The sequence below is a fragment of the Falco punctatus genome (assembly GCF_963210335.1).
Source record: "Falco punctatus genome assembly, chromosome: 8".
In the NCBI taxonomy this organism is placed as follows: domain Eukaryota; kingdom Metazoa; phylum Chordata; class Aves; order Falconiformes; family Falconidae; genus Falco; species Falco punctatus.
The window spans coordinates 19,255,775-19,316,722 of NC_137588.1; the positions used below are offsets into that span (position 1 = coordinate 19,255,775).

Below are 60,948 nucleotides of genomic sequence, written 5' to 3' on the forward strand. Positions count from 1 at the left end.
TTATGCTCTTCAGTTATTGCTGCAGGTAGAAGTGATACACCCTTTCCAGCCTGCTGCTTTTTCTTTTCCTGCTTTCCCTCTGTATTACACCAGTCTCAGACTGAAGAAAGGCAAATAACTTTTTTTAGGTTTAGGGGTTTTTTTACAGCTTTAGGACTGATGCTGCTGTGTGATGGTAGAGCTGAGCCACTGAAAAATACTTGTTTCCCATACAGCTCTTAGTTGCTCTGTGAAGAAAGGAGTAAGATCTCTGTTCCTCTCTTTCTGCACTCAAATTTGAGCCCTTTGCAACATGCCTAAAGAATGATTCCACCTGTAAGTAAACTGTACTTTTATGCAGTTTATTATCCCACCTTATCTCAAAGAACTTTGCAAAGGTGCTGTACAGTGCCCACCAAAACAATTTACAAGAAATGAAATGTACCATATAGTCTTCTGCAAGTTCAGGGAAACTTAGAAAAAATGTACTTTAGTGGAATTAATACTTCTTTTTTAGATGGTGGGTTTTTTTCAGTTTCAGATTTAGAACAAGACAGCTCCAGGCACAGAAACAAATCTTCATCTGTGATTCAGAGCACATACTAGCTAAACTGTGTTGCCATATATGATTATTACATTTCCTTAATTAATCCAAGATGCTTGTAGCTCCTTCCACGTAAAATTTAGGTGATTCTCTTCATTGTACAGTGCCGGAGCAGCTTCGGTACAGCATTAAACAAGGCGGCTGTTCAGCAGAAGCACGGCCGCCAGGCACAACCGGGGAAACCAAAGGATCATGGCCGGTACGCGGGCCCGGAGGGCTGATTATTCCAAAAGGCAGCTGTGACAGGCGCAGCAGGCGCTGTCGCTGAGCAAAGCGCTGCAGAGGTTTGGGCTCGGCTCGATTGCCGCTGCCTTCCCCCAGCGCGGCCGCCGCACCCCTCGCTCCCCACCCGTGGCTGCGCGCACCCCCCAGCCGCCGCGGCTGCACTCGACGCGCCGGGCCGCGCACCGGCACCGCTCGGCGCGGCTCTGCCCGGGCGCGGCCGGTGAAGGCCGCAGGTGGCCACCCCCGCGCGGGGCCCCTTGACGGGGCAGGGCGGTGCTCCTGCCCGGAATAGCGGCTGGCAGCATAACGGGACTGGCGGTAGCGAGGAGCGCGGCCCCCGCGGGAGCGCCCGTAGGGAGGCCGTGCCCGGCCGCCCCCGCCTGCCACACCCGGGCACTCGGCGCTTCCGGGCGCCCCGCCCCCCGCCGCGCCGCCGGCCGCGCCCAATCAGCGGCGCGCACTGCCCTCCGCCCCGCCCTCCCCGCCACGTGAGCCGCACCTCCCCGCTGCCCGCGGAGATGTCAGCCGAGCTATCGCGAGAAGTGACGGAAGCCTGTGGGGGACCCGGCCTTTAATGTGCGGTTCGGCCCGCGTTCCCGGGTGAGTTTGTAAACACGAGGGCGGCGCGGCCCGGCCCGGCGGTGGCGGTGGCGGCTCCTCCCTCCGCTCTGCGGCGGCGCGCGGGCGGGCGAGCGCACCGGGGTCGGAGGGGAGGGAGCGGCCCCGCTCGGCAGTAGGCGGGGGATACCCGGGAGGCAGTAACATGGCGCCGCCGCTCCTCTCCACGGCAGCCCCCTCCCCCACCGCGGCCTGCGGCTCCCGCCGCCCCTAGAGCCGGGGCGGGGCGGCCCGGCCGGCGCCGCGGAGACCGTTACCCGCTCGGAGGTAGGGGCCCTGGCGGGCGCCCCGAGGGAACGGAGCGGGGAGGCGAGGTGAGAGGGCGAAGGGGGCTGCGGCTCCCCGCGCCTCGCATCCGGAGGCGGCAGCTCCGCGGGGGCACAGCCGGTGCCTGCCCCGGGCCCGGCCCGCGGCAGGGGGCGAGAGGCGGGCGGAGGCGAGGGTGCAGCCGGGCCAGGCCTTTGCGCCTCAGCTCAGCTCCAGGGAGGCCTCTCCCTGCGTCCATCTTCGGCTGGAAGGGAGCACCTGGCCCGTGCCCGGTGCCGGTGTGGAGGCTGCCGGGGAGGGTGCGGGGTGGGGGTGAGGGCAGCTTTTCCGCACCGGCGGGAGGTGCCGGCCGGCCTGGGTCTGGACCTAGGTCTGGACTTTGTGGACCAGTTGCCCCTGGCTTTGCCAGTTACGTTCATTATGCCTCTCGAGTTGTCTTAATAAACAGTCTCTGAAGCTTTCACGTGAAAAAACATCACAGGCCCTCAAGCAGTGATGGCTGCATGATGCTTTAGGGATACATGTTTTATGCTACAATGCAACTTGATGTTTGGAGTTGGGGTATGCGTGTGCTGCCATGTTGCTTCTGCAGTCTTACTTGGTTTACAATCTTTCTGCATCCCTGTTCTTGCAGCACGATCCGTGACTATGTTTCCATGTCACATCTGTGCACTCTGTCACTCATTTGCTTTTCATTACGTTTCTTTCTCCCAGAGATGTTTATCTTCAAATAGTGATACTGTCACCTGTTCCCTTGCATCAGAATGAGAAATTCTAATAAAGCTGGAAATTCCGATTCATCCACTGCTCTCCAGATAGTGACCCTGGATATGGCCAAAGTGTATTTTCTTTTCCACTTTTTAAAATAATATGTTTATTTTATTCTTGTCGTATTCTGCTCATGGCAGTAAATATCATGTCCCAAGCTCTTGCTGAGTGTAAAACCAGATAGAATTAATACAAATAGATGTTGCAGAAGTTAAGCTTGTCATACTGCTACGTTAGGTCTATGTTAGGTGCTAAATTCAGCACTAGCTAATAGGATGAGGAAGACCCTTCCTTGTCGCCCTAGTCTTGTGCAGGTGTTCTAGATGTGATTTCTTCAGCCTTCTGCTGAAAAATAAGTTACTGTTTATTAATGGTTTCCAGTTGTAGACATAATTTCAGATGAACTACAGTCATAACTTGTTCATTGAATTCTATTAGTGTTTATAATTCTGCATTCCAGAGTAAAAATTGGAAAGTTGTCTTATTAAAAAATGAAACAATTACTTTGTCAGGCGCTGCTTGTTATATAGTACATCAAAAGAAATGTGAAATAATAGAAAACCCCGTAATGTATACATGGAATGAAGCAGCTTTTTTAAAAACACATTATGGATTTATGTTAATACTGCTATTGGCGTGCTAATACTTAATCAGCTAGTTGAACCTTTGATCTTCACAGTGTAGGCGATATTTCTATCCTGTTTTGAATTCTAGAAGTATGAATGTGTTTGGTATGTCTTTTTCCAGAAACTTCTAGACTATGCAGCATCTAACATAAGGTGCTTTCAGGTCTTAAATTTGATCATATGTAACTTCAGAAGTAATTTTGGTTTTCATGCTATTTCTATTTCGTGACAAAGTGTTGAGCAACCTGAAATATGGTGCTCTTTTGAATCTTGTTTAATTAAATTTAGGATGTATCTAGTGCCTAAAATTCTTTTTCTGTCATCAACTGTTCTTTTTTTCCTTTCACTATTAGTTAAACTTACAAATACACATTTTTAGCTCTGAGAAGTTTTACTAACTTTATAAGTTTGTACGTTATTTCTAATCTCAACATTTCTATATTGTTTCTTAAAATAACCTTGAATTTCTGTATAAAAATAATATCAACTCTTTTCAAAGGAGCAAACGTGTTTCAATGCTATTACCTTCTTGTTTGAAATAATAGATTTCGAGTGATCATAGTCTTCCTGCATAACTTAGCAAGATTTGTTTCAAATCTATAATGTACACTCTTAAGGAGGCATTGGATATAATTTCTGATAGAAACATGAGTCAATATTTAATAATTATACAACAAAATATTTTTTTTCAAGTTTATGCTGTGCTGTTTCCAACTTTGTTCTGTGTCAGTTTCAGTTTAGCCTGAGAACTTTTGCATTAGCTTCAGTCAGATAGGAGCTTCTCTTCAGTAAGTTATGTCAAACAATATAGTATGTTTCCCTTTCTGGGTAAATGCTAATGGTAATTTATATTGTTGCTTACAGGAAAGAAAAAGGTCGTTTTGCTTTAATGAGAGATGGGAGCCCTGCAGTAGGATATTTATTCTATATTTAAAGATTTTTTAAAAAATTGAATTCTTGATTTTTCAGTTTTATACTTCAGGGATGCAATCTGAAAAAATGTAAAATGAAGTAACTTTTTTGTAGGCATTTTTTTGTTAATTTGTTGAAACTACAGTGGCAAGGGGAGGTTGGATTTCTGATGTTTGTGAGGTTGATGACCAATGTTAAGACATTCAAACCTGGGTAAATGATCTGGGTAAGGTAAGTCCTAATATCTCTCTAAGCAAGTTGTGAAATGATCAGTGGAATATTAATCCCTGTATATTTTTTCTCTGAGATTCATTGGTGTTTCACTTATCTGCAAGAGCTGTATTCACACAGCATGAGTCTCCAGTAAGTCAAAGAAAGATCAAGGCGCCTCTGAAAAATACTTAAGCCAGGGCATTGACTTAGGAGCTGCCATATCCAGCCAAGAGGAAGCGTTAGGACTAAGGATCTTTCTTTATTCCCATTAGTGCTTGCTCTTTACCAGAAACGTACCCTGGTGTGGAAAAAGCCTGCTCCTTCAGCAAAGCTGAAGTAACTTAATTGCTTCTTTTCTGTAGGTGTTGCTATCTGTCCAGCTAGCTTTCTTGTTCTTACTTGAAATTAAGTCAATTGTCCTCACTTCTTGCATCTTTTCATCTTGTCCAGGTGCTTTCCCCTTTATAGAATCTTAGACAAACCATGGAAGGTATGGAATTAGCTTTAGACATCAGTTACAAACAGTTAACTGATAACATCAGGAAAAACTGCCCAACATTTGACTTTTTTGAAGAAAAAAATCTGAGCATTATGCTATAGGTATTACAGTCTTCCTTATTCTTCCCCAGAACTCTCTGAAACACATCATGTGTCTTCTAGGAAGTAGCACAACCATTCTATTAAGCAGTGAAGTATGAAGAAGGAGCTCTTGTTTTTCTGTTCACCAGGTTTTGAGGTTTATAACCTTTACATATTATGGACTATGGCCTATTGTGTTCTTGCAGGATCCACTGAGCTGCTTTCTGGAGATTCCATTTTTATGAGGAGGAATATTTTTTTTTTCTTCTCCATTCTCATCGTGCAATTTTATTTTTTAGGAATGCTGAAATCTACAGCATTACACAAGTATAGTCAGCCAGCCACTTCTGAAAGTGGACTGTAATGGTCAAGTATTAATTATACACTTTTGCTTCATCTTTCTTCTTTTGCTTTATAGGAAACTGAAAAAATAGCTGTTCCAGTTCCTCCAGGTAAGTGGAGCAATGATTTTTTTTCCTCTAAAATACAATTTTTGGGGTTTTTATTTATTTATATTACTACTTATTATGTGGTGTATTCTACATACTACTGATTTTTACAGAAAGCAAAACTTGCAGGTCTGCCTATACTGAAAATTGTGGAAATAAAGATAGGTTCAAATGTGGGAGGTGATTAAATCTATGCTGTGCAATGCTACATGCAAGTATTGAAAGTATAAAAGGTGCCTTGTTCATTGTGATTTGTGTTGATTTGTTCGGTTGCATGAGAAAGACTTTTAATTTTGAAGTGTTTACATTTGGAAAACAAAGGTAGCTATTTCCCTGCCCTCCGCCCCCCCCCCCCCCCCCCCTTATCTATAGAAGCATGTCTGTTAAATTCTTGTATGGAGCCAATCAAAACACTAAATTCATCTCTTCAGGTAACCATTAAGAGAATGGGATTCTTTACTGTGGCAAATACACTCAGTCACTTTAGTTTGAAAAAGTATGCATCTCAAGTAGAACTCTTAAAGTTGATAAAGACTGAAAGACTTTGACCTTGCCTTTTTATGCTTCAGTTTTCTATTATAAAATGAAGCTTTAAAGTAAAATCTTAAAAATCTGTTACTACCTAAAACAATTACACACTATGATGAGATCGACAGAAAAGCTTACCAAGAGTTAATAATTCTGTATACAGTAAGTATTTGTATCTTGCAGTAAAACATCAAATGTAAAGAATAAAAGGAAATGTGGAATAGACATGATTGGTCTTGAAGAAATGTAAACATCTGTAGGAAAATACATCACTGATACTGTAACTTAAGCACTTTGTAATGTATAGACACAGGAGAGAGTAGATGCTGATGGGCGACTGTAATTCTGACCTATCTCAATGGCCTAATACTCTTTTTGTCCAACTTCCATTTCAAACCAGAACGTACAGTTGTTTCTTGGAGCCGCACCTGTGTCTAGCTGCAAAATGTGGGTCCACATCATGTGTAAGCAGTAGTAGGTAAATCAGCTACTGCTGCAGCTGGCAGACTGTCAGATTGTCCTGTATGGACTGTCCAGTTTAGGGGGTGACGGACTTGTGAGAGTGTGCATCTCTTCTTCATCGGTGTCCAGTACAGGGATGCTGACATTGAAAAGTTGTACAGTTTTCTTCCCAGCGTGTGTGTCCCCCATCCCCCCTCCCCCATGTTTATAGTTGTCTGTCTTTTCTGTGTTCAGTTCAGGCTGTTTTCCTCTATGCTGTTTGTATCAGCCCCGACGTTACAGGAGGGGCAGTCTCTGTATTGCTACAGTGCTTAGAATAAGTAATTATGGGTAAGACTGCACAGCCCATGAGCAGGTTAGTGCACAGGGGTCTTTCGGCTTACAGCGTGCTCTATACAGGTTAAGTGTTCAGAGGGTTTAGCTACAAGCCTGATGAATACTACGTATGCGTGAAGAATGTTTTTCAGCAAATCTGGAGAGGTTTTTGTAAGGATTATAAATATGTATACATTTTAAATAAGTGTTTAAATGTTTAACCAAAAAAAAATATTTGAAATGAGGTGTTAGTTGTGTTTTCCGTTCTACTGTATGTGGGGGATTAAGAGAAAACAAAAGAACCTTTACCAGTAAAACAAGCCAACAAGACATTGCTTAAGTCAGTGTATGATTCTTTTATTTTACAAATTGTGTACAGGAAGGTAATAGTTTCAAGAAAGTGTACCTAAGATGATTAATTAAAATCTTATAAAAACATACAAATAATTGTTGAAGCTATTTTTGTAGCACTTTTAGATAAACATTACTGTGATGTTTTATTGCAACATCTTCATTTTCTGAATAAGCACACTGTCCTAAATATTAGTAAATTGCTTGCAAACCCATTTTTATTTCTCTGTATTATATATATTTTAAACGTGTGTATACTTATTTGTGTATTTTACTGTACGGTTTGCTTTCCAAAAGTGATTAAAGAGCCTTATGACATTTTAAATAGGCGTGATGTGAAAATATTTTACCTTTGCATTGAAAGTATGAAACAAACACCAAAAAAAGAGAGATTACCTTCTGATTTAAGTACCAAAGTTGATTATGCTGCCGAGACTATTTCATGAGTTTCTCATATTCAGCTCTGATCCTATTTTTCAGTGTGACTCAAAGAATTCTGTGTATGGGTTTCTTTATACTACTGAAAGGAATTTAGGGTTGGAAAGCTTACAGAAGAAAGTTGCAGTTCAGTGGACTGTAGTAAGAATCATTTCACTGAACAACTGTTCCGTTTATCTGAAGAGATAATTTAAGGCTGGAGTTTCAAGTTCAGATTGGATTGCTTTAGGAACCATCTCTTTTCTGTGGGACAGGGTGTTTGCTGTTGCCTGGGTACAATCCAAGGTGGCTATAATTCATTTCTAGCAATTGGGTTAGCAGTTTACATACTTTATTTCTCATTTGGTTGGGTGAGTAACATTTTCGTCAAGATGGCATTTGAATTGCTGTTTTGGTTTTCAGAGGAAGAGTATTTTCTAAATTCTTCTTTCTTACTGTGATATTCTCTCTTGGAGCAGTCTCCAGTAGCCTTTTGAAATCAGAGTGGCAGTCACAGACTTCTTTTCTGAAAAGAAGGAAAAGAGGCGAAGGATGGGGTTTGTTTGTTTTCCCGAGCAGCAACAGTTTTAGTTGTTGGGCTGTAAAGGTAACCATGCTAAGTCTTCTAAAGTTGTCAGAACTTTACCTGTGTTTGAATTGTCTTTTGCTGTTGTTCACCTCTGTTTCTAGCTATGACATCTTTATGGTATACTTCAAATTTCAGAGTTATCTTGGATTGCTCAGAATTCCATCCATTGAAATTTTGAGTGTCTCCAAGGATGGAAGTTGAACTGGGCAACCTGTTCCAGTGTTCAGCTGCCCTCACTGTGTGACTTTCTCTAGTTTTTTGGTATTCCCCACTTCCCCCCTCCCCTTATACTTGCTCTTAGCTTTCTTCACATGGCTTGTGAACGTAGCATCTCATCATTCTGTTGTACACTGGCCAGAGTCTGGATCTGTCTTCCCTCTAACAATACATTAGGTAGTGTTAAGACAGCAAGTAGATCCTTCCTGAGTCTTCCTTCTCCATGCTGAACCAACTTTGCTTCCTGATACTCCTCTTGTCTTTAATAGTCAAGCCTCCAGCCTGTTTTGGTGAGGCCTCTGCTGGTTTCTTTTCAGTTTGTTGTCTGTCTTGAGGGGCTCAAAACTGGACACAGCACTCCAGCTGTGGCCTCAGGAATGCCAGATAAAGGAGAATAATCACTTCCCTTCATCTGGCTGCTATGCTTTTGCTAATTTAGCCCGGTAGGCTGTTAGCTTTCAATGCTGCAAGCGACATGTTGCTGAATCGTGTGTTGTCCACCAGGAGTTACATATTCTGCCCCAAAGCTGCTTGACAGTCAGTGGGCTCTCAGCCTACACTGTTGCACGGAGTTATTTCGTTCTAGGTGCAAGCTTTGCATTTGTCTTTGTAATAGGTAAATACAATCCTTACCAATTTGGCTACACTAACGAATGTGAGCCCTTTGTTTTCCTATCCTATCAGATCCAGTTTCAGTTTGGATTTATACTGTCCGAGGTCTTGCTGGAATGCATGAGTGAACTTCTTTTCTCTTTTAAGTGCAAAAATTTCAGTGCTTCAGGATACTTTTTATTCTTCAGATGTTAGCTGGAATCCCTGTACAAGGCATTACCTCACAAATTCCTTGTGGCCTGGAGTCAAATAAAGATCAGGAAATTAAGTTATCTCCAACTTTTTTCCAGTAAGCTTTCCAGGAGGACAGCTCTTTTTTTTTGGCCAGGATTGATTTGTAGTATATAAATCAGGCATTCAAAATTCACAGGCTTCACAAACCAAAACATGAAACCAGATGATGACTTCATATGCAAATATGCGTTTTGGTAATATTCCTTTCGAAGAGAAGATGAGCAGACTTGAAAAATTGATCTTTACAGCTTATGACCTAAGAAAAATGCTAACAGCATGGATGGAGTAGATTTTATGGCTGATAATATACACTTGTCAAAAACTGACAACAAGCTATAATGAGTGGAAAAAATGCCCTACATGCACTTTTGTTAATCAAAATCTTCATCCTTTGAATAAAAAAAAAAAAAACAAACCAAAAAAAAAACCCCACCCAGAATTGTTTCTTACACCTTCAGACATTACTGGTACGGATGTAACTCTTCTGCTTATAATATGTATCCATATGTGCATATTGTAGCCATATATAACTATATGGTGCTCTGTGATCAAGATTTAACAAAGCAAATTTCTTTTGAGATCTAAAGGAGACTTGAGTCTGTTAGTTTTGAACTTGCATTTAAAAAATGACTGTTGCATACCTGAACAAGGATTGCCTTTAAGTTGTTGAAGTTCCGGATAATATAAGGGTGTAATCCTAAATCTTCATTGATAAAGGTCTTATTTTTTACCCTGAAGCCTCAATCGTGAGTATTCAGACTTGCCTGTAACCTTGTTGGTTACAAGTTAGCTACCAACTCTTTATTGGTGACAGTAACAAGTTCATAGTTTGAACATTTCAAGAAATATTTCATCCCCTCAGAAACCTGAGACAGGTTATGAATGCTTTACAAAGAACAGCAGAATGATCTTCATCCTTATTTTCTTTGGCATCCTTTCTTTGGGATGCAAATGTTTTCCTGAGTTGTTAGTGCCAAAGACTAAATTTTCTGGCAGCCATTTATCTCTTCTTGGCTTGTGATCTCAGCTCTGTATCCTCGTTCTGTTGAACTTATATATTTAGAAGTGACACTTTGGAATCTCCTCTATTCCATGGTTTGCTGCTTTGATATTTGGTGCCCATGACCAAGGACACTGGGATCTCCTTCTCCTTGAAGTAATATCCACAAACTCTAGACAGTAGTCTTTTACTGTACAGGTACAGGCAAAAGGATCAGGTAATGTGTTCCTTACAGATCTCTGAGGTATTCTTAAATTATTTGCTTGCACTTAAATGATTTGTCTTGTGTCTAGTGCTAAATGTTATACCTGAAGTATACATTCTTAGGACGGTCAGTTTTAGAAGCCTTACAACTTTTCATGACCAGCCTGTTGGGGAGAGATGGATTTATTCTGCTTATGTTCTTTAATCATAAAGACATGTTTATTCATCTTTATTTGCCTCATCAAGCTAAGCAGTGTTCAGAACTAACATTGTTAGGTCTCCGTACAAATACTTATATTTAAAGATGAATGTATTTCCTCCAGAGTAAAGGCCACAGATGCTATAACTAATTAGAGGATGTATTGAAGTAAACCATTTATTTGAAAAACTGTTGTTTCATGGGTGAATAGTGGGCATTGTATCATTTATCTTTACAAAATCATGTATTATTACATGTTTAACATGCATAGTAATTAGTATCTTCTTTCAATTACAGTTCATTGCCATGAAAAGGAGGATATGATAGTTTGCCCTATGAAACAGGTTTATATGTGAAATCTGGCAGGTATGTGTATTAGTATGTGGGGCGAGCATGGAAAACAGCACAAAAATCTTATCTCTTCTTTTTAAAATATATTTTAGCCTGCTGGTAATTCAGTTGTATAGCTGAAGCTTTACTAATGTATATGGTTTTGTAGTTAAATTTATAGCAGTTTATGTAAAGGTCTATCTGCTGACTTATCTTTAAAGATTATGAAAAGACTAAGGAATCAACCACTTTTTCTCATCTGTAGGCACTGTATCCTTGATTACTTGGTATTGTCCGCTGCTTTGTTCTTTTTTTAGTTGTGGGAATTGGATCATTATTACAATGTACTTTTATTTCAGTAATTAGTTGTCATAACAAGTTACGTACCAATGTTTGCCTTTCACATTGAGATGTATGTTCAAAACCTGCTATGTGTCTATTGGGTTTTGTGTAGATTCCTGACAGAGCTTGGAGTTCAGACTCTACTTGAATCCTGCATGTTTATATTCTTAGTGTAGCCAGAAGGCAGAAATTCTTGCCCATGAAATATTAAAATACCCTGTGGATGTTTATGTATTGATTACCTGTTGCAATATTTGTAGAATTTGTTTTAATTCTCATTTTAATATAGGTAGCACAACGACCTGTGGAATATGAGTGATGACAAACCCTTTTTATGCACTGCCCCTGGATGTGGCCAGGTAATGGTCTGACTTGAAGTTACCAACATTGATCAGATAAAAGTAAAACAGTGAAACTTATTTCTAGGGATTGAAGAAAAGGGGATTTATGATAATTGGTAGTAAATACCTGTTTTGCTGAAAAAGCAGGCGACAGCAAGAATATGTAGCATTTTGTGTTTATTCAGAAAATGCTATCCATAGAAGAAAAAAACCTCATTAAATTACCCATTCTGAGCTGAAAACAATTTTGTTAGCCATGATTTACTTGCTTTCATTAAAAAAATAAATAAATCAAGAAGCATCCCAATTTGTGTCAGTTAACCTGTATTTCTCAGAATATTTCAGTTAGTGGGGACCTCATTATGAAGCTTGCTTGTCACTAATCCAAACTATGGTGACTGCAAATATTTAATGGCATAATTTTTGTTTATGTATATTTTTGTGTATAGGAAGATGGGAACAGTATGCATGCTACAAAATAACTTTCAGTTCCTATTGTAGTTGTAATATATTCTATTAAATAGCATTATTAGATACAGAGGTGAATGTGAGCAGAAAAGTAAAAAATCAAGTGTTTTAACAGATGGTTGCTTAAAAGGAAGCTGTCTTAACACTTTTAATTTCATAATGCAAATTTATTTATTTTCAGGTTATCTGCTGCATGAGATGGATATCCGTGCATCCTTTATATAGAATTAATTTCTCAAACAAACTGAAATTTTTCATTATATTACCTCTGCTGCCTCTGTAGAATTGATTTCTTAAACTATTTTTTCCATGATATTAGTACACTTGGCTTTATTGGATTTGTAGTTCAAAATATTTTCATTTTTATTCTGAAAACTTAGGTTTTATGGTGAAAGACAGCATTAATGTTACATTATTTAACTGTATTTACTGTATTTAAAGCAGAAAAAGACTTAAGATTTCTGATTATGTCTAATACGTTCAAAGACATCAAAAGTAACAGAAGAGGACTGCCTTCTCCTAAGCAACATATTTGTCCCCATCCTGTTTGAATCTCGTTTTGATGTAAGCTGTCAGAAGTGTTTTGGCACCTAAATCTCATAAAGATGCATCATTGGGCTACAGTAATCCTTGATTCCATTAAAGGAGAAAAGTTCATGTCCCTGAAAATGGGCAAGGCTTCTCCCGATGCTAGCTCATAGAGTAAAACTGAGAGAGGGAGTTAGGATCTGGAGATCCGGTTCCCTCTGCAGGAACCTGTCCATCACGTAGCAGGAACAGAAAGGTGTACTTAAGTGCCTTAGTGTGATAGAATGCCAAAGGTTCTGGCTTGTGCTGTATGTAGAGATAAGGCATGGGAGCTATGGAGAGCTGGACGTTTGGAACCATTGGCAACATTTCTAACAAAAAAAAAAAAAGTGCCTGGCATCTATCACCCTATCTTTCAGTGATCCTGCATTTTTTATTTCCCTCTGAGCTCCACATATACATGTCCTTTCTCACAGAAATACTCTGGATGACTGTACTCTCAGGTCAACTAAATTGTCTCTGTTGTTTTCTGAGAGATGACACTTAGTGTGTATCTGTTATAAGATATATGTGGAGTGACATATTATTGAGGAATAATCAGAAATATAATTTGGGACTCAGATGTTCCCAAAGAAAAGTTAGAATTTGGATCTTTTGTAAAATGTATTCTTTGTAGGAAACCTGCATCTTGGGGAAACATTTCCTTAGACTATCTCAATTGAAACACTAACTTCACCCACTATTACAGATGCATAGCAAATTTCAAGTTAGTAAAAGCAAGAATACCTATTTTACAGCATCTAGTTTGTCTGCTTACAGCTTTTTTTATAGAATGTACCCCAGATTTGGGGAGAAGTATGCACAAAACTGGCATAGCTTTGAAAACTTGAGAGATTTTAAAAATTTTAATCGAGTTCATTCACAGCTCTTCAGTTGTATGACATTGTTCCAGTGTTTCCCATTCAGTCTGCCTCTTATTTTATATAGTAAATGGTCAGGGCCAGGAGCTATACTTTATTTTTATGCTATTAAATACAGTGAAGACTGTGTGATTACAATTAGTTCTCATTATTCTGATAATACATGCAATACAGAAATCAAATAATTGTAATCAATTACTAAACATTGTCAAGATCCATTAGTACAGCAAATAGCTGTTTACTAATGGTTGGTGAAGTCTGCAGCACTCTGAAATTTTATCTTGGACTTTTGATGAATGCAGGTACTTATACTATCATTTCCTTGATATCATTACTATTTAGTTACTGTGAACATCATCTGAGTTTTATAATACTTAGGCTTGGTACTGTGGACCAAGGAAGAAAATATATTTGCCAAAGAAGGTTGTCTGCTAATGTAGTAATTATAGTTTCACATACTGTAAAAATCACTTTCTGTAGAATTGCATTTACTTTGTTCACACTCAAAATTACAACTGTGTCTTAAAACTTTCTGCTGCAGCGTTTTACCAATGAGGATCATTTGGCTGTCCATAAACATAAACATGAGATGACACTGAAATTTGGTCCGGCTCGTAATGATAGTGTCATTGTGGCTGGTTAGTATATAACTTTATAATTAGTTTATTCACTTTTCTACTGGAATGGGCATACGTTTTATGTATTTTCTGTACATAATGCATAGACTTATATTAAGAGAATATGAAACTTTTTCTTCACTGTAGCTGTTTGCAATGTGTGCTTAGGCAATATTTTCTTAGATAATCAGCTTTTGTCAGAATTTGAAGCCAGTATTATCCTCCATAAGTAACTTTTATTTGGATCTGATATATAATTAAATATTTTTCAATTTTCAATACTTTTAACAATTGATTAAATCATGTAATAAGTATTCAGTAAGAACACACACTAATAAAGGCTATGTCTTGCAGGATCTGTAACTAGATTAAACTGTATTTAAGTTTTAATTATTCATTGATATTACTTGTCTCAAAATTTAACATAATAGTGTTTTTTACATGCTATGGTGACATTAGAAGAATGAATTGGTGATTATTCTTAAAATGGGATAGTAGAAGAAAGATAACATTTTTTGGTGTAATTTTGGCTTAAAGTCAAAATACTTTTACTGTATTTCCACCTGAATGCATGGTATGCCCTTGGTCAGTTGTAACTAACTTTGCTTGTCCACAATCAGAAGTTATCGCCAACAGATGATTGATCTCATTATAAATTTCAAAGTTCTTGAGTGAAGACAGCACTTGCTAGTTATTCTAAAGTTATAGTCAGACTTGTTTTTTCAGTGGTGGAACAGCCTAAATGAACTTCACAAAGGCTTTCAGACATTTTATGAATTTTTTTTCCTTTCAAGTGACTATTTCGTTAGGATGAGCAGACAAAAAAAATTGTTACACTTTAACCAGCATACTTTTAAAAATTCTAAATGTGATCCCTGGCAATTACACTGTAAGAAAGGGGACCTGTCAAATAATCAGGTCTTTGGGAATGAAACTATGGCAGTGTCTGTCTTTTTGCAGCTGCATTCCAGTGTATGAACTGTTGGCGGTGAATGCCAGTTTAAGTTTGTACGGCACACATAATACCACTTTACAGTATTTTAAATGCAGATAACTTTTTGGCAAGTGTGGTTTATTGTGACCTGGTAATAATAGTGTAATAAGGGGAATTTACACAGTACCGAAAACGTTATAGAAAGACATCTTTGAAACTGCTTCACGCAGTAGTTGCCCAGATTCCAGAAGCCTTATGATTTCAGTTTGACTATACAGGCATCGCAGGAGTCAATGTCATCGCACTTGAAAGACATCACTGTCGTTTTCACAATATGAGAAGCAGCAAACTGCCCGTTGAGCAGTGCACTTTTGTCTGTCTGCCCCCCCCCCCCCCCCCCCCCCCATTTTTAATTAAAGCCTTCGTGTAGGCCTTATCGTTATTTGAAAACAGAGCCAGCTTCCTTACTGAAATGATATGCTTAGGCACTTGAGAGTAGCTCCCTCTGGTTTCTGGCCACAGACGGAAGAGCCGCTTTGCTACCCTCCCAGAACCGTCCGGGAGTGAGTGGTTTGCAGACTTGGGTTGCTTGTCTCCGGCAGGTGGAGCATGCCTTCTGGTTGGCCTCCTGTGAGGCGGAAAGGAGCCTGCTTGCAAGGCCTAAAGGAGTTTTTAATCACGTTGCTTCCCTCTGTTTGCTTTTATTCTGAAAAATATTTATAAGTAAGTTCATTAATGGTATTTTAAAAATAAAATTGTGGGGGTTTTATACACTTCATTTCAGATCAGACACCAACACCAACTCGATTCTTGAAGAACTGTGAAGAAGTGGGCTTGTTCAATGAATTAGCAAGTCCTTTTGAAAATGAGTTTAAAAAGGCTTCTGAAGATGACATTAAGAAAGTATGTTCAAAAACTTTTTCTTCTCAGAGCTTCTACTTTTTTTATATCAGAAATTCCATTAGAAAAGCAAACTTTGGATTTATATATTTCCTTCTAAACTATACTGGTAATTGTTTGCCAGCTGCTTATATATGTTGTATGGAGAGAATACAAATCCAAGATTCCTCTTCTGAAGTTTAGTTTACCTGATTAATTTTGCACAGTTAGCATAGACAATGGGACACATTGGCTTTGTCTTAATTCTGTGTCTAATCTATATCTGTTGAAGTTAATCATTGGCTTTGATTGGAATTTCATTAGGCCCTAAATAAGCAAAAAAAATGTCTGAAAAGTAAAGAAGTTTTGCAGAAAGAAAAACATGTTCAAGAAACCAATGTGGAAAGAATAGTAAGTGTCAGTAATCGGGTTATAATTATATTCATTATGTGTTGAAATCACTTTTGCCTAGAAATCACAACCTAAACATCTACTTTTTTTTCATGTACAGATTGAAATATAAGAAAAATTTGGACTCTTATCTGTTTAGCAACTTCATGTTTTTATGAGGAACTTCCCATACATTTAAATGTGGTTTCTTCTATTTATTTTTATACTTCCCAGTTATAACTGGTTAAGGGCCCAAACATTTAAACACTTCTGCAAATGAAATTTTGCTCAATGTCCTCTTTGAGTAATTTTGCCTTTGGTTGATTACCTGGTTGACTCATAGACACTGATAGAAAGCAAAGCTTTATACTTACATCTGCAGATCTTGCAGAATCAGTATCTGCATTTTCTTTGTTTCAGTAAAGATTTTAATAGGTACTTTTGAATAGGATGGAGTATTATCCATTCCTGACAAAGCCTCACCCTTGCTTTGTTACCACAGCTGTATCAAATAATGATTTTTTAATTTATTTTTTTTTAATTGGTGTATGCTAACTGTTCTTAAAACACCACATACGATAATACCAATTCTGGATTTTCTAGTATTGTATTTTCTGTGTAATTCACCACTGCCTTGGAGGAGGTTATATTGCAAAATATTGTAAACATTTTAACAATAAATTTAATTGATAATAATATTCCAAGCTGCCCTCTGTGTTATGAGAAGGAACACAGTCTTGCCATATTTCTGTTTGATCAATATATGTTAGCAGTCATGGTGGAAAAATTTACTGTAATAGCACACTTTCTAGGGCGTTGATAGTTTCCTTTTTTTCTGTAGTATTTCATATTCAGATGTGGTATGAAACACTTGTAACGGTCTTCCATGCCCATTAGTAATCTATTCTGTAGGAAAACCAGGAATTGAATTGAAAAAAAAGCATTTGGAAGAATGTAAATAGGAGATGAGCTTTGGGGGAAGTTTAATCTTAAAGTATTTGGACAGCGGACTAGACAGGAGTATAGTCTTCTAAATCTCTGGTATTGCTTTAAGTATTTTTGTAGCTTAATTTCTTTGTGGCTTTCAGATGTCCTGGTGGATTTTCTCTGTGTAGTAATATTAAACTTGCTTTTTTCGTAATGATTTGCTGCAATAAGTTTGAAGTAATTGTCCACAGCAGTTTGCTTAATTTGGAAATGTAATTAGGATTTTGTGCTTTGTGACATGATACAGTAATTCATGGGAGGGTAATACCTTCTTTTAGCTGTAATTTTTAAGTGTAGCACAGTCCTTCCTGAGCTATAATTTTCCTGTGACTCTTGGGAAAGGAAAACTTCAGAATGTTTTTAATTCTGAAGAAGAAAATGCTTAGTCTGACCTTGGTGTTGAAAGACAAAGTGTAACTGAAGATTAGTGTTTATGTAGATGCTGGAAAATTAGCCTTGACTGGTAATGCATCCATGCATCTGCATCAAGATCTCCCAAACATCAGTACCTCTTTATTGTTATAAGGCTTATATTTCTTTTCAGTTGTTTACATTTTCTTGTTCATTTTAATTTTTTAAAGACCGAGTAATTTTATTTTACACTGTTGCTCTTAGATGCCTCTAGATCTGTCTCCTCTTGCAACGCCAATTATAAGAAATAAAATTGAAGAACCTTCCGTTGTAGAGACAACTCATCAAGATAGTCCTTTACCTCATCCAGAGTCTACTACCAATGATGAAAAGGTCAGATCCTTTTTTTTTTCCTTTTTGGAATTTATTTTTTTTTGATCTTCTGGTGATCTGTAAGTTTGTTGTACATTATGATAGCTAAACTGCTTACTGGTTGAAAGGAAAAGAATGTTTGTTTGCTATATTCCTGTGGATATATACTTAGTTTGTTCAATTCTTTAGTGAGCTTTGCTCATAGCAAAGCTGTGAATAGAAAGAAAATCAAATGTAATATTCATGCTAGGTTAGAAAAGGCTGAAGGGGCACTTTATTCTACTTTATCATTAATAAAAAAGCAAAGAAAGTTCAGTTTCTTTGTTTAAAATAAATGAAAATATGAAAAAATTATCAATGTCAACTGTTTGCAACATGTACATTTTTACCTTTATCCTGTGTTTTACCATGAACTGTTTTGTAGAACTACAGGGAATGTTCTACAAAAATGTACAGGGATCAACGGGCTATCTTTGAAAGCTAAGCACCAGATAATTTTGTTTCAAATTTTTTACTCTTTAAGCTACAGCAGTATGTTTAAAAGTGGTGATCTCAGGCATTTGCTTGTGTAGTGTTTACTTGAATACTCACAAAAGACGCAGTTATTGTCTCTCACTAGAGGATGCAGTCAAATCAGTTTTAGAAATGTTGCTCTAAAGAGGAAATAAATGGTTTAATAGTAATGATAACTTTGATATGTGATGCAGTGTTTTCATCACGTGGAGTTCTCAAACACAAAATGAAGCAAAATCAATTAAATTAAATAATTATTTCTAGTCCTACCTCAATAAATAAAAACATTAGAAGCAGAACACAATAAAGCAATACGGTTGCTCTAGTGGGTCTTTTTTTTATGTGCCTATTCAGTGGGCGGGCTGCATTTGAGGGACCTGGCTACCTTGTTCCCCAAAATGAGCTGGACTTCTTCGGATCACAGGGTAATTCACATTGGAAGGGACAGCAGGATTTCCTGGTCCAGCTTCCTCCTCAAAGCAGGGGCTACCTCTGAGGTCAGACCAAGTTGCTCAGGGCTTCACGCAGTCTGGTCTTGAAACTTTTGAGGAGGAAGGCTGCGCAGCCTCTCAGTGCAACCTGTTGCAATGCGAGGCTGTCCTTGTGGTGAAAGTGTTTTTCTTTGGATCGAGTCTGAACCTCTCTGATTTCAGCTTGCACCCTTTCTCTTATCCTACCAGCAGGCACCAGTACAATGAGAGCCTTAAGTTTGTAGCAGAAATTTAACAGAGTTTAAATTCAGTTTTGTCTTTGCAAAACTTCCCTAAGTTTTATTTGTTAGCAAGGATGAGTAATCATAGGTAATCAAGGCAATCATGTAGTCTCAAAAATAGTAAAAGTAGTTTGAAAGAATACACGTAAAGAGCTGCTTAGATGAAGCAAATCATAGTCCAAATCTTAAGTTGTCTTTATTTAATTTCCTGTTTATTTCAGAGGTTAGTTTGTTTTTTCACTGGGAATACTTATTCTAAGGACTCTTAATTTTGGCAGGAGATAATGTCTTTATACAGTAGTGGTTCAGTATCTCATTAGCATCATTACAAGTGAAAATTATATCTCAGTGCTTGGCAGTACTTACAAACTTGTCTCATTCGTGATGTAATTTCAGTGTTGTCACTGTAACAGTGCTGAAGTGAAAAACTGCTGCTGCTCAATGCTGTTCTGATGTCTGATTGTAGAGACAAGCTGAGCAAGGATGAGGGTGTTGCTTGGAGGGTGCTGCTGCTGAATGTGGCCTGCAGAAGTTGAGAAATGTGAGCAGAGTGTTGCTGTTCCCTCAGTTAGATTTTTATATTCTCCTTCTATAGATGTATTGAAGGAGGGAAGGTTCTTTTTCAGGGCATAGCTGATTTTAAAATACGTATGCCACTGTAACCATTTCATTGGCTGAATATATTTTAGTAGCCTTGAATGATTACAACTTGTTAATGTATGTGAAAGACAGTTATAATTTTCCTTGTAGTTGTTAAAGGCATTTCCTGAAGACACTTAAAAAATTATGCTTAATGCTTTTCCTAGTTTTCAGAGTTTTGTGAGCTCTATTAGGTTTTAATAAGAGTTGATATTCTGCTTTGAATAGACCAAGATAGCATTAGAAGTGTGCAAAGCCTTTTAGCCTTAAAATAACAAGCAAATGAAATCTAGTTTATTGAGAGCTTTCAAACTCATGGTTGCTTATTAACAGTATTGTAAAGAGTGACCCTCAACAAGAGGTTCACAAATTGTTTAGTTGTCAGGTAGCTAATTGTCCAACAATTGTTTTAAAACCAATCATTTTCTTACAGTAATGATCAATGACAGTATTAGTTCTGGCCATTTACATTGCTGTATAAAGAATTCTGTATATTTATCGATAGCATTAGGAAGTTATTGCATGATACTTGCTTTTAGATACAAACTACTTGAAATATTTATCTCTGAAAACACTTCTTAAATAAAGTAACTCTTGTCTTCTGTAAAATATTTTCCAATTCAGTGGGGTTTAGTTTCAAAAACAGAAGAGTTGGAGATGTCCTTTCAATAAGTCTGATATCTTTGAATAGGCTTAAACTTCTTTCTTGAAAAGGTGGGTGAGGGTATGATCACTTTGGTTTAAAAAGTCATCTCTGTTTTTCTTTAATTTAGCAGAATATATTTACAAACTTTTTTATTTCAGACAAAATTTATACTTCTTTAGTGCAATGTTGATGACCAATTAATGTCTCCTATCAGACTGGTGTGCATATGGTTTTGTTTTTATACGCTAACCAAATGTCAGTTTCCTTTAGATCCATGCTTCTTAAATCTGCCTCTGGTGTTACTGCCACATTGTTGCTGTAACTAGCGTATGCATGCATTTTTCAGTGTGTAGCACACATCGAGTTAGTGTAAGAAGTAAAGAGGAAGTTGAAAGTACTTTGGTTTTGACTGTGTAAACACACTCAGTAAATCTGTTGTTGAGGATTGTTTCTGATCTTCTAAACAAAGCATAAATGCTGTCTGTAACACACAGAAATAATTGTGTGCATGTGAGGTTTTTGTCATCAGAATTATATAGATTTATTTCGGAATTTCATACGTTACTCTTCTGATCATTGCTGAATCTGGTTTCCATAGAGCACTTTGTCTAAAAGTTGCAGATTGCCTTTTTCCTAGTATGGAATCAAGTCAGGGAGAGACCCAGTTTTACAGTCAGTATTTATTAGAACACCTGGTAATTAAGCTATTGTTGCTAATAGCCAATGAGTATTCAGAGAGCCATAACTTACTCGCTCACTCATACATAGTTACCTGGTTGCAGCAACAGTTGGGAGGCTAATCCCAGCTGCTTGCTGAGAGGTAGAAGGTTGTACTGACATGCCAGTGACTTCTAGGCAGGTTTTCAGAAAGTGTTCAAGGTCAGATTGAGTGGGGCTCTGAGCAACCCGATCTGGTGAGAGATGTCCCAGAAGGGTTGGACTATATGATTTTTAAAGGTCCCTTCCAGCTCCAACCATTCTGTGAATCTGTGAAAGTCCTTCAAAGGGTCCGTTCTTTCATCAAGTGTCTATGTAATCCTGTAATCTTTGCTCACGTATAGCAGCCACTGTGGGTTTGGATGCTGTCTGAATTGTACAGCATGTTCATGCTAGCTTACAGGTTCATGAATCCTTGCAAATTCAGCAGGGCTGGTTTTCTCTGGAGTTTACCTGTGCTTGGGAGACTTTATGCTGGCTCTCAGCACTTCTCTTGGCTGCCTTCTCTATTTTGGTAGCTGTTTCCCCATCCACACAGACAGGTACTTACACTGGCACAAACCCATATAGAAGGGGCTGTTCCAGCATTACTGTTGTTGAGAATGTGTGAATATCCGGTTAATTTAAGTTTTTGTATTACAGCTATGTACATGGTTCTGTGGCTGCTGTTAGCCATCGGTCTTTTTCCCCTTTTTTATGGAAATCAGTGTTACTTTGCCATAACTATTCTGTGGTGTTCGTATATCTAAATTTATATTTATACATGAACTTTTCTATATATGCGGTTGCCATGTATGAAGATGTTTCAGGTGAAAGGAAGAACAAGAAAAAGAACTGTTACAGCTCTTTTGGCTCTTAGGGGCAAACACGGGTGTTTCTGTGTCAGATCCCTGCAATGGGAATGGACTTTGTAGTGGCGCTTTGCTCACGGTAATGAGACGGGTAATGGTGGCAAACGGCAGGCAGGAAAGGGTGAAGCTGAAACCAGTGCAGAATCACACAATATTTATTTCTGAACTGACCATTGCCAAAAGATCAGGGTAGGTATTCTCTTATGCCTTCCTCCCAATTTCTCACAGTCAAATGATTGTCTCCTCTCTGTTTTCCCTGTGGTTCTTCTCACCGAATAAGATCTGTGTAGCTGTTATACCAAATTCCTTATTTGCAAAGGAGTTGGTAATCCTGTCCTAAGAATATGCATTAGTCACCTCTTCCAAATTTTTTTTATGTTTCTGCAATTCTGTACTGGATGTTTGCTTATTTTGACTGAACGCTCATCTGTAATTCTAGGTACTGTGCTCAAATATTGGATAACATTTGTAAATACACCAGATTGATACTAAAGGAAAAAACTAGCTTTCCACATACAGCTCACGGTTATCCGAAAACTCTCATTCACTGTAAATCGTCTTTTAGGTCCCTTGGGGAAAAGCCTGAACAAACTAATGAATGCTGATGACAAATCTAGCCTCTGAGCTTTTGAATCTAAAGTCTGTCCTTTTTTAAAGCCCACAGTTTGCCAGCCCACTTAGAGTTCTATGAAGTGCTCAGAGGAACACATACATTTTGCAATGGATGCATAAAAAGAAAAATAAACTGTAAGACAGCTAAGACCTTGCTACTTAAAGCATTGTGAATTAATTTTAAAGACTTAAACTTAATTCAGAGCAAATGGTAATCAGTGTAGCCTGTATGACACAGGTATGAGATGTTCTCTTTGAATTACGATTTAACAGTGGAGCAACTGAAGTTTGCTGATTGAGTGTAGTTTTATGTGTCATTGATTGCAGTAGCTAATGTCAAAAGAATAAATAACTTGGAAGAATCCTGTCTGAAGGTAAATCTGAAGTCTAACAACATCAAGGGTTTCCTGAGAAGGAAGGCATTGGTTATAATGGGCATTTCTAGGTTTTCAGAAACAGCAGATGCAGGTATTACATTCTAATTGGTGATGTACTTTACCTGATTGCTAAGCCAAGAACTATAGTAAATTCTGTCTACTATTTACTTGGACTAAGGAGGTTTAATTTCTGTGCTGAAGTAATTTCTTCTGCATCAAGATATGCACATATTTAGCAAAGCTATGCATGTAACACTCCCAAGTATTTTTTTCACTTAGTAGCACTAGTTAAGAGACATATTTTTTTTCCCTTTTACTGAATCAAAACCCAGTTTTGTTTCTCTTGTTTAAACCCAGAACAATGGACTGAAAATGAAATGTACATAAGGACATCATAAAATGTTTTTCTTAAGAGTGTTGGTAGACATGATGGTGCTGATAGCACCACGGGCTTCTTGGCAAAGAAAACCATAATACCAGTTCAAAACTGAATTATAAATAATAGTAGCCTTAAACTGAGCCAGCATTTGTCATAAAACTAAAATCACTGTCGTTGGAACAATTTCACTTTGATGGTTTAAATGATTCATCCAAAGGGATTTTGAATGTTTTTAATTGTATAACTGGTTTTACTTGCATAACGTTATAGAAACTCTGATTTGTTCTATTAAACTGTGTTCATTTACCAGTCAGAATTAATGGTCTATAGTTGTATTTTACAAACTGATTAATTTTTGTTTTTCCTCAGGAAGTGTCACTGCAGCAAACCGCACAGCCTACATCAACAATAGTTCGTCCAGCATCACTACAGGTTCCTAATGTATTACTTACAAGTTCTGACTCAAGTGTTATTATTCAGCAGGCAATACCATCACCAACGTCTAGTACTGTTATTACCCAGGCTCCATCCTCTAACAGACCAATAGTGTAAGTTACATAAATCTTAGTAAAATATTTTCTTACAGAATTTAAAAATATGTTGGATTTTTTTTATTTTCGGTTACTATTTCTGCAGTTAATGTACAAATCTGAGATGCTTTGGTGTAACGTGATGCTTTACTACATATGAAACATACAATTTTCACTACATGTGAAATATAATTCCATGTTCTCCTCATCACTAAGTTCATATTTTTGATCTCCAAATAAATACTACATTACAACTGTAAACAAACAAACCAATTTAAAATAATGTGTAAACTTGTTCTCTTCTCTGGATAAGTTTTCTTTTATATAGTTCATGCCTTTTTCAGTCCAGTTCCAGGTCCTTTTCCTCTGCTGTTACATCTTCCTAATGGACAAACCATGCCTGTTGCTATTCCTGCATCTATCACAAATTCTAATGTGCATGTCCCTGCTGCAGTTCCAGTAAGTAAGCATGATGCTATATTAATTTGAAAGTGGAGCAGATTTGCATAAGTGCAGCATAGAACTTAGTTCTAAGCAGCTTGATAGCTGTTTTGGCTTCAGAGGGTAATGCTGTCATATGCTCTCTATTATGATAACATACTCAGGTTTTCTTCATTTTTATACTTTATCTGGTCAGCTTGTTAGACCTGTCACCATGGTGCCTAGTATCCCAGGAATCCCAGGGCCTTCCTCCCCACAGCCAGTGCAGTCTGAGGCTAAATTGGTAAGTGAAAAACTCCATTATTCCTCAAGAAGAATTACTTGAGAAATTAATTAAATTCTATTGCTTTCTAAAACAGCTTTAGTTTTATTTTGTTAGTCTAAATTCAGCAAGTACGAATTTAATAAAAACAGAAAAATAACAGCTGTGTTTATTTTACAGTTATTTCAAATTCCAGCCTATGTTAGTTCTGTTGTTAATGGCCATTTTGATCTTATTTTCAATCATTCTTTTAAATGAACTAGATTTTTAACTAAACTCCTTCTTGCTCCTCGTGTTGGAGGGTAAGAAATGTTAGTTGGAAGAAAGACAAGATTAATAGTATATTAACAGTAAACATCACCTTCAGAGAAGCAGAATATGTTTCATCTATAAGGATATGATATTTCTTAAAAAAAATCTAGGAAAAGAAAAAAGTTTTTAACAATTCTTTCAGAATCTCAGCTGAATATAGTCCATTTGGCAAGAATTTTGTAATTAGATATGTATTACTGAGTTAGGAAATTGTTTTGCATGGAGGTTGTTTCTGTTGTGTCAGGGCAGTTTTAGGGGGTTGGGTGTTATTTGGGGAAGATCATGAGAAAAACAGGCAGAAGAAAGTTTATTTTGTTTTATTTAAAATATTAGTGATCCAGTTATGGTGGTAGTTAGCATCAAGCCATTTATTGAAAAAATTTCTGCAACATTAGGTAGTTGCTTTTTTGTTTTTGCTGGTTTTGTTTGTTCCAACTGTTCTAAAGCAATAGAAAATCTACTATTAAACAATAATTAACCCATTCATGTATTTACAAGATGCCTCTGAAAACAATATGTCTTGTGAAGTAGTGTTCCTCTTTTGACTCTGTGCTAGAAAAGAATCGGGAACATGTGCTAGATAAAATGTATTTTTGTACATTAGTATTGGTAAGTGGGAGGATGCCCTTAACATCCTTTGATATCTCATTTCTCTTGACCTAACCCTGTAGGCTTTCTTTCCTTACCCGTTTTCTCTCCTCAAACCATATGAAAAACAGTGAGTCTGGGAATCCTAATCATTCTGCTGTCTGGAGGATTCCAATATAGTGGGCACACTATACCACATTCACCAAATAATGAAGCTACTTTGGAGATCTGGTCACCAGTGCATTGACTTTTCCTAGTGCTGTCAGGTCTTCCTTAATTTTCTTTCTCTGTTGAACGTGATGACTTTTAAAGGGGGACAGAAAGGAAGAAGGTCTGTTGGTAGGAATGGGAAAAGAAATCTTTTAATACCTGAGGAAATACTTAAATGTAACCAGCTCTGATGAGATTAATTTATCTTAAATCCAGGAGAGAAGAATGTGAGAAAGTGAAAACAAGAACCATTTTGTCAGAAACTGTGCATTCCATAGAGTCAGGAAACTCATGCACTGAATTCTGCTTTCTGAAATCCAGGAGGAATTGGTTTCAAATAACTTTTTAGATGGGCAAGAAATAGGGTTTTTCACATATTACTGAGTGATTTGCTCTTATAAAGCTTTAAAGGGGGGAGGGAAATATGTGTATGTGGTGAAGACTTTGATCTAACATTGGAAGAAACAATCACGCAGATGCAAAGAAAAACAAAGATCATTAGACTTAAGATTTAACAGTCTCATTAGTCTTCTCGTTAGAATTTAGCTAATATGTGCACTTCAGTGATTGCTTATCTTTTGTTTTAAGTGAGACTGTAAAAAGGGTATTTGCAGTATTCTTGTCGCTTAATATAAAGCATGAGCAGAATTCAAGAATATCAGTATTATGTATATTTCTTATGCTCATTTACTTTTATATAGTGCCTATTCACAAAAAATAAAAAACTTTATTTCTTACCACTCCTAAAGTGAAAGCAATTTAATGAGATACTTAATGTTTATGCAGAAAAGCTTCCAACAGGAAGACTAACTCACTATGCCATGTGATGCATTGATGGCAGATATGTGATGGTTTATTAACTGTAAAGTTCCGTTTAATTTTTAAAATTTAAGTCTTTGTGATGCCAAATCCTTCCTTTTTCATTTATCTGGAAAACAATTTTGCTTGTTACATACTAAATTCTGCAAAGGTATGGTAATCAGGTTTATTTTTCGCTTGTGTTCCTGGTTAAGCCAAGAGAAGACTTAATATTTGGTTTTACAGCAGCTATTTTGCTTTTTATTTCATTAATAGTTCACATTTAAAGTTGAAATATAAGCTGTTCCACTGAAATTTAGTAAGTTAACAGTGTGTGTTTTGTCACAGTGTATGATTCATCTATTAACAGTATACTGCAGTTTGTGGAGTTGTTGGTATCTTTAAGTTAGCAGAACGCTGGGCACACTTCCTGTGTCCTTTTGCCTACCATAGCCACATTGCTCCCTCATGTGGGGAGGCAGTCCTGAAGAGCAAAGGAGTCCGGGAAGGCTGGACATTGTTCAAGAAGGAAATCTGAAAAGGCACAGGAGCAGGCTGTCCCCATGTGCGGAAAGATGAGCCGGCAGGGAGGAGTACCAGCCTGGCTGAAGAGAGAGCTTTGGCTGGAACTCCGGAAAAAAGGAGAGTTTGTGACCTTTAGAAGAAGGGGCAGGCAACTCAGGAGGACTAAAAAGGTGTTGTGAGGTTATGCAGGCAGAAAATTAGAAGGGCCAAAGCCCAACTAGAACTTGAATGTGGCTACTGCCATAAAAGACAGTATTTTTTTCCCCTGTAAATACATCAGCAACAAAAGGAGGGCTAAAGAGAATCTGCGTCCTTTATTGGATGTGGGGGGAAGCATAGTGACAAAGGGTGAGGAAAAGGCTGAGATACTTAATGCCTTCTTCACCTCAGTCTTTAATAGTAAGACCAGTTGTTCTCTGGGTACCCGCCCCCCTGAGCTGGAAGACAGGGACAGGGAGCAGAATGAAGCCCCCATAATCCAAGGGGAAATGGTCAGTGACCGGCTCACTACTTAGACACACACAAGTCTGTGGGGCTGGATGCGATCTACTCGGGGGTACTGAGGGAGCTGGTGGAAGTGCTTATCAAGACACTTTCAAAAATGTATCAGCAGTCCCGGCTAACCGGGCTAACTGGAGGTTAGAAAATGTGATGCCCATCTACAAGAAGGGCCAGAAGGAGGATCTGAGAAACTACAGGCCTGTCAGCCTGACCTTGGTGCTGAGGAAGGTTATGGAGCAGATCACCTTGAGTGCCATCATGCAGCATGTGAAGGACAACGAGGGGATCAGACCCAGCCAGCGTGGGTTTATGAAAGGCAGGTCCTGCTTGGCTAACCTGATCTCCTTCTACGACAAGGTGACGCACTTAGTGGATGAGGGAAGGTCTGCAGATATTGTTTACCTAGACTTTACCAAAGCCTTTGACACAGTTTCCCACAGCATTCTTCTGGAGAAACTGGTTGCTTATGGCATGCACAGGCATACTCTTCACTGGGTGAAAAACTGGCTGGATGGCTGGGCCCAAAGAGTGGTGGTGAATGGAGTTAAATCCAGTTGGCAGCTGGTCATAAGTGGTGTTCCCCAGGGCTCAGTATTGGGGACAGCCCTGTTTAATATCTTTTATTGACGATCTGGACAAGGGGATTGAGTGCACCCTCAGTAAGTTTACAGACAACACCAAGCTGGGGGAGAGTGCTGATCTGCTCAAGGGCAGGATGCTCTGCAGAGGGATGTGGACAGGCTGGACCCATGGGCCAAGGCCAATTGTATGAGGTTCAACAGGGAGAAGTGCCGGATCCTGCACTTGGGTCACAACAACCCCACACAACGCTACAGGCTTGGGGAATAGCAGCTGGAAAGTTGCGTGGTGGAAAAGGACCTGGGGGTGCTGAACATGAGCCAGCAGTGTGCCCAGGTGGCCAAGAGCATCCTGGCTTGTATCAGAAACTGTGTGGCCAGCAGGACCATGACAGTGATCATCCCCCTGTACTCTGCACTGGTGAGGCTGTACCTCGAACACTGGGTGTTCAGTTTTGGACCCCTCACTTCAAGAGGGATGTAGAGGTGCTGGAGCATGTCCAGGGAAGGACAGTGAAGCTGGTGAATGGCTTGGAGCATAAGTCTTATGAGGAGCGGCTGAGGGATCTAGGGTTGCTTAGCCTGGAGGAAAGGAGGCTTGGAGGAACCTTACCACTCTCTACAACTACCTACAAGCATGTTTTAGGCAAGATGGGTGTTGGTCTCTTCTCCCAGGTACAAATGATAAGGTGAGAGAAAATGGCCTCGGGTTGTGCCAGGGGAGGTTTAGATTGGGTTTTTAGGAAAAATTTCTTTGCTGAAAGGGTGGTCAAGCATTGGAGCAGGCTGCCCAGGGAGGTGATAGTGTCAGCATCCCTGGAGGTGTTTAAAAGACATGTAGGTGTGGTGCTTAGGGACACGATTTAGTGACGGACTTGGCAGTCCTGGGTTAACACTTGGACTTAATGTTAAAAGTGTTTTCCAACCTAAACTACTCTATGATTCTATGAAGTCTATCAGCCTAGTATTCTTAGTGTCTTTTGAACAGAAAGCTGGATGAAGTGGTAAAGCTGCGATGTTCCCTTCTCAACACTTAAGGACCACATGTCAGGATTTTTATAGATCTTTGCGATGTTCTTGGTTGTTGCTTTATATGTTATTTGGATAATTTTTTTGCTGTTTTTTACGGACAGATGTCATAGTCTTACAGATTTTTTTCATATTGCATTATAAAAGGTAGAAATAGAATATGTAGCAAATATAAGAAACATGCTCAAATAGTTTCCTAACATTGCAACCATTTCTCGAATATTAAAGTAAGTTTGGTAGTGGTATAGGATGCAAAATTTGGAAAGTTAATCTGTTTTTTTCCTGTCTCCAAAGGGTTTTGTCATATATACTTTTGGCCATCGTTGAGTCTTTCTTTTATTCAAAGACCACACTTCCCTAACATGGTATTCTGCATTTTCTACTGTCATATGTATGACAATACTATTTAAAGGTATTCTTAATTGGCACAGATCTACCTGCTTTGGAGACTGAGTAAAATTCTTGAACTGTCTGCAGTAATGTTGTCACTTTAAGATGCGATATCCCCAAACTGCTGAATTGTTGTCAGATACAGGTCTGTCCTGCACAGAAGGCACAATTCCTTATGTTTTGGATAAAACACCTGGCAGGAGCCAGGCACTTCCCTTCATTTGTGCTTTGTGCCTTTTTTTACAGAGGCTATTTCTGCAGTTCATTTCTTGGATAACATTTCAAGGAACTAAAGTATTTTAGAGTTTTGTAATAGGAAAAGCAGTTTGTGCTCTGATTTCATTCCTCATCTCAATAATTCATTTCTCTCTTACCTGTTTACAAAAGGCTACTGTTGTGTAGACTTCCTTTTTCTTTTTTTAAGTGAAGGTGAGGACTAATTTGATAAAAATCAAATTAGAGGTTTTAGTGCCATTTGATTTTACTTAAGTCAGTTTTGTGGTATTTTAGAGAGGCTTTGAAGTAGGTGTAATAGCCGTCTTGAAACAAGACAAAACAAAATACTTCCTCACTAAGGTAAGGATGCATGCTTCTAAATATTCCAGAATTGCTTCTGATCTTTTTGTGAGAAGATCTGTAATTGTGTGCTTTCTGTATATGAAATGTGAGCCGTGAGTTACTCCTAGGTGTAAAACATCCTTTTTTTTTGAAAGAGAGAATACAGCTTGTGGATGCAAACTTAATGTTCAGACCCTTCTGCATGCGTTGCAGAAGTTTCTGAAGAACTTAAAAATCCATTTAACACTGAATGTTTCCCTCCGTCTCCTCCTACCCATATAAAAGCTTTTGTCACAATCTGAGAAATACCTTGCACACAGTGGGCAACCAGTAGGCTTTCTGCAGGAGGTTTCTACTGAGAAGTGACAGAGGGCAGCTTGGCAAATGTTCAGAAACCGACATTAACTTGCTGGAGCCTGGCATGGGACCTTGTGTTCAGCAGAATTCTTCTGACCTGTCTCTCTGCATGCCGAGCTAATCAGCAAACACCTAATGAGCCTACTCTAAAGAAACAGACCCTCTCACAACCTACTTCATTTTCATATGTTCTCTGGGGGTGGAGAGACAAGACTTCATAAGGACTGATGATGCTGCAAAGACCACAATAATGATAATTAACTTGCTGAATTTAGAAGATTATGCTGTTAATTAGTTGCAAAATAAAGATAAGTAATAGAACAGCAGATGGTAGGATAACACCCAGGAGAAGGAGGGTTATTACTCTGATGAGCTTTTGTGGCAGATATGAAATATGGATCTGAGTTTTTCACAAACTGTTTCTGGAGAATATTATCTCGTTTCTGTGAGCTCTTGATGGAATGATCTAGTCCTACCAAATTTTGACAGATGCAGTGAGGATTTGTTTTCAAGGATACACATGAACAATAAAACATTGCTAATAAAGACTTTAAAAGCTGTTAAGCTATTTGACAATCCCATTTTTAGTTTGCCTGTAATAACCAAATAATATCAAACAAACCTTGGTTGTCATCAGGTTTCCCTGCATAATAATGCTTATATACATTTATTCTAATATTTGTTTCTATATACTTGATTTTTAAAACTGTGCTTCTTGTTGTATTTGGGGTAACTATCTCCCTACTCAGGAAGCACAACATCCATATAGTATTTTGCCTTCAAAAATATGAAACCTTTGAAATACATGAGCTGGATCTCTCCTTGTGAAGATCTGTAGCTATTCCTCAGATTTTCACAGATTTCTGCATTTGTGGATAATTTTAATCATAAGCTGTTTGAATTTCAACTTTTAGACTCTGTAAAATACAACGAAACCCAATTATTTTCTATTTCTGTTTCCATAGTACATTACATTTAACAATGCAATTTTCAAAAGGAATTTATTTTTACTTACAGATTTACCAGATTAAATGTTAGCATTACAATAGGGAAAGTTTTAAGTCCTGCTTTGGCTGTTGGCACAACCATTGTGCCTGATGACACATCTTTTATAACATAGATAATATTGTGCTATTTCTTTTGCTTTCTACTGCTGTTTTCAAATTCAGTGTAAAATATACAAATTTAATAGCATAAACTTCCTTTCTTTTTAGGTTAAGTTTGCAAATATTTCTTATTTGCACAGAAATGCAGAAGTCGAAAGAATGGAACTAAACAATAATAAGTTACTTGCTTTACGTGCACATTAAAAAAAAAAATCCCAAACCCTAATTAGTTTTGTTTCATCTCCTAAATCTTCTGAACCTTGGCATTTCTTTTGCTAAGAAAATGGATATCCCAGTGAAACTTTAAGTATCCAACTTGAAGCAAATACTACAAAGCATTTCTAGGGATTCACAGACTATTGTTTTAGGTTATTTTTGTGGAGGATGCTTACATCAAGATTTGCTCATGCAGTCACGAGCAGAGTAGACCAGTCTGGCCACACATATACTAACTATATAAATGTTTATGCTCCACTGCCATGAAAACCAGAAGTTAGCTTGTTATCACTGAACTTACATATTCAGGCACTTGAGTTGGATGAAATCTAATAATTTTTATTTCTCGTGGCAGTGGAGGAGGAGTGTGTATGTATGGCAGGTTGCTGTGTCTCGGTTGAGTCATGCGGTGGGTAGACCCTGGCTGGGTGCTGGGTGCCCACCAGAGCAGCACTGTCACTCCTCAGGCAGACAGGGGAGAGGCTGTACAACAAGAGGCTTCTGGGTTGAGATGAGGACAGGGAGGTCACTCAGCAAGTACCATCACAGGCAAAACAGACTCGCTTTGGGGAGATTAGTTTAATTTGTTGCCAATCAAATCAGAGTAGGATAATGAGAAATAAAACCAAATCTTAAAACACCTTCCCCTCACCCCTCCCTTCTTCCCAGGCTCAACTTCACTCCCGGTTTCTCTACCTCCTCCCCCACAGCGATGCAGGGGGACAGGGAACGGGGCTTGCAGTCAGTTAATCACAGGTTGTTTCTGCTGCTCCCTCCTCCTCAGGGGGAGGCTCCTCACAGTCTTCCCCTGCTCCAACATGAGCTCCCTCCCACAGGAGACAGTCCTTCACTAACTGCTCCAGCGTGAGTCCCCCATGGGGTCGCAAGTCCTGCCAGCAAGCCAGCTGCAGCGTGGGCTTCCCACAGGGTCACAGCTTCCTTCAGGCATCCACCTGCTCTGGTGTGGGGTCCCTCATGGGCTGCAGGTTGTTATCTTGCTCCACTGTGGACCTCCATGGGTGCAGGGGCACAGCCAGTCTCACCATGGTCTTCACCAGGGGCTGTGGGAGAACCTCTGCTCTGGTACTTGGAGCCACTCCTGCCCCTCCTTCTGCACTGACCTGGGGGGCTGCAGAGTTGTTGCTCTCACACAGTCTCACTTCTCTCTCTTGCTGCAATTGCTGTTGTGCAGCAACTTTTTTTCCCCCCTTCTCAAATACACTGTCCCAGAGGTGCTGCTGTCATCACTGATGGGCTCAGCCTTGGCCAGCGGCAGGTCCGTCTTGGGGCCGGCTGGCGCTGGATCCATCAGACATGGGGACAGCTTCTTGCAGCTTCTCACAGAAGCCACCTCTGCTAACAAAACCTTGCCATGCAAACCCAATACAAGTAATTTTTGAGACAGTAGCTTTTAAAAATCTCATGTGATGATGGCTTGAAATAAAAGAGAGCATACCCTTAAAACCTCAGCAGGAGTTAAAACAAACACATTGTAAGTGATTTGTTACCACTAATTTGTACTGTCATGACTGTCTTGATTTTGACTCCTGAAAGTTTTCACCTCCTGCTGAAGAGCAAGTTACAAGAAACACTTCTAAAGTGATTCAGATAATAAATGAAAATACGTTTTGAAAAATTGGATGTTAATAACTTATCAAAAAGTATGTGGGATAAAGTTGTCATATTAACATTAAATATTTACTAGTTCCTTTAAAAATACTTTTTTTAAAGTGATTTGGAAGTGATATGTTTCCCTGGTAGTCCTGGTGTTAGCTTAGAAAATTTTACCATTTAATGACCAGGATTAGCTAGAAATTTGAAGAGTAGGGGGGAAATCATCTTGTGAACCTTTCAATTGTTGTATTTAGATCATAGACTTTGGCTTTAGTAATTTTAATTAGACAAAAAACACTTAGGGCCTTTCTGCGCTTGTTTAGCTGGAGACGGGACTGAAATTTTTTAGTTGGCTTGTTTTTCCAAGGTGAATTAGGAAGGTGCAAGTTAATTCATGAGTTTGTTTTAATACTGTAAAGAAAGTGTTGGAACAACTGGCAAAGAGCTTAGGATTTTCAGGGTGCTGTACATGTACTTGTTATGATGAGCATGTTGTCTTAAAAATTTCTGTCATTCTGCCCTGATGCCTGCAGCTATCAAAAATTTTTGTTGTTAGAGTTGAGCACTGGGGAAATTACTGTAAATTTGTTCTGTGTACTTTTCTGAAAGCACTTTATTCATTCTGGGAAACTTACAAAGTGGATACAAAAATGAGGTGGGGAGCAGAACTTCATTAACACCAAATTTTTATGTGCACTTGATCAGTCCCTGTCTGGGGAATTTGTGCTGTTAATTTAATCTAGAGCAGTTGCTGCAGAAAAGATTTACTACAGAAGTCACTGGTTACATAATAGTAACCCAGCAGAGGAATGTTGGAGTTCCTCAGTTCTCTTTGTAGTCCTCAAATAGGATACCTGCTGGTGGTGGCTAGATGCAACAGTCAACTGTATGGATTTGATAGCTGATGTAACGTACCTTATTGCAGACCTGAAGATTTTTTGCAGTTCTGACAGAGGTAATCTGCAATCTGTTGTTCTAATTGTAGAATAGGATCCAGGAAAGCCTGTCATCGTGCAAGGTAGGAGAGAGCTGTCACTATATTCCAATGACTTAATTGTCGAGAGGCGTTGGATACTGCAGTTTATAGAGGATATCTACATAAATAGTTGCGAAGCCTTCCGCTTATTTTGAGCTGTCCAAATGCAGCCTTGTGCCAGCATTTTTAAGACATTCTGTTGCTATTAGTACTTTGGCAATACTTGGTTCGTATTTCAAAATAAGATCGTACAAGTTATCAGTTTTCTTAAACTGTCGTGTATTGAGTCATTAATCTTTTATTAAACTTGTATTGGATTCTTTAAAAATCTACTGCTCAGTAGAAAATCATTGTTGCATTTGTCTGGTAAGGTAAAATCTTCAGCAAAACTGAAAATGTCATGATAAATTATACAGTATTAATGAAATTTTAAGAAATAATCTGGAATTACGAGCAGTTGCATCTGCTGAAATTTAGTATGACCCTATATCACTTAAGATTAAGAATTCATTGTAAATAGACTATATTATCTGTTATAGTTCTAATAGATTTCACCAGAAGTTAAGTGAAATAATTCTGAAAAGGTAGTCAATAAAATGCTTTAAAATATTCTATTAAGTCGTCAGTAACTCTTGAATGTATTATATACAGCTGGATGTTACAGTTCTTCATAGTGGCTGCGTACAATAAAGGAAGATCTTCAAACCTTTTGGCAATTTTTAAGTGTAAAATAGCATGCCGTAACAGTTACCTTGCATATTTCTATATAAATAAATGCTAATCTTTACATATAACCTGAAGCTTGTTATTATTTTTTGCATTGCTGAGATGTTTCAGCAAAGACTTTGGCTTTTATTTAATAATTACTTATAGGAAGAATTGTAGAGGTGAGTATTTGTAAATACCCTGAAAAAGTGGAGTCATTAACAAACTGTTTTAAAATGGACAGACAACACCAGAATTTCTAAAATGGAAAGAAAGGGTTTTTTTCTGTTTTTTACCCATTTCCCCTCATGTGTGGTTGTTACCTTTCTGATCTGCACCTTGTATAACACCAGCCTTGGCGACTGTTTGTTCGTGGCCTTCCAGTCATCTCTGTGGGCACAGTTCATCACGAAGGAAGCTTTCTGTTTACTTCTCCATACAGCTTACCATACTTCTCTCTCTGGGATCTTATGTAAAGCCTCATTCCTTTTGTCATGCTTGCAAGAAATTGTCACCTATTAGTAGGTATATGCCTAGATAAAAAGAAGTAGCTATTTTAGAGTTGGAGCTCCTGTTTCCAAAACGGAACTACTAATATAAATAATAACTCCTCAAGTTAGCATGATGGAATATTTCATCTTTTTTTTTTTTTCTCCTTCTTTTTTTTCTGCTTTCAGAGATTGAAAGCAGCCTTGACCCAGCAGCACCCTCAGGTAACAAATGGAGATACTGCCAAGGGACATCCAAGCGGGTTGGTTAGGACTCAGTCAGAGGAACCACGACCGCAGTCACTACAACAACCTGCAACTTCAACGACTGAAACACCGGTATGACAGCAGAGTGAGCATGTACTTCCTACCCCCTTGTTATGCAAAAAGAGACCAAAAAAAAACCCCATCCAAATCAAAAACCCGAACTTTTTTCTTTACTTTTAATTTGTAAAATAGAGGTTAATTTTTGCTATAGATACCTCTTGAATCAATAGTTCTGTAGCAGTAAAATGTTTATAGTTCTTACAGGTTCTTAGATCCTTCTAAAATTTATTACCCAAGATGATGATTTCGAAATAGGTGTTATCTGACTGCTCAAATTTAGAACTAAGTCCTCCTGATTTCTGGAGTTCGTTAACATGAAATTCTGTGGTAAGTGAAAATTGTACAACTGGTTAATACACATTAAAAAAACTGAAGTCTTTTATTTTGTATTTATATTGTATCTGTTTAATACTTTATATTGTAAACACTTCAGATTTTTAACTGCATCGGGTATCACACTTACGTTAATTTGCTTGAAGGATCTTTTCTGGGCAGAAGAGTTTCAGCTGTGTGATTGTGTCATCCTGGGTACTTACTGGGGGCCGCCGAGTTTCGGAATGGTGTGGTGTCCCTTTGGGATGATAGGTGGGAACGGGGAAATAAAGGGCAAGACCTTTGAGTCAGACTGGAAGTGGGAGTGCTGCTGGAGGAAAGACATACTTCCCTGGCAAATCCTGGAGGATTGCTGCTGTTCTGCTTCTAAAAAACTTTTTGGAATGTGTTTTGAAAATGCTTTAAAAAGTCTCTTTAGAGTTATTTTCAGAATTCATAGCATAACACCAATTTTATAAAAGCTACATACTTGGCCCAGAACTGGAAGGACCTGCATCTGCAGTGAAAGCACACAGATTCTTAGACTAGCCAGTGAAATCAAATAATGTATTAAACTAAATATGTTTAGAACAAAAAGAGGAGAAGGGTTACCCATCATGAAATGATCTCCTTAAGACTGCTGTTCTCCCATACTACCTTAAGTTTTTTAAAAGAATATTTTCATAATATCACATAGCAGAATTTTCAGGATTAAAAGCTTGCTGTTTGGTTATTTTGTGCCTACTTTCTAATTAGTATTTAAAAAAACCAAAGAAATTGCAAGTGTTTCATTTCTAAAGGGCTGATTCTAGTTCCCAGGGGGTTTTTTATTATTAGCTATCTAGATTTTATGCCAAATCAATATGACAACTGAGATGTGTTTGGGGGTTTTTAATTTAAAAATAAAACTAACTTACTGTGCTAGACTAAATGTGCAGGTGCATCTGTAAATATGTCCTGTAGACAGTTACGTTCTCTCTATCCTATCACTTTAAAGGATTTTAAGATCGATTATATCGTTAATCATAATTCATTAAATGTTTGCCTAGGATTTGTATACAGCTGTGAAAGGACTATAATGTATAATTTAAAATATTGAAAGATTTTGATACTGTCATAATATGTGGGTGGGTATAAGGGAAATTGGTATGCAGCGGTGGAGAACACATCAACAAGTAGGAAATTGCTATCTAGAGATCTAGGGATCAGTGAGTATCGGCACTGACAGCATTTGTCAAACAGCTTCTATATATTGGGTGTAAAAAATTGTGTAGTATTTCAGTTGTGACTGGGTTTGCAGGAAGAGTATTTGGAAAGGGTCAAAACCAGAAAATTGAAAAGCTATTTTGGGTTTTCAAGTTTAACTTTTGTGAATACTTGTGTCAACAGAATAAGTAAAGGAATGTCTGAGAGTCCATCTAGAGAAGTATTGCTTCCAGGCTTTATTCAGTTGCCAAATTTAAATGTAAATACAAATTTAACTCTGTAAAGTGAGTGGCTTCTTTTAGTGCCATTTTAAACCAAAGCTAGAGGCATGATTAAATTGTTACATGTTAATGTAACATGGTAAGTGTGTAAATATAGTAAAAGTTTTAAAAACGTATCTGTAATAGCTGTAGAGTTAAATGACGTAGCTTTCCACAAAAGATGTGACGTGTATTTACACTGGTGCTGTAGGTTAAGTCATGAATAGTATTACACTGGTAACTTCTCTAATACTTTTTACTGTTCTCAGGCATCACCAGCTCAGCCTACTCCGCAAACACCAAATACAGGTGGTCGGCGAAGAAGAGCTGCCAATGAAGACCCTGATGAGAAAAGAAGAAAGTTTCTGGAGCGAAACCGAGCTGCTGCTTCCAGATGCCGACAGAAACGGAAAGTCTGGGTGCAGTCACTGGAGAAGAAGGCTGAGGACCTGAGCTCGCTAAATGGCCAGTTACAGGTATACTTTTTATTTCAAGTAAAAATGAGTAAGTTTTTCCATTCTTAGACAGTGATCCTGGAGCAATGGAACTTAAACTTTGCATGAAATCTGAAATATAAATGGTTTTGTAACAGGTGGTTCAGGTCAGAATTGAGAATTCAGCACTAACTGCATATAGCAGTAAAATAAGAATATAAGAGAATACTCGGGATTTCAAGATGTGTAAGCTTTAGGATCATACCCTATTGTCCTTTGTTCCATTTTAAATAACTTTTAGACTGTGATACTGAACAAGGATGACAAGATGTGCTGGAGTAAAGGCTTATTAGTAAAGTAATAGCCTTACCTTAAAAACATTTTGCTCTTAATAATTTGTATCACAGCCTGAGTTATTTAAATAAGGTTTGGTTTGATTTTCTTTGGTTCTTTTTAACTTCACTTTTTTTCCTTTAAAGTGAATGTAGTGCTCGTGAAAGGTGCCAGATTGACATCACTGGAAACTGAAGGCCTCTTTTGTCCACAGAACAGGTACAGCACAGGCAGTGACAGTGCAAATTTCACCACGCTGCCCTCCCAGTGTGCATAAATCCCATAGTGAGGGAAGCATACTGTAAGAGGGTAATCTAGTGGATGGTGCAAGTTGGTTTTCCACCTCATCTGAGGTTGTCAATCTTGCAAAGTTGTCATGTGGACACACTTTTCCCCTGTAAAAGAATCTGTGACCCTTTTGTTTAAACTACTATTAAATGTTAAAGCGTACTTTCTTAATGTTTTCCAGCAGCATATGAGAATTGGCACAAAGTACTGTTTCAAAATAAAAAGTCTAAAAGCTTTGTTTTGAAAACTACAGAAAGGAAAAATGATGCGGTTTCCTAAATGAAGCATTCATTTAGAAAATGCAATGGAAAGTATTTTGATATGTTGAAGTTTCGCTTCTTGTTCTTTCATCAGAGGTGTTCACTGAGTCAAATTCACAGATCTTATCCTTCCTATTTAAAACTCCTCTTTCATGCTGTTTGATAAAGAAAATGTCCCAGTTTGACCAGCAGGAAAGTAGGACATGTTGAGGTTACTTTTTGTCATGTAATCGAAATTACAGTGCATATAAGTTGTCTTCATATGTTTAAAAATACTCAGCATCCCAGGCAGGATGCTATATCCAGGAATATATCCAGGAATATCCAGGAATATAAGAAATTCCCACCTAAGAGCACAATGCAGAATAGTTTCCTGTCTTCTAAGAATCATGACACTGTGCAGTAGCATTAGTTAAATTTCTTGCAAATATATAGTCTTCTCATACCTGTTCACAGTCTTTAGATGCCTTCCTTTAATGCAGTCACAGTCCTCACTGTAAATCCATTAATTACAAAATGGTATGTAGCGCTATAGCTTAAGTAATCTAATAAACAAGTGAAGGTAGATCTACAGGGAGAAGAACAACCAAAAAAATTGGCTGTATTTCAGCTTTTTTAGTTGAAGTAAATTTTGGTATTATGTGAGCTGCCTTTAACTTATACATACTAATGTTTAGAACCAAAAACTATGTAAGTACCATAACCAAAAGATTTCCAGATTTCGAAGAGTTAACTCAGTAATAGTGAATTCAAGAAAAATTTTCTTAGGGGCTGCCAAAAGCAAAACCGTTAACTGTGAAGAACAGAATGACTTGTAAAGAAAATTGAATGTCAGAGAAATAATTAAACTGTACTTTATGTGAAAACATTAATCAATCCTGTATTTCCATAATAATTCTTCACTTGACAGGCTAACACAGCTGATCAGCATAGTGGGCAGTAATGACCCATGATTACTTATTTTATATTTAATAGTAAATTTAATAAGATTGGAGTTTTGCCTTAGTACAGTTTTATAGACTGAGTGTTAGGGTTTAGTAGTTCATATTTTGTTTTAATATCTAAATGACCTGCTCAGCTGAATTTACCAAGATGTCACATTTCCAAAAGCAGGTTAATACCAAAATGTCTACATTGGATTGCTTCACGTAATAATTCTGACTTCTTTCAACACCGTTAGTAGCTTTCTTGTAATGTTTGTCAAAGCTTCTAGTGTCAGTGTCATGGGGTTTAGGACTCGAAGCTCTCTGACAATACATACAGATTTTAAAGAGGTTTAGTTGGTTGATACATGTATTTTGTTCTGTAGTTTTCAGCTTTCTGTAGATTAAGTTCTTCCTACTTTTTTCTTTTAAATGTTTGAATGTGATTTCCCTTTTAAGCAATACTTCTCAAATTTTTGCTTAAGGGAGAATTGCCATCTGTTACATCATGCCAGTAACATATTTAGGTTAGTTTGGCTGTCTTTATTGTAGGCTCTGCTATGTACGGTATTTTTTCATGCTTCCAACCTTTTAAAGTTTATTTACAGTTTTGGTTTTGTGGACTGTGTTTTCTACTAATGTGTTGACTTGTTTATTGATCTTAAATTTTATATACCACGTTGTGTTGCCTCTGTGCCTTGCACAGTCCTGCAGGGTACAGTGTGCTATATAGCGTGTTAAGGAAGTATTGACAGTGTGTCCCCACTGGCAGCTCCCTCATATGGCAGGATCAGATGCCAGAGTTCATTATAGGGTAGGTATGTGGTCCCTGTTGCTTTAATAACCTTAGAGGGCAAAGTATTAGTAGAAGAGCCTGCCTTCCTCACAAGGTCATTTTAGGTTTTAAAGGATCAGCAATTAAGTGGTAGTTTGTACAAATGCTGCGGAAGCTAAATTACGAAAGAAACGCCCATAAGTAAAGGTCCTTTCCCATATAGGGGTATCTTGTTGAAGTTGTCCAAAAAGAAATGGGAAGAGCAGTGTTTAACTCAGCCACAGACAATCTCCTATTCCCCATAAGTCACATCTACCTGTCTCTGATGATAGTTTTGGTAAATATACCTCAAAAATACTGTCCCACACCTTGCTGAGTAGGGGTTAGTCTGGTCCACTATTACATACCCATTTTGGATCCAGGGAGAAATAGGCAGGTGCAGAACATAATGTATGCTGCGTAGTATGCCTTCGTAAGAACACAGAAGGGAAAGTATCTTTTGAAGAATGGAGTGCAAGTAAAAATAGATACACCTTTCTCCAGAAACCTGCTTTCTAATGTTAGTGTGTTCTGAAATGTGGGAACATAAAAATTCTTCTAGACAGCATGTGAGGTGTATTTCATGCTTATTTAATGAAATACACTTGACTTGAGATCATATTAATGAGGAGGACCTTTCCAGTGGGAAAACATGAAATTATTTTTTTTATGCCAACTGTTGAAGTGTTTACTCCATGTGTTTCTTGTTAACCTGTTTTCAGCATGTTAACCACATGTTAAATGACTGCCCACACGTTAACATGTCTTGAATGAGATGGAAAGACTTGCTATTGTCATATACATAAGAAACTACAATGTATATAGGAGCTGGTTCTAACAACCCCCCTTTATTACCAGTTAGAAGTGGTTCTTACTGGTGATAAGTAAATGATAACCATGGATTGCTTTTCCGTGACTTTCCACTTACCATGTGTCTAGAAGACATACTCTGTTCTACTTTGGGGAATGATTTGTGCATTGCATGTAGCACTGTTGGCACACAGTGTTCATGCCATTAACAACGGTAGTTATGTGTTCAGTGAGAATACCTCAACTGTTTTTTTTAGTATAGGAATGCTGTTCCATTTGTTTTTCAAATCCGCTTTAATGTAAGATAATACATTTCCTTTTTCTATTTCTGTTAGCACAATTCTTACTATTTATAATACAGCTGACATTAATCTATAAACTTGCCTTTTCAAATATTTTCCATAAACGTTAGTTTTACTTACACTGATAAACAGTGACTTCATACTTGTATGTGCTGTTTGAGTATAAAATTCTTCCTTAAAATGTGAGAGATGACGGTAGAGAATCTCTGAAAACCTTTTCCTGATTCGATCACTTATTTTGTCAACATTCCTTTAAACTACCAGAAGTATGTTTCATATTCTTGGACATTGCTGCTTCTGTAGATTATCAAGAAGTCTCAGAACTGCATCAGCGCTTCAGGGTTTTTTTTCCCCAGCTATGTCAGTTCTGTGCAGCTGCCTGCTTGGCATCCGGATTTGTGGCTCCTCTGTAAATAACATGGTGAACTAAGAGCAGGCTGAGAGCTGGAGGCAGAAGTAGTGTGCTTTCTTAACAGCCCAAGATTTCAGGACATGTAACGCCAGCTGGTAGAGAATTTGTGGGGATTTTGGTTGGGGTTTTTTTGTTGCAACCTTTTTTGTTTGCAGCTACATTTTTCTTTCATTAGAAACGGCTGTGAAGTCAGAACTTTGGCTGTCTTTCAGCTCTTGCCTTTGTTTTTCTAAAAGAGACATTTGACACAATAAAATAACTGAATAGAAAAGTAGCCCTTAATAGTTTAAGAGGATTTTGCAAGTATAAAGGCTTACATTTTTTTGTTTTCTAAATGGAGAGGACATAAAGATGAGCTTTTCTTTTAAAAATCTGGTATTTTATTTATGGTGTTTATAAACTGCGTTACCTAGGGAAATGAAACCTAATAAATTCTGTTCTTAAAAAATTGTTTTCTTTACTTTGGAATCCTTTTAGTTATAAGTAATCTCGTCTCTGACTGTATTGCCTCATTTCTAGCTTGCAAGTACATAGCTTGACTTTCTCGTGGGTTTTTTTTCCCAAATAATTTTAGTTGCAATCCAATTTTCCTGTGTTTGTTTTTTCTTTAACTTGCTCCCGAATGCCTAAAAATACGCATTTACCAAACAGTTGTGTCGTGTGTGGTATATTATGCTATTGTGCAAAGGTTCTTATAGTTTAAGTAACTTCAAGTATCAATGGAAAGGATTTATATTTAAAATAAAATAACCCATGAAAAATACATCGTGTGACAAGATATGGGGGTCACAAAGCATTACAGAGGACTTGATTCTGTAGATATATAAACATTTTTCTACTGTTTAAAGTGAAAATGGGTCTATCAAAATGCCATACCATTCTTAATTTGGATTGTCACATATAATGTGATTATGTAGTGCTTCTCATCTACAGACATCAAACTGCTTCACAGGGAAGGTAAGTATCGCTGTCCTCCATTTTACAAATGGGGAAACTGAAGCACAAAGAAGTAAAATGACCTTGCTCAAGGTCACCCAATAGTGGAAAGGCACAGCCTGGAAATTAACCTAGTCACTAGATTCTGCGGGTGCTGTCTCCTAGATTACACTCTGCTTTAGTGACATAAGCTGACGTTTCGGGATCTTGTCATTATTATCAATGATTCCTTCATACAACACGTTTATGTATGGTTGCCAAGGAGAAAATTAATATGGAAATCAACAAACACTTACTAAATTATTTTCTAGTACATGAGATTTTCAAAGTATAAGTACAAGTACAAATATAGTCACCAAAAATCATTCTGCATTGACTTGGGAGGGGGTTGCTTGTTTTTTGGTGTTTGTTTTTTTTTAATGTTGGCTGTGACATCTGTTAAAATGTGGGTAGGTAAATGTAGGTTTTCTTTGATCAGAATTAATCACAAAACCTTGCAGAAGAGTCATACAGGAGCTGGATCGTGAGTATGAGACTATACGTAGACTTTGCATCTGCAAACAGGAAAACATGTTGTATTTTCAAAAAAAGGATTTCTTAGTTGAAGAAAATCATAAAATAAAGTGAGGCAGGTTTCAGCTAATACTTATGTACGGTGAGGTTAAAGTAATGTATACATTTTTGCATTATATACCAAATGGAAACTTCTTGTATTTTATCTAACCCTAAATGAACAACTGAAAATCCTATAAAACTTAATACTTACCTTCAAAACGTGTGTAGTTTGAGCCTGGTAAAGTATATAACTTTCTTCTCCTTTAGAATGAAGTCACCCTGCTGAGAAATGAAGTGGCACAGCTGAAACAGCTTCTTCTGGCTCATAAAGATTGCCCTGTAACCGCCATGCAGAAGAAATCTGGCTATCATAGTGAGTAATGTTCCATTACCTATAGCCTTAGGCTGCATCGGTGAAATACTGCCAGAGTGAACTGAATGAACATTAAAATTGAGTAGTGCAGTTCTAATATTACATTAAAGATTTTAATAAAAAAAAAAAAAACTCGGAAGGTTATTGGAAGGCAGGAATGAATATGTAATATTTAGAAATATATTTTTACGTCCTTTCAGTTGGAGTGTTGCATAACATTGAAGGTTCTATGTTGGTTTAATAAATGCATATGATAATTAGCATTTAAAGACTTATCGGTTACTACACCTGCTTTGGAAAATATAATTAAAGTATTAGGAGCATATGATAAACCATTTTTTATACTTTTAGCTTGGCCTAGTACAGTGAAAGGTCCTTGTGGGTTTTTTTTCTTCCTCATAATGAGTTTCAGTAGAGGTAATATAACAGCTGTCCTCATTTACCATAACAACCAGGATCAGTCAAGCCGTTAAAATAATCAGATGCAGGTTCACAGCTCCTACTGTACGTCTTCTAGATTGTTTTGGTTTCCACGTTAAGCAACTACTTTTCTGTAAAGAGGGTATTTTAATTCAGTTCTAATACTGAAGAAAATACTGAGTTTCAGTAGAATTTTTTTCTAGTACATATTTTTACTTACAGTTGCTTATTTGATCTTTCATCCTTCCAGCATTTTAAAGGTTAATTACGCTTTCCTGACTTGTAACTTCCTTTTTGGATATGATACACAGTGCCAGAACCAGCTGCTGCTGCTGTAGAATAAATGGCCAATTTTGTCCATTGTACACAAATTTGTTACAAATAACTGAGCTGGGAATGCATTAGGCAACATTCATAATATATAACCCACAGCTTTCGTTTTTATGATTTAGTGATATTTCAGGATATTTGTAAATGTGAAGATTGTTTCTGCCATATGTAGCCACTTCATTTTAATTTGCCAGTGTCAGTAATTCAGGAGAATAAAGGAACATTTTGTATTGCATGCAAACAGATCCTCAGGTGCTTGCGATAAAACTTAATGGCCACCATCTTTACTTGTAGTCATTGTAAGCAATTTCATCAGAATGGGCAATATTTTTTAATTTAAAAGATTCAGGAGATTTAGCAACTCTCTATTGCCATATATATTTAGAATACTGATTTTGTCAGTTTTGAGCTTATAAATCTTGGTCCTTTGATCTCCAGTCATTTTGACAAGACGGAAAATAGCATCTTGGAGTAAATTGGAACAGTATAGAAATATGTTTGGGATTTATATTAACAATGATTGCTGCAGGGATGAGGCCATTATGGCTCCCATCTGACAGAAAAACATAATTTCATACGGAAGCTACTAGGGGATAACATTATGCATGCAAGGTTTTTCAAAAAAAAAAACAAAAAACTGTAGGTTTCTTGAATTTTGATGTTTTGAGGATGCGTGTTCCTGCATTGGTATGAAAAATATTTAAACATGTTTTAAACAGGCAAACTAATTACATGCTAAGAATTTCTTCTTTGAAGAATTAACAAATGGTCTGTTTAGTAATGCTTATTTTCTGCCCTCAGACAAGGACTATAATGTGTTCTTAAATTACTATGCAAAATAAATGAGAACTAAAATACTAATCAGTGGAGAAAGCCTACATTTTAGAAAAAAATAAGAATAAGCAAGGAGACTGGAAGCATAGCTCACCTAGTTTTTTGAAAAGTCTCTTCAAAGTAAAACTTAAAATGAGTGATGGCTGTAATGCCATCCCTCTGAAAGGATTTTGTCACATTATCTCCATGCGAACATTGTTAGGAAGGCATGTTGACTAAGTGACATACCCACAGTACAATTTATGAGAGGAAAAAATGGTTTCAGTTAATATGTTCATGAAAATGGTGTTCATAAAAAGTATTTTTAAATAAACATATTATGTTCATCAAGTAATCTTAAGTTGAATTGCTTCAAAAATGTATCGAGTGGTTTAACAGTCTGTCTCTGTGGAAGAAATTGAAGACACCAGCTTACAGAGCTCCTGCAGTGCTGAATATTGTGCACTGCTGAGACAGTGCTAGTTTAGACCATGCAGACTGTGTTTTAACAGCTACATCCACAGTTTAATGGGGTTTCATGTATTATGCACTTAAATAGGCACAAATAATCTATTTCTTTTCAGGGTTTTTTTGGCACTTACTTTCACGTATCTTTCCCAGGCACATCTCTTATCTCGGGCCAAATGAAAAGCATGACAGATAACCCTTTCTTCTAAGATTGTTCTTGGGATCATATTTTCCTTATTTAAAAAGTCTCATGCCTGCTTCAAAAGAGGGTGTCGTCAGGACATGGAGAAAGCAGAAATATGGTTATTGCGCTTTGAGGAAGGATGGATGAATTTTCTTGCAATGTTTGAGTTTTCAGACAGCTTAAACTTTTTTTATTTCCCAAGAAAGGATGCTATTGGTTCTGAATGTGTCTTTAAACATTAGGTGGGGTGGGGAAGTACTGTGTATGAGAGAAATCCAAGTGCTGTTCATTTAGTTTTCATTTTAGCTCTTTCTATCAAATTATTTCTAAAAGTCTTCTGCAATACTCCTATATTTTCTCAGGCTTTTTCTGGACTTGGAGCAGGAAAAAGGTGAAAACTTAAGAGATGAAGATGTGTTGAGTGATAAAAAAACCTAAAAATTGAAAAGTGTGGTTTAGGTATTTTTTCATATTTTTCAAAAGGACATCATAATATTCAGGAACATCTGTACAAAACTGAATAGAAATAGAGTCTGCAGTCTAGGTGGTGTTAAATGGTGGGGTTTGTGTTCTTTCTCTAGTTAGATTTAAATAAGTGGTAGAAAGTGACTAACCAGTTTCAGACCTCGAATCATTTGAACCGCTCAAACCACTGTGTTCCTACAGCCTGTTCAGGACAGGTGACAGTCCTTCAGCAACTGCAGGGGAGATTCACAAAGGCCAGCTCACTGGAAAGGAGGAGCATTTCTAGACTTGAGTCCTTCTGTAGCCCATGAATGAATGGCCTGATGATAATTACCATGAGGCTTCCTTTCTAGTGATTACCGAGACTAAAAGGAGTTCTGGATCACCTGTCACCAATCTTGCATACTTGTTCCCATTTTGGTTTTGCTGGGTTTTTTTCTTCTGAAGACCGAAATCACTCTGTTTCCTAACCTTGCTGAAAGCTATTGGTAAGCAATGCTAAGAAGCAAGTAGCAGCAATGTTTCACTATTCTAAAAGAATACTTTTTAGTGCATCCTCAAAAGCCGCCTCTGTGCTTTGCTTGGTGTTTTTCAAATCTTTTCTATAGCTCAGTCTAGCCCATGTTGCATTTCATTACCAAAATGGCTCACTCCTCCTCATGATGCAGCCTGTCTAGAAACTATGTAGCCTACAGGAAAATTCATGTGATTTAGGTCTGTAAATTTTCAGCCTTCTAATGTAACAGCACATGTTACTTTTGTAGACTCATTTCTAATTTGGGCTGCATTTTCCTTGGTTTCAGGCAAAGCTGAGGGAGCCATTAAAAAGCTAAAATGCCTAGGCTTTTTTCTACATTTTTAGCTACACCATGATTCTGGTATGTATCAGCTGCACTATTGAAACCACAGGCCTGTGCCTGGCAATTCTCTGGTCAACTAAGAAAAAAATCTGTTGGAATTTAAACATTGCTTTCCTGTGTTCTTCTAAAAGCCTTTGTACTCTGTTCCCACTCTTCAGGCTTATAAGTATCTTCTGTATTCATTGAGTAGACTTTCTTGTTTGGTTTTAATTCTTCAAATGGAGTTCTGTGTTCAGGTTTTGGTCACTATTCCTGTAAAGTTAGGGCTACATAAGGAAGGATATTGAAGGAAATCTACATAGCTACTCTTTAAGGTGGCACCTCATTTCTAAATACTACGTCATAGTTACTGCAAGGATTTACTCTTCCAGCCAAATTTGTTACTATAAACTAGTGTTAAGTCTGTATCTTATACAAACACTTTTCTGCTGTAAGCTGCCCCACTGGCGCCCCTGGCATCTGGAAATACCTGAATGCTTTTGTCTCTTCGGCACAGTATGTTTATCTGCTCAGTGATACAAAAACTTCTAATTTACATTGGTGATCGTAAGTATTCTCATAACTGTTGCTTCCATTGCATATGTGGTCTTCCTGAGCCCATCACATTCAGAAAATCAAGCCTTTCTCACATTCTTTACCACTGTGATACTATTACAGACATTTCTTTTGAGCAGTGTTATCAACATTAAGTTAAGGGATAGAGAACAATGAAAGACCTTCCTTCTCTGGCTGAAAGATAATGATCTACCTTACTTCCTCTATTACCTCTGCTTATCTTGTAGCATTCAAAATGCTCTCTTATCTTGTAGCATTCAAAACTAACCCTTTTTCTTGAGAATAAGGAGGATTTGGCAAACAGGAAATCAGGGACCAGCAAAAGAAGCAAAACAGGAAGGCTGAGATTCATAGGAGAGTAACAGCATCTCTGAAGAGAAGGAGCAGGTGCTACAGCGGGGAGACTGTGTTTGATACGTGTTGTCCCACTTGCTGCCATTTCATTCTGTCTGAGGGGAAGAATATGTACACTCATAATTAGTAGCGCCGTATTTTTCAGGAAGTAGCACTAGAGTTTCTGGTTTTGACAAAGTTTGCATGTGTTCCTTCTTACTTGTTTTTATATGAGATCTTGTAGGTCTTGATAGAGCTGTAGCAAAGATGAAATCCTGTTGAATAGTGTTAACTGAATTGGCACTTATCCGTGTTCTTTCTGTTCTTGAATGGGCAAATCCTATTAAGGATCACGAATGTCTTTCCAGAAGTATTTTCATTTTCTTCTCCTTGCTGTATACAGTTACCGCGTAACCTTAGGATATGTGGTAATTGTCAGCAGACCTTGCTCAACATCACCTGTCTATGTCTTCTTTAATGCTTGAAAGATCTGTTTTTGAAAAAAATGCAGTATCTGTAAAATAGTTGACCTCGTGGATAAGAACATCATGATACTTTCAAACAATTATGTCCATCTCTTGTAGTACAGGTATAAGAGAAATTGCTGCCTAGTTCATGTGGGCAGTATTTCTTAGAAAGAAATGCAGCAGTTCTGCTTGCTTGTCCATCCTTTTTGACCTTACCGTTCTTTTCCAGAAGTGGTCAATAACAGAACTGTTGGTTTTAGGCTTTTAAGAGGAGTGTGTTATTAGTATGCATGGGGTTGCTCAAAGATCTTGGTACTGGGGTCTTGACTTGCTAATTTACTGAATTTTCTTACCCCATAGCTCGTATGTCTTATAAAACTCAGTACTTCATAAACTTCATTTTGTCATTGTTTGTTCATGCTTAGTGTTCCTTTTAGTTGCTACTGTTGGCCTGGTTTTCTATGGAAACAAGGCTACGTTACCAGTGGTGTTCATCTTTTGGTGTTGGTGTCATCCTTTCCCATCCCTTCTCCTCCCTCACCTGGGTAACTTTGGAATTTGTAGGCCGATCTCAAGCAAATTTGAAAGGGATTGCAAGGACGAGTCTAGAGGAAATCAAGCTTTCTTCCATTGCTGTAGTTCATGCTGCTTCTGGCTGTTTGTGTGTGTCTTTCTATACTGTTATGTTACACAATAGCCAGGAGTGTTTTAAAAGGGACTTCCAGTATCCTGCCTGTATACTGGGTTTAAGTCGGGGTATAAAACTAGTGTGAAAAATGCTTGAAAACACTAAGTAGCACAAAGTGATACAAACAAGTTATAATTAAAGTTGATTTCGTAGTTTTAGTGTTGAGTGAAAAACAGTAGGCTTATTTTCTTTTCTTAGTTTTTTTTTAGTCTTTAACTCAGCTTTTAGCTTGACAGCGTTTGCATAATGCTTTGGCTAACTTTTGCAACTCTGGAAAAAAAGGATTATTTTAGCATCACTAGGATGTCTGTGCAAAAAGACATTTTAAATCATGCTCATTTTGTAAATTCTAGTTTTGCGCAATGAGAATTATTTTCTAATCTGTTTGCGCTGTCATGAGAAAAAATGATGCAATTGTGTGGCTAATTTGCCTCAGATTTGTGGAGAACACCTGAAGTATTCTTGAAGATATTTTTAAAATCAGATTTAATAATTTTAAACCTTACTGAGAGGCATTTGTATACTAAAGAAGTTACTGAACTTCACTCTGTTAAAAGAGTTTGGGTTGAAAACTTCTGGAAGTATTGCCCAATTAATATAGTGGTGTTCAGAATATTTTTTCAGATCATATTCGTGATCACAAATATTAATTACTGAATGCAGAATTATTTTCATTTGATTACTAAGCAATCACAGTAAATGGCGTATGTTAAAAATCTGAAGCCAAGTCATATAGCACCAATAGATCTGGTAGCATTTTTAATTTATAAATATTGCTTATTGACAGAAGCATTCATCATTAGAGTTATGCGTGGCGCCCACCATCTGTTTTACTAGGCAGGATATGGGACAATTTTAATGACAACTTTGAAGATCTGAAAATGTTCATTTCCTGCGTATTCCATACTGCCATCCGTATTTTTCACTTACCGAGTAGTATTTTCTTCTAAAAATGAAAATAAGATTGTTTTGCAATTTGTGCTGCATTACACCATGATTTCTAATTATTTACGGGATGATTGCTGTTACCTGGGACATGGTGATGTGCATGCCAAGGAAGCAAATAAATGAATTTTTTTTTCTTCAGCTGCAGATAAAGATGACAGTTCAGAAGACATATCAGTGCCAAGCAGTCCACACACGGAAGCTATTCAGCACAGTTCTGTCAGCACGTCCAACGGTGTAAGCTCAACTTCCAAGGCAGAAGCGGTGGCCACCTCCGTTCTCACCCAGATGGCGGACCAGAGCACAGAGCCGGTGCTTTCCCAGATCGTCGTGGCACCTCCCTCCCAGTCACAGCCTTCAGGAAGTTGATTAAAAACTTGCATTGCATCAGTTTCTCTAGATATACATTTGTGACTTTAAAGGGAAATCAACAAAAGACCAGTCTCCATCTAGGAGAAATTGTAGCTTAAAATTACTCATTTTTAAAAATCCAACTTAAATTTGGCTTTAACGATTGGCAGGTGAAGATGAGACAGAACACCAGTTCTAGTCTCTTTGCAAAAGACTTTATTTTTTTTTTTTAAGTATTAGTTACATTAGTTATTTTTTGTGCTTAATGTGTAAAGTGTGTGTACAGTACAATGTGGTTTATTTCATTTTTAATTTGGTATTATTTCAGCAAACATTGGGGTGAATTACTAAAGGTCATCCCCAAGACTGTGATAGTAATACTATGTGACATTTTTATACCAAAGTTCTGCATAGTCCCTATTGACTTTGTAATGTTAGCAAGGTCATAAAGCACTAGGCAAGAGAAAGACAGTAACAGTAAATTTGCTTTTAGTCTTTTTGCCTTTTTGTTGTTTTGCACATTATGAGAGGAAGAACATTGGGAGAAAAAAGTTTGGGTTGTTGTTATGTATAACATTTTGGTTGGCTTTTTAACTGTTGGGGTTTTTAATTTGTTTAATAGGGCCAGTACAGTATATGAGATACAGTACTCTTATGCACATACCTATCGTAGGTGAGGATCATTACTAAATAATTTGATTTTTTTTTTTTTTTTTTTTTTAGTTTTAAATTGATGTCAGGTGGGTTTTTTTCCCCTCCAACACTTTCATTCTGGGGGGAGGAGAGCTTTATTTCTCCAGTCAGAATAGATATCTATAACTACCCTTTATTGCTAGGCTGAAACCAGTAAGCATATTGTAAAATACAGGGTTATCAAATATGGAATACTTGGTATTCCAAAGTAGGTCGATATTTTGTGGATTTTTGAGTCGCAGACTAAGGAGGTTACTCATGGTTTTGGATGCCAGAAAAGCCTAAAATCCTTCTTCAGACAACTCAAGACTTTTTTTTGTCATTGTCTTGTATTTGCAAGCTAACTTGTACTTAATTCTTGTGTAAGCACTGTCATCTTTTAGTAGCAAAAATTTTGATACCTTTCTTGTGGAAAAAAAAAAAAAATCAGTATCTACCGTATCTTGGAAACAATGTAATTATAATGTGGTGTGTGTGGTGTGTGCGTGAGAATGGTTCAGTAGTTAATGCCAGCAGTCTTTTGCTTGAATGTTTAAAGATGCCTTCAATGTGATGCTGGCTGATAGGTGATTGCAGTTTTAAAATGTTATTTACTGTGCGAACTTGGATAACTAACATTCCATGATGTAGTTTGTTTCTGATGAGATGATTGTAGGTACACTTTTTCTCATTATCCAATCATCTGTAGGATATTGAGTTTTTTAAATGTGCCATTATCTATTTTGATTCTGTACTCATGTTCAAAATACAGTACAATATTTTACAATAGATTAAGTTGTTTAAAAAAAGTAGATGTGTGCTTTCAGGTCGGAAAACTTTGTATAATAGCAAAAACAGATGCATAGTAGCAACTGGCAGTAAAGCAGGATTCCATTATGTATATAACAAAGATTTAATGCATTTATAATGGGTTGTGTAGTTCATTTGCTCTTCCTTCTCCACACTATACTATGTGTTTTTAAGTGTCAGTGCCATCAAGTTTCTATTTGATTCAGTTTTAAATCAAAAAAATGTAATTGATCCACAGGAAAATCATAATTTCTACAATATATATACAACCATACTATAATGAAAACTGGACAAAGAAGTATCTAAGTCATATATGTATCATTGCAGGGCTTTAAGCATGAAAATAATAGGGATTCTACATATTTTGTATTTTAAAACTAAGAAAGCTGAGTTGATAACCTCATGTGTTTAAAAGTCTTACTTTCCCAATTTCAAGATAAAAAGCTGTAACAGCTATTGAATGTTTCCAGGGTGGTGAAATACAATGGACCTCTTGTGAGAAGGAAATTAATTGCAAAGGCACAAAATGTGAATTCTGCAAGAAAGCTATATGGTCACTTTTCATTGTGGTTTTGGTGGACTAGATAAGGCCTCATTGATTATACTATAATTTGCCCTCCTAAACACAAAGGCTTTTAAATCATATTTATATAAGTGGAGTTTTTTTATAACAAAACTGTTGCGCTTGTAAAATAAGTCTACATAAGTGTATAGGAGACGTGTAAACAGTTAATGAATTTTAACAGTGGGGCTGGAAAAAGAACCATTAAAATCTGTGTTCAGCAAATAGAGAAAAGTTATTAGTCGTACTACCATGGATTCCATTTTGAGACGTATGTCACACTACTTCTGTACTTAGCATTTTGGGTCTTTACATTTGACATGTTTCACAAACTGTACTGTTTCCTTTTATGTGCAGTTTGCATGAGTAAATCATCAAAGAGAATAAAATCTATCTTTAAGTTATGTTCCTATTTTAATGAAATTATAATTGTTCTAAAAGGCAGCACTGTCTTCAGACTTATTTCTTCACCTTGCAATGATCAGCACTTTTCTGGAAGTCATTACTATAATGTCAAAGTAATGTTACGGAAACGAGAACGCATATGTTTCTTTAGAAAATAAGGCAAATTCCATTGCTCTGCAGTTGAGCTCCAGCAGCTTCTGAGGAACAAGCCTTGTATCGTTACTTCCAGGAGCCCAAGGTAATCTGCAGATAAAGGAGTTCATAAACATAGCTTGGTGATCCCAGATGCTGCTCGGGCACTTCTGGTTGCCCCGAGTTCCACAGCAAAAGTGCTGTGTGTGTAATCAGAATTTCCAGCTAACTTCCAGGTATCCGTATCTTAATAGGCATGAAGTCGGGAAAGAAACAGCTATAGTCAGGTGGACTGCTCACAGTTGTGTTGTGAAAGGTTGAGAAAAACTCATGCCTTCGTGCTTGATTTTCGGAATATTAAAAATGGTTTGGGCTTATTTATGAATGTTGGAAGCATATGTGGAGTGGCACATTCTGTGTTTGTCATCATTTGAAAAGCTTTTGACAGAACCCTGATAGAGGGGCTTTGGAGGAAACAAAGGAGGTAGAGTTGCTGTGTACTTGCATTTATTGCGTGTTGACCAAAGGAAGTTGAAGCAAAACAGCACCCAACTTCGAATCCAAGATGGGAATAATGGCCAAGGCCTCTGGCACTTCATTATGTTCTTTTTCTGACTATGAGTTACACTTGTCGTGCCTAGGAAAAAAACACAAAGGCTGTGTAACATGGCAACGGGGCTGGGGGGGGACCAACCCACTTTTAATGTTTGTATGTGCTGTAAAAACACCTGGGTTTATACCTAACTATGCAATCCAAGTAAGCTTTTTCCTCTTTAAAATGCTAATGGAGGCTGGGCAAAGAAAGATACTTCATTGATGGAACGAGATGACACAAGTGTTGGATGAGCAGTGATTTCAGCTACCTGAATTACAGAAGTAATTTGCTTAGAGACAGACACAAACATTTTAATTGGTCATCATAAATGATAATGAGGAGAAAACATAGTGAAATTAAGTGCATCCTAATAAAGTAAGGTATGTTAAATTGCACTGAAGGAAATTTCAGCAATGCTTCTTGACATGATTAATATACTCATGACAATGTGTCTAATGAAGGTTGTTTGCATTTATATGCTGCCTGTTGCTTCTCTCAGTAGAGAAATAATTTGAACTGCACTCATTTACATTGCAGAGCAGTGAGTGTAAGGCTGGGTTACAGTAGCCTTTATTTTTAACCATCATTATCAGCAGTAACATAGGAATGATTTATTTAACCCCTGTCTTGTGTAACAGTGTGTAAGGGTGGGTCCAGATGGCAGTATCATGAAATAATTGGGATTTTCAAGGTTTTATATCCTTTAATAGTAAGCTTCCTTTTAATTTTAGGTTGACTTTTATTTTTTTCTTCATGGAATTAAGATCATTACCTTTCTTGTTCTTCACTTTCTTCTTCTTGAAAATATTTTTGTTTGTTTGATCAGCCCCTGAAAGTGCTTAGAGATTAGTGTGGACCTTCTTTCTGCATATAGCTTCCTCCTTGGTTGTGTTAACTCTCTATAGCAAACTTTCAGGAACTTAGTAGTCGGGAAGGGAATTTCTACACAGTGTGTATCTTGGCTTCTTTAGCTAAAATAGATAGGAGAAGCTTATGAAATCTTGACATTTACATCCTCCTAGAACAAGATACATTGCAAAATGCATATTTAGATCTGGAAGATTGTCCTGAATCTGCAGTATGGGATTTTTATTGTTGCAAAATACCTTATTACAGGTACTCTGCACAACTAATGAATGCAGGTTGTATGCTGATGGCTTCATAATTCTGCAAAATGCAACCATCTTCAAAAAAAGTTTCTGACGTCCTAGATGTGGGGTTAGTTATCATCTAATTACATGGCTATCAATAGAATAATGAGACACATAAACTTGATCCAATTTGTGTAACTGTTTTAAGCCTTGCTCAAAGTCTCTATCCCTCTTCGATTACCATTTTTATGACGCCAATGTAGTTTCAAGCACACTTTTCCTATGCATTTCTGGTGAAGAAGTGGGAGGGGAGAAAAGGTTCTTAAATAAACCACCTGTAACAACTTAATCTGGGAATGAATACTTAATCAGAAGAGTGTTGTGCAATCTTTATGCAAATATATTTATTATTTTTAATCCAGAGGTAAAGAGACTGTAGCTGAAGCTGCGCAGGCTGATTGGAAATGGTAACAAGTACAAAAGGTACAAAACTACTTGAAGCAAGGAAAAGGAGTCATGCTTCCAGGAACTTTGCTTTTAATAGCGGAAACAGAATAGAGCAGGGAGCGGGCAGTATTTGTAACCACTTTGGACAGCAGGGCCTGGTGATACCCCAGCTTACAATTAATGAGCTTAAAGGATAGTACTCCCTAGCTTAGGGAGGTCTGCCCGCGCTGGGCTGGGACGAGCTTCAGGAACGCGTGCGCTGCCGCATCGATAACTTCAGAGGAACAGAACCGCAGGTAACCAGGTTTTCCTCATCTAATTCTTGCCTATGGCTACCTTAATACATCAAAGTACAAACGTGAGCTATTACAATTCCATTTAATACCACCGGTGGATTGCATGTAATGAATGCAAGTCTGACGGGCGTGCTCAGCTACCTGTAAGACAGAAGTTAAGGTCTATGTTTTTTTTCCCCATTGCCTAAAAAGTTTCTGTTCTTGTCTCGCTGCAAGCTAGGATTGGCATGGTACGTAAATAGTATTTCCCTCCTTTTAGCTGCATCACTTGTTTTAGACCATTACAGAATGCAAAAATACTGTCTTTGATAAATTGCTGGACTGATGGATTTTAGAAACTGAATGATTTTAAAAAGCCTACTAATTTATGTTTAAATATAAAATGGGAAATTACATCCACATCCTGTATCTAGGATTCTAATCCGGAGAAAAGGGAGACAAACAAAGAAAGAACAAGATCTTTGCATTAGCAGCAAACAAAATAAATTGCCTTTCTGCATAAACTGAGAAAATGAAATGGAGGGAAAAAAGCACAAACTGTTTGCCCCCTATTGCCTCTGAGCAAGGTGCTGTGTTTCGCTGCTCAATTATACCAGCCCTTTTCTCTGACACTCCCTCTGACACAAAGATGCATTGTGTGATGATCTATTTCTTAAAAACGTTTACAGTGATGTTAGGAATGTTTTGATCTCGTGTGAGGTAAGCAGTATAAACATCCTGTTACTCATAACTCTGTGTTGAGAAAGATACTCTTAAAGGTGATATAATGTATAGTACAGCCATTCCAGTTGCCTATAAAATGCCAGCAAACTTTATAGCCAGCATGGTTACGATTTCAAAACAAGCAGAAGGCTAATAGTTCAGTTTTCTTGTTTTCTGTCCTCCCTCTCAGCAGAATTGTTTTAAAGAGCTAATGATTTTTGCTGAAAAAAAAAGAGATAATCCTTGTAAATACTGGACAGATGCTGTATATTTCACTGGATGATAGGAACATTTTGAAAACTTGATCATTTTCTTGAATATTTAATGAACCTTAAGCTATTGAATTTACAATTTATGATTTTCACATATGTGTCAATATAGAAAAGATTTCTTTATGCTGTCTCTAACAGTTTACCCAAACTTTTTAGAGCTCTGATTCTAATAGAACTTCACTCTTGTTTTTCTTCTATAAATTATGCAGCACTCTCTTGAATGCTGTGTAAGAAGATTGCTAGCCATAGATCTTTGAGCTGTTCCCAGTCACCATACAACTAGAATGCTGTTTCTGAGTCGTCAGCATAGCTGTTATGTGTCACTTGTGCCTCTCATAGGATACAGCATCGGCTTCCTTGGGATGGAAACATGTTATACTGACTTGGATGCTTCCCTTCTATGGTCTCTAAATCGTAAGTACCAGTTTCTTACATAAACTCTGGCCTTTTCCTTCTTCCAAAGGTCTGGCAAAGTCATTTTGTTTCAGGAAAGAAATGCATGATCTTTACCTGCTCTTGTAATTTCACGTCTAGTTTAGATTTAGTTGTTGTTTTCACCTATCGGATAAGGGCACACCCCCCTCCCCTTAATGTAACTGCCCTTTATAACATCCTGCGCACCCAGACATGTTTGTAAGGGTGCATAAAATCCCGTCTAGGTAGGTCTTGTCTACCTAAGAAAATGTCACCACTTTGCCAGAGTTAGATTGTTATAAACACAAACTTCTAGAGATTGTAAATATTTGTTTTGACATGTCTGTTGATTTATTGCAGTCCACCTCATATTGCTGGAGAATAGTATTAAGCTACATAAATTTTTAAAAAAGTGCATGTGTATACTTTGTAAACCAATACAAAGCCACTTAAAATTTTGCCATATACCATTTCTTAAAATATTTTACTTCAAGCAAAGCATGTTTTCTACAATGACAACTTCAAAGGAACTTGTACCTGTTTGATGAAGAGTTGAAGATTAATTTTACTCTAGTGAAGTTAGATTCCTTCTACAATGAGGTTTTCCCAAGCAAGTATGAGAGCAGGGCCGGATTTAGCTAGCTGCTAATCACCATCAATGCTCTTTCAGTAAACATAATTTAGTCAAAGAAACTTTGAGTGGTGCACAGACCTTCTGTGCATCACGATCCAGCAATTATCTCTCTGTTTCCCTTCTAAGTCAAAATTGCATTTCTTTCTGAGGCCCAAAGTTACTCCTCAGAAGTCACCATCGTACCTAGAGCTTTACGGTAGCTTAGTCTAAGCAGGGAAGTTTTTTCCTCAATATTTTCTCAGTTTTACTCCTCAAGTGCTCAGAAATCCATGATATTAGTGTTTACAGATTATTTGAATGCTGCCATAAGCCTCCACCCTGAAAGACACTGACAGTTCATCTGTCTACCAGCAGCCATTGAGCCCCTTGTCTGCAGTTACCGCTGCTGCTGCCATTGGAGCTGAAGACCCGTAAGAGCAAGAGACCTTGGTACGAGACCTATACTTTAGATACATTGAATATATATTAAAAAACACTTGCAAGTGAAGTGTTTCTGAAGCATGTTGGTATGCAGTTTTATATTACACAAAAAACTTGATTGTTTTTCAAAGAGCATGCTTGGAACTTTGAGGTTCTGTTCTGGAGTTTTTTGATTGTTTTTTTCTTTTAGAACTTCAGTGGGAAATGAAGTTATGTCAATATTCTGATTGCTGAATTTTGCTGTGATGAACTGTTGAACAGGCTGCTATATGCTCATAGCAGCAGTATTTATGACATTCTAACGAAAAAACACCCTCCTAACATTGTGTGTATTTGCATACAGGCCAAATTAAATTCAATTACATTTATTGAAGGTGTTTTGACTTTCTGTAAGTAAGAGTTAGCTGTACTCCAGTCTCTTTTAAGAAAAAAGTTAATAGTTCACTTCTCAGTCTCCTGTTTTGCTGCAAATTAAGGGAAAATCCTCTTGCTTGGTTTTAGTCTGACATGGAGAGGCTTGCAGATGTTCAACAAGCTACCTATATATCACCCCTGGATGTGCCCAGTAGAACTTCACTGCACCTCTGGGTAAGGTACACTATACCCTGAAAAGATTCAGAGTAGAAATGTCACCTTTTACAACACAGCTTGTACAAGCTGAAATTAAAATGAACCGGTGCAAAGTATAATATTCATAAGCAAATATTTTGAAATTATTATTTCATCATAATCAAAGTGCAACAGCTCTGTTCCTGAACGGGAGTTATTTTTTTGTACTGCAATCTGTATTAAGGGTTTATCCAAAAATAACACAGGAAATACTGCGTACAGTTATTAGAGCAAGGCATTTCTGGCAGATTTCCATGGCATGCTCAAAGTCTGTGAACTGGCCTACATTTGTCTTTCATTTAAAAATGTGGAAAAGATTCTTGGTAAGTGCTGGCTACAAAAGCTCAAAGCCCTACCTACTGAGCAGAGGGCTGAAGAGTCACAAGCTACAGTTAAACAAAGGATATCTATAAATTTGCAAGTAAAAGTGTCCTGTGTTAGTGATGTCTTGCTTATACAAGACAATGGATAATAAATTATTAACCGAATGAGGTAATTCCATTTCCTACTGTTTCCTGCTGTCTGTAACAAGTAATTCGAAACCTGGGAATTTCTAATTTCTCAGGAACAAAATGCCATCTAGTGGTAACTGCTGAATATTTTGAGGAAATACTTTTTATATTGACATAAAGTTTTCATATATTTCTTCCTGATAGTCTACATTTTACAGCACATTAAGCTCTTGAGAGAACGAGATAGAGAGGCTGCGGAGAAGTACAGCATCCCCAAGCCTGCGCCTGGGGAACTCCCTCCCTTCCTCTGCTGCCAGTCTTCGTGGTGGAGCTTTCCCCTGTTAAGGGTTCAATAAACTTCCATACATAGTTGGCAGGCTGCGCCTTGCTGTTACTTGATAATAAAATACAAAAATGTTGATTTGATCCAGTGCTGTATGGAAAGAGCTGAAAGCCACCTCTGCTTCACTGGCTGTTCATCTCTCCCTCTTCTGGTGGGGGGCTTTTCCCTCTGGGTCATCATTCTCCAAGTTGCTCAGGGGAAGCCAGTCCCTCTGCTCTTCTAATGAGCTACCAGGGAATGGTATAAGCCTCTTCACAGCATAATTTGCCTACTTGACTCCTTAGAGAAAAAAAAATATCAAAACTAAAATTTGGCCTTTAGAATAGACTCCTGAAAAAGTAACTGCCATGACCTGTGTTCTGGAGTTGAATAATAGACTTTGCTTGTACAGCAAGAACAAATAATAAAACCCCCATAATTTTATTTGAATCTATTCATCAGCGTAAACTGGGGATAGGAGTCAGCAGTAACACCCTGCATGTGATTTGGGCCTACTGGTGGAGATACTCCGGCTTTATAAACAGAGCTGACTGAGGAGAGCTCTGCAGCCTCTCATCTTTCAACAGTTTTGCACTTCATTGTGATGGGGGTGGTGTTGGTGGTGTTTACGGGTCTGCTTTTTCTGTGCACTATTTGCATTTCTCCATCTACCAGTCTGTTACCCTGTTCCATTGCAAGATGCCCGCAGCAGCACTCACCACAGCTGTAATTAGACTGAAGCTGTAATTAGACTGAGGGTCTCTGAGACGTATCCTGCAGGCTGGTGCAGAAATCTAATTTGTCCTGCTGACATTATTATAGAAATCGGTGAAGACGGTTTGATGGGCTGTGAAGGAGTTTGCGGATGGATAAAGAAATCCTTCATTTTGATTCTTGTTCTGTATGCTACTTGGAGTAAACTGCAGCAGACCAAGAGTCTGATTAACAAGGGCACTCACAGCACAGCTCACCAAGAGGGTAATTTGAGAGTTGGTGCTGCTGCAGGCTCGCTGCCCCTGCTGTGATGCCAGCACTGGCACTTGTGCACTCATCGGGCCCTCTGGGATGATGCTGCTTATCTCCCTAGGCCACGGCATCAGGCAACGGCCAGTGCAGCTGCAAAGAAAGAGGAGAAAGCAGAAACAGGACTAGAGCAGCACGGGTTTAGGTGGGAGTGAATTGTTGTGGAAGCACGTTTAGGTAAGCAGAAGGGGAGGAGTTTGGGGAGCGTTG

General features: G+C 37.8%; 1 protein-coding gene across 5 annotated transcripts; it reads left to right on the forward strand.

The window, feature by feature from the left end:
• Nucleotides 1-1,239: 1,239 nt before the first annotated feature.
• On the forward strand, nucleotides 1,240-53,328 carry ATF2 (activating transcription factor 2). Of its 5 annotated transcripts, XM_080400549.1 has the most exons (15): nucleotides 1,245-1,408; nucleotides 5,210-5,243; nucleotides 10,665-10,733; nucleotides 11,329-11,398; nucleotides 12,030-13,598; nucleotides 13,838-13,934; nucleotides 15,632-15,750; nucleotides 17,719-17,847; nucleotides 23,642-23,820; nucleotides 24,147-24,261; nucleotides 24,440-24,526; nucleotides 35,646-35,795; nucleotides 37,831-38,037; nucleotides 43,896-44,001; nucleotides 50,672-53,328. In XM_080400549.1, the coding sequence occupies exons 5-15, from the start codon at nucleotides 13,593-13,595 to the stop codon at nucleotides 50,896-50,898; spliced, it is 1,422 nt and encodes a 473-aa protein (XP_080256675.1). In that variant the 5' UTR covers nucleotides 1,245-1,408; nucleotides 5,210-5,243; nucleotides 10,665-10,733; nucleotides 11,329-11,398; nucleotides 12,030-13,592; the 3' UTR covers nucleotides 50,899-53,328. The 5 variants fall into 5 exon arrangements, with proteins under 5 accessions (XP_080256676.1, XP_080256675.1, XP_080256673.1 ...); XM_080400547.1 differs by lacking the exon at nucleotides 12,030-13,598 and having other exon boundaries at nucleotides 1,251-1,408; XM_080400548.1 differs by lacking the exons at nucleotides 1,245-1,408; nucleotides 12,030-13,598 and adding an exon at nucleotides 1,420-1,693.
• Nucleotides 53,329-60,948: the final 7,620 nt, after the last annotated feature.

Coding starts and splice junctions, on each gene's coding strand:
- ATF2 (XM_080400547.1), top strand. CDS start 11,351: ATGAGTGATGACAAACCCTTTTTATGCACTGCCCCTGGATGTGGCCAG. Junction 15,751..17,718: donor CTGAAGATGACATTAAGAAA/GTATGTTCAAAA, acceptor TGTTGCTCTTAG/ATGCCTCTAGATCTGTCTCC. Junction 24,527..35,645: donor TGCAGTCTGAGGCTAAATTG/GTAAGTGAAAAA, acceptor TTCTGCTTTCAG/AGATTGAAAGCAGCCTTGAC.